Below are 72,089 nucleotides of genomic sequence, written 5' to 3' on the forward strand. Positions count from 1 at the left end.
GGGTAGGGAAAAGAAGAGGAAGGAAGTGGTAATAGAGAACTCTATAGTTAGGGGGACAGATTCTGTGGATGCAACAAAGAAACAAGGATGGTAGTTTGCCTTTCAGGTTCCAGGGCTTGTGACGTTTCTGTGCACATCCACAATATCCTGAAATGGGAGGAAGGGCAGACAGAGGTTGTGGTACGTATTGGTACCACGACATTGATAGAAAAAGGGTGGATTCCTGAAAGCAGAATACAGGGAGTTAGGAAGGAAGCTGAGAAACAGGACCTGAAATGTAGTAATCTTGGGATTGCTGCCTGTGCCACAGGACAATGAGAATTGGAATAGAATGAGGTGGAGAATACATGTGTGGCTGAAGGTTTGGAGCAGGGATTCAGATTTTTGGATCATTGGGACTTCTCCTGGGGCAGGTGGGACCTGTATCAAAAGGATGGGTTGCAACTTGAATCCCGGGGGGGGGGAGGTTTGTTAATGCTGTTGGGGAGGGTATAAACTAGATTTGCAGGGGGTGGGAACTGAAGTGAAGAGGCAGAGGATGGGGAGGTTGGAGCACACGTAGAGACAGCTTAGAGCAAGTTTATGAGGAAGGACAGGCAGATGTTAGAGCAAAGATGCACTCAGCCTGATAGTTTGGGGTGTGTCTATTTTAATGCAAGGAGTATCGTAAACAGGGTGGATGAGTGTGGATCAATACATGGAGCTGTGACATTGTGGCCGTTACAGAGACTTGGATGTATCGGAAGCAGGAATGGCTGCTGAGTGTGCCAGGCTTTAGATGTTTCAAAAAGAACAGAGGGAAACAAAATAGGTGGGGGGGGGGGCATTGCTAATCAGGGCTGCAGAAAAGGAGGAAGTTATGGAGGGATTGTCTACTGAGTCTCTGTGGGTGGAAGTCAGAAACAGGAGAGGGGCAATAATTCTACTGGGTGTTATTTATAGACTGCCCAACAGAACAGGGATATTGAGGAGCAGATAGGGAGGCAGATTCTGGAACGATGCATTAATAATAGGGTTGTTGTGATGGGAGATTTTAACTTTCCTAATATTGACTGACCTCTCCTTAGCACAAGGCATTTAGATGGGGTGGAGTTTGTTAGGTGTGGTCAGGGAGGTTCCCTGTAACAATATGTATATAAGCTAACTGGAGGGGAGGCTGTACTTGATCTGGTATTGGGAAATGAACCAGGTCAGGTGTCAGATCTCTCGGTGGGAGAGCATTTTGGAGGTAGTGCCCACAATTCTATCTCCTTCACCATATTCCTGGAGAGGGATAGGAGCAGACAATTTGGGAAAACATTTAATTGGATAGGGGGAAATATGATACTATTAGGCAGAAACTTGGGAGAATAAATTAGGAGCAGATGTTCTCAGGGAAATGCATGGCAAATGTTCAGGGAACAGTTGCATGGAGTTCTGCATAGGTATGTTCCACTGAGGCACGGAAAAGATGGTAGAGTTAAAGAACCATGGTCTACAGTACAAAGGATGTATTAAATCTAGTTAAGAAGAAAAGAAAAGCTTACGAAAGGTTCAAGAAACTAGGTACTGTTAGAGCTCTGGAAAATTACAAGGTTGCTAGGAAGGAGCAACAGGAGTCCCTCTCCACAGCTACTCCCTGGCCTATTAATTATCTCTCACACTTTTTGTTTATAGAGCAGATTTCCAGCACCTATTTGGCTTTCAGAGTTGGAGTGTCAGAGATTTACTGCAGGGAAGCAGGCCTAATTCCAATCTACAAGTGCTTAAGCATTTTCTTTACTGGTTTCATACTGACATAGTACGTTCTTAAACATACAATCCCACATGCTACTTCTCTGCTTTTAACAAGTTGACTTCCTACTTTAAAATATTTACACATTTGAATCCTTGCGTGTTTTTGCCCTTTACTATTTTAAAGTTTAATTCTTTATCCTTTATCTCCTCTCATTGTTTTCATACTGAAAGTATATATTACCTTACACTTCCTTCATGCAGCAGTTTACTTTCACAATAAACATCTCAAGAATTTTTCTAGCCACAGTCAAAGACTCATTGCGACACAGAAAGTTTATTCAGCCCACTGTGTTCATGCTTGTTTTCTAAACAACAACCCACTCAATCTCATTCCCCAAATCTAATCCCAAAGTTGTACAAATTTCTCAAAGGATGCATCAACATTCATTATCCTGGATCATATCTGAATATTTTTCTCAAGTGCTTATCCTATTTCCTATTGAAATCATCTGTACTTCTACCACTCCCGAAGGTAGAACTCAAGATCAATAGCACTCATTGCATTAAGTAGTTCTTCACATTGCCAGAAGAATGCATGCCTCATGTGTCAATTTATCAAGATATTTTACTCTTCTGGAAATCAGGGCTGTTTTTAAAACTATTTTTGTGTCACCACATCACTGCACAATTTTCATTGCTGTGGGAGTTAATACATCTTAACATTGGCACCCACCCACATAATTCTGGGACTTTGCGTAGACTGCTGGCTGGAGACAGATTAAACAAGGAATGCATTATGATTTTCAGGGCTTGGCAGCAACTGATGCAATCCAGAGTTTTAATCGATCAACCTGAAATAGCTCAAGTTACAGGGAATAATAAAAGCCACCACAGACATCACTCAGATTGGGAAAGGAGTAACATTTCTTTAAACAGAATAATCTTCATTGTTTAAGTAAACCAAACCAATCAGAAGTGATGGCATTACCAGTCAAGGAATAATCGAGGAAATTAGTTCTGCTGGAGTCTTGTTACAGCTTCTAATGGTGCCAACATGTTTATACTACAGTTTCATGTGAGAAGCCCTTTGTTACTACATAAGCAAGTTATTCTTCAGATGTGGTCTTGGATAATGAATTTCCAGTAAAATGCCGGCCACTCTGGGTCCAATCTAAGGAATACTTGTTCATCCTGTACGAACCACTTACAATGGCAAGTCGCTGCTGGATCCTAAAAACATCAAGGACTATTCCATCAGCTGGTTGGCCGATAGTGACGGGGCTGGACATAGCTGTTCTCACCTGGACGTGCTACATATCGTCGTGCCGAGACGGTGCACAGTCCAGAACAAGGTGCAAGTGATTGATCATATTGGACGTTTTCATTGCGATCGAAAACCCTGGCGACGTAGAGTGCCGCAAGTTCGGTTCACTGACTCGTTTGCAGCCCGACCGCAGGTGGGATTTTGCGCGGACACGGCCCCCACCTGTTGCGGACGCCGGCGAAGGACACGCCGGAGGGGTCGGTCTGTACGGCTCGGTGCTGCCCTCTGCTGCTCATTCGGTGGAAGAACCAGCTGGACCGGGACAACACAGAGATTTGGACTGTATGGATTTTATTTTCTCTTTGTGACTGTATGTTTTTCTGCAATCATAACCATATGTGCTACGTGCAGCGTGCTGTTTGTAATGTATAAAACATATTACCAGTTGCATATTAGCATAGAGCAATGCTGTTTCATTTGGCTGTTTTCATTGGCATGCATATATGGTTGAATGACAATTAAACCTGATCTTAAACTTGAACATGAACTTGCAGCTTGGCCCTGGAGGAATGCTGTTTAGTTTTGTGATATTCATGTATGGTTGAATGATAATTAAACTTGAAACTTATCTTTGGACCATGGGATTGGCTGCGTCATTCACTATTGTCTATAAATATATCTACCGGATAATTAGTTACCAGACCTGGAAATATTAAGTGATCTTTTATCTCCCCTGAGAGGGACATGAAAATTGACCAGCAAAAAAATTAGTTACCAGACCTGGAAATATTAAGTGATCTTTTATCTCCCCTGAGAGGGACATGAAAATTGACCAGCAAAAAAAATGATCTTCAAAAAGAAATTGGATAAATGCTTTTAAAGGATGGAAATAAAACATGAGGGAAAATGGTTACTGTTGGAATATGATTGAGGAAAGACAGGGAGGGCTTAGGTCATGGACAAGTCTCAGTAGGGTCTGGAGTGGCTGAACTACCATTTGTGATGCCGTTATCTAGTGTAATCTAATATAAACCTATTAGTTCACCACTGAACTCGAATTAGTGACTCTCCAAACCTGGATGTAAATCTTGATTAATCAATCTAATAATTATTTTTCAGATGTGAGATATCAAGAAACATCAAGAAGAATGTTTAAAAACTATCTAAATATGAGCTGTGTGCACAAAAAGCTGTGCGTCACTCAAAACTCGGGGGGGGGGGGGGGGAGCTGTCATTCATTCCAGATGCATGATCTATGCAAGCTGAAAGCTCCCAGAGCATGGCTGAAAAGTTTTTTACTTTGTGAAGGGTATGATGAAGGATATTTTGATGGATTGGCAGAGGCTAGCTTAATTAACCACATTTAAATGGGGAATTAAAATTCATTCAATTAAAACAACGTGGTTCAAAATTAGTACAGTGACCATGAAATTACTGAATTATTGAATAGAAACTCAACTGCTTTGAAAATAGCCCAAAGAGAAGGAAATTTGCTGTATTTACTTGTGATTGAGTTTTAACTATCTCCTGGATAGTTTGGCCAGCCACTCAAGGGTAAGTATTAAACAGCGACCATACACCAAAATAGGATACTAAAAGGAAATGATGTAGCGGTGTGCTACACACAGCGCTGAAATAACAACACGTAGTTGGTGAGCTGCAGTTGCAAAGAGGTTTATTCAAACTTTGCGGCCTCGCTTTAAAGCCATCCTGTTCCTACCCTCCCTGGGCGGGAATGCTGTAGGGGGCGCGTATTCACAGTCCCGTCCCGCGCGCGGGCTTTTCCCTTTGCTGGTGAAGCAGGTTTGGCGCCCTCCTTGGGACCGGCCTCAATGCCGGTGCGCACCGCTTTGTGAGCCGGTTCGAGTGCGCTGGGAAGTGGGTCACCACAATGATACATTTCTATTTTAAGTACTGGGGTTTGTGCCACTGAACACAGCATTTGCATCCTTGAACAAAACATGGCAGTCTTGTAGCACATAATGGTGGATAAATCCCTGGGGTTTGACCAAGTGTATTCTCAGACCTAATAGGATGCTAGGAAAGAGATTTCTGAGGTCCAGACTGAGACATTAGCATCATCATTAGCCGTAGGTGAGCTACGAGAAACCTGGAGAGTGGCAAGTGTTGTGCCTTTATTTAACAAAGAGAGCAAGGGCAAGTCAAGGAAATAAGGGCCAATATGGCGAAGATCAGTGGTGGGGAAGTGATTGGAGGGGATTCTGACAGACTGGATCCACCTGCAGTGGAAAGGCAAGGGCTAATTAGGGACAGTCTGCATGTCTTTGTGTGTGGGAAGTAGTGTCTCACAAATTTGAATAAGTTTCTTGAGTTGTGACCAAGAGGTTTGATGAGGGCAAGATGGTAGACTTTATCTGTCTGAACTTCAGTAGGCCTTGCACAATGCCCTGTGTGCTAGGCTGATCCAGTAGATGAGATCAATTGAATACAATTGGCATGGTGGCATGATTCATAGAGTGGTAGTGAAGGGCTGTTTTTCAGACAGGAGGCATGTGAACTGCAATATGATGCAGGAAGTGGCACTGAGTCCACTGTTGCTCTTCAACTATATTCATATTTTGGACGACAATGCATTTGCCATAATTAGGAAATTTGTAGATGCCAAAAAGAAGCTAATCATATAGTGGATAGGGAATGTGGTTATTTAAAAGTACAGCAGGATCTAGATCATCTGGAAAATGGGAAAGGAACAGCAGATGGAATTTAACTTGAGACGTACAAAAAAGCTGGATGAACTCAGCAGGTCGGGCAGCATCCGTTGAAAGAAGCAGTCAACGTTTCGGGCCGAGACCCTTTGTCAGGACTAAAGAAGGAGAGGGCAGGGGCCCTATAAAGAAGGTGGGGGCAGGGTGGAAAACCAATCAGAGGAAAGATCAAGGGCTGGGGGAGGGGAAGCAGTGAGGGGATAGGCAGGAGAGGTGAAGAAGGAATCTAAGGAGAAAGCACTACGGGTAGTAGAAGAAGGCAGAGTCATGAGAGGTGATTGGCAGCTAGAAGAGGAGACAGAGTGAAGGTGGGATGGGGGAAGGGAGAGGGAGGGAATTGCTGGAAGTTGGAGAATTCGATGTTCATACCAAGGGGCTGGAGACTACCCAGATGGTATATGAGATGTCGTTCCTCCAACCGGAGTTTGGCCTCATCATGGCAGTACAGGCGGCCATGTATGGACATATCCGAATGGGAATGTGAAGCAGAGTTGAAGTGGGTGGCAACCGGGAGATCCTGTCTGCTGTGGCAGATGGAGCGGAGGTGCTCGACGAAGCGGTCCCCCAATCTGTGTCAGGTTTCGCCGATGTAGAGGAGGCCGCATCGGGAGCACCGGATGCAACAGAGTACCCCAACAGTCTCACAAGTGAAGTGTTGCCTCACCTGGAAGGACTGTTTGGGGCCCTGAATGGTGGTAAGAGGGGAGGTGTAGGGACAGGTGTAGCACTTACGCTTGCAGGGATAAGTACCAGGTGGGAGATCTGTGGCCCACCCTGCCAAATGCAAAAATGCTATTCCCTATTCCCAGTTCCTCCGTCTCCGCCGCATCTGCTCCCAGGATGAGGCTTTCCGTTCCAGGACATCCCAAATGTCCTCTTTCTTTAAGAAGCGTGGTTTTCCTCCTGCCGTCATCAATGATGCCCTTACCCGCATCTCCTCCATTTCCCGCACTTCAGCCCTCACCCCATCCTCCCGTCACCACAACAGGGACTGTGTCCCCCTTGTCTTCACCTATCACCCCACCAGCCTCCAGATCCAGCATATTATCCTCCGCAACTTCCGCCACCTTCAACAGGACCCCACCACTAAGCACCTTTCCCTCTCTACTCCTCTCTGCTTTTCACAGGGATCGTTCCCTCCACGACTCCCTGGTCCACACGTCCCGCCCCACAGATCTCCCACCTGGCACTTATCCCTGCAAGTGTAAGTGCTACACCTGTCCCTACACCTCCCCTCTTACCACCATTCAGGGCCCCAAACAGTCCTTCCACGTGAGGCAACACTTCACTTGTAAGTCTGTTGAGGTCATCTATTGCATCCGGTGCTCCCGATGCGGCCTCCTCTACATTGACGCAGATTGGGGGACCGCTTCGTCGAGCACCTCCGCTCCATCCACCATAACAGACAGGATCTCACGTTGCCACCCACTTCAACTCTGCTTCACATTCCCATTCGGATATGTCCACACATTCGGATATGTCCATACATTCAGATATGTCCATACATTTGGATATGTCCATACATTTGGATATGTCCATACTCCTCTACTGCCATGATGAGGCCAAACTTTGGTTGGAGGAGCAACATCTCATACACCATCTGGGTAGTCTCCAGCCCCTTGGTATGAACATCGAATTCTCCAACTTCCGGTAATTCCCTCCCTCTCCCTTCCCCCATCCCACCTTCACTCTGTCTCCTCTTCTAGCTGCCTATCACTTCTCTCATGATTACGCCTTCTTCTACTACCTATAGTGCTTTCCCCTTACATTCCTTCTTTACCTTTCCTGCCTATCCCCCCCCTGCTTCCCCTCCCCCACCCCTTGATCTTTCCTCTGATTGGTTTTCCACCCTGCCCCCACCTTCTTTATAGGGCCCCTGCCCCCTCCTTCTTTAGTCCTGACAAAGGGTCTGGACCCGAAATGTTGACTGCTCATTTCAACGGATGCTGCCCGACCTGCTGAGTTCATCCAGCATTTTCGTGTGTCTTGATTTGACCACAGCATCTGCAGTGTACTTTGTGTTTGGAATCTAACTTGGATAGCTATGAGGTGAAGCCTTTTGAGAAGTTAGAATTTGCACAGTCAATAACAGGATTCTGGAGAGTGCTACAGAACAGAGAGACCAAGGAGTTTCAATACGTGTTCAGACAAAGTGGATGTAAAGGAAATGTTTCCATTGGTAGGAATGTCTAGGATCTGAGGGCACAGCCTCAGCATAAAGAGACATTCCTTCAAAACTGAGATGAAGGGGAACTTCTAAAGCTATTGGGCAGTAACCTATGGGATTTTTTTTTGCCACAGGAAAGCTGTGGAGGTCATGTCATTGGAAATAATTTAGATAGGGATTATGATTCTTGACGGGTAAGAGGGTTAAGGGTTGTGGGGAAAAGGCAGGAAATGGGGTTGAAATAATAATTAATCATGTTTGAATAGTGGAGCAAACTTGATGGACTGAATGGGCAAATTCTGCTCCTATTTCTTATGCTCCCTGAAAGTGATGACACAGGCAAACAACAGGGTAAAGAAGGGAAAAGGAAATCTTACCTTCATCAGTGAGGGCACAAGATATTGGTGGGATCACATTTGCAGTATCGGGCATAATTTAATCTAGTTTTTGTGCTGTGTCATGTAACATCATGGTCCTGAAAAAACATTGTCTCATTTTTACCATGTACTATTCCAGCAGTTATGGCTGAAATGACAAGAAAACTGACTTGACTTGACTTGACTTGACTAGTTCTGGTCACCAAGTTACAGGAAGGATGGCATCAATTTATTTAGAGATACAGATTAGCAACAGGCCCTCCTGACCCAACGAGCCCATGCTGCCGAATTGCACCCACCGATGTGGCCAATTAATCTACTATCCAGTACGTCTTTGGACTGTGGGAGTAAACCAGAGCACCCGGAGGAAACCCACGTGGTCATGGGGAGAGTGTACAAACTGTTTACGGGTACCTGCAGGAACTGAGAACTATGCTACTGGGCCGCCCCAAAGCTGAAAAGGGTACAGAAAAGATTCACAAAGATGTTACCAGGACTGGGGGGTGAGCTTTAATTGTAAGGAGAAACTGGATAGGCTGGGTCTTTTTTCAAGGATTGTACAAGGATAAGAGGTGACATTTTGGAGGTATATAAAAGCATAGATAAGGCGAATTGTCACAATTTATTTCACAGGGTTGTGAAATCTAAAACTAGAGGGCATAGATTTAAAATGAGGGGAGAAAAGTTACAGGGGACATGAGGGGCAACTTTTTTGACACAGAAGGTGGTGAGTATGAAGAATGAGCTTCCGGAGGTAGTAGAGGCCGGTACAATTACCGTATTTAAAAGATTCTTACACAGCTACATGGATTGGTAAGGTTTAGAGGGATAAGGCCCAAATGCAGAAAAGGGATATTAGCCCAGGCAGGATGAGCTGGGTTGAGGGTCTGTTTCTGTGTTGTATAACTCTGAATAAGTGCATTGACTTTCCTTTCTCTGCTGTGTGCCAGTGCTTCAATTTACTCTGAGGTAATCAAAATGGAAAATATGTTTATCTCTCTGGGCTGTCGCAAACGGTTTCTCAATCCGAATCCATTTTCATTTCCAAATTTCCTACATAGCTCTGTGGTGAAGCACAGTCCTTTATTTAATAGAACGTTACAGTTCAAAGCATCTAGCTCAGAGCAGATTGGTGCTGTGAAAACATTTCATGCAGCACCTTCAATAAAGGAAAACACTTTATTTCTGGCAAAACTCTTCTTGATTGTTAACCACAGAAAGTTTCCCTTACAAGGGGTGACTGATAAGTTCGTGGCCTAAGGTAGAAGGCGTCAATTTTAGAAAACCTAGCTCATTTATTTTTCAACATAGATGAGTTATTAACCTCAATCATTCTGCATAATCACTCAAAGAGTTGGCCTGCATGTGCATGTAACGAGAGCTGTAGAACTCATCTCCTTCTACCTTAGGCCACGAACTTATCAATCACCCATCTGTGGACACTTTCTGGAGGTCCAAGATCCGTATGCTCCACGACTGCTGGACTAAGTGTGTAAATGTAGGAGGGGAGTATGTTGAAAAATAAATGTGCTAGGTTTTCTAAAATTGACTCCCACAAACTAATCAATCACTCCTCATATAGCCAACTCAGGTCTGAAATAAACTCCATGATATCAGTGGCTTGTGAAAAAGTTGGCCCCAACATCCATGGATTTGCAGGTAAACAATTGCAATAAAAAAAGAGGAATGAAAAACCCACAGTATGACAATATTTTTCGAGGCAAAACATTTTCTAATGCTTTCAAAAATGCAAAACCACTTTCCAAATAATTATTGATTGATCTAAAGATCTTGTAAACTCCCGAAATTGTTCAACTTTTCACTTTATTCCAGAGTAACCCAAGGATCTAAATGAAGAGGGAAGAATGACAAACTGCAAGTTTTGGGCAGAGAATTTTATATATACACTATATATAAAAGGATTAAATATTAAGGTTTTTGTCAGGAAATGTAGTGAGGTGAAATCCAGAAGCAGAGATGATGTAGCAGTAAATGATCACTTTAATAACTGACTGCAAAATAATAAGCAGCGGGTGGCCAGAAAATGAGAGAACAGAAACTGAACACAACAGGCAACAAGCTAAACTTTCTTTGGGCAGGGAGAGTGAAGGATAGGATGAGGGCAGCTGGTTTGATGAGTGAACAAGGACTGTGGATGAGAATTGGGCTTAAAAACGCTGCAGGGGATGAGTGGAACAAGCGGCCAATGAATCCTATTAGCTGGGTGGAGACGAGGAGGCTGGAAGGCGTCACCTGACATAGACGATGAGCTTGAGAGGACATATGGAAGTAGATGTGATCCTGAGGGACAGTGGCTGCTGGAGATGGTAAGTGACAGGGTTGATGTGATGGGTGATCTTGAAGGGACCAATGAAATGGGGTGAGAGCTTGCAGGAGTCGGTATGCAGAGGCAGATCTTGGATAGCCAGCCAAACAGGGTCCCCAGACCTGAGTAGTCTGGCTGGACATCATAGGGAGTTAGCCTGGTGGCAGTAGGCACAATTGATAGCCCTCTGTGCCCTCCTCCAAGCATTTTGGCAGTGGTAAACTAGGGCCTTGATGGATGGGACCTCTGCAGTGAGCTCCTTCGCGGGGAACAATTGGGTTAATATCATGAAGCACTTCAAAAGATGACAGACCCACAATGGAGGAGGGGTGTAGATTGTGGAACAGTTCAGTCCAAAGCAGATACTTCTTCCATGTGGAAGGGTTAGAGGTGGCAAGGTATCGCAGAAGCTTTTCCACTTGTTGATTGACTTTCTTATTGATTGTCGGTCTGCAGATGATAGTCAGAGGACAAACTCAGTGAGGTGCAGAGGAGGGGGCAGAGGGCTCACCAGATCTGGGAGATGGATTGTGGACCCTGGTCCGACACAATGTCCTGAGGCAAACTACGTTGCAGAACCAGGTCCATCGTCTCAGCAGCTGATAGAAGTTCAGGAAGTGCACCACCTTGGAAAACTGGTCCACTGTTTTCATGATCATCGTGGCCCATTCAGTAGGTGGCAAACTGTGATGAAATCCATGGCGATGTGGGACCACAGGTATCGAGGGACCGGTAAGGGCCACAGAAGCTGCTGGTTGGAGGAATGGGACTGTGCACTGAGGGATGGCAGCAACAAATATATACACACCTGTCAGCATGGTGGCCATCAGCACCAGCATCGTAGAAAATCCAGGCTCCTTTTTGTACCTGGATGGCCAGAGAGGGGTGAGGACTAGGCCCACTGCAGTGCCTGACTGGGTAGCCACCATGTGACAGGGCATCTACCTTTGTGTTCTCAGAGCCGGGACGGTAGGAGATGGTGAAGTTGACTTGCTTAAAGAATCGGGCCCAGTGAGCCTGGCATGGGTTGAGTTGGCGGGTCTGCTGTATGGTTGTGAGGCTCTGGTGGTCAGTCCAGATCAAGAAGGTCTTGGTGTTTCCCATCAGCCAACGTCTCCATTCCTACAAGGCCCAATTAATACCAAAGTGCTCCCTGTCTCCTACTCCATAACAGCACACTGCAGGGTAGAACTTGAACACGAAGAAGGCACACAGGTGTGCCTTCCCATCCCATCCTCACTGGAAAAGGATGCTCACATCAGATGCATCCACCTGTGTATCTCTTGAGATCCTCAAAAGCATGGTCCTGGGTAGCAGACCAGGTTATCCATGAGGTATTTGACTTGGTGAGAGGAGCAGTGGTTTGGCTTGGGTTTCTAATGAAATGGTAGAAGATAGAGAAGCCCAAGAAGTGCTGTAGTTGTTTTCAGGGAACACGGTCGGGACCATTCAATGATGACTCACACTTTCTCTGGGTCCATGGTTATACCTTGGGTTGAAAGAATGTAACCCAAGAAGGAAATGACTGAGGTGTGAAACTGGCATTTCTCTAACTTGCAGTACAATTGGTTTTTGATGAGATACTGAGGGACTGAATGTATGTGACAGATGTGGTCTTGGAGGTTCATGGAGAAAATGAGGATGTTGTCAAGGTAGATGAACACATTCCTGTTTGACATGTTTCAGAGGATCACATTAATGAGGGCTTTGAAAACAGCCGGATCATTGGAAAGTTCGAAACTTATCATCAAATATTTGTAGTTGTAATGAATTCTTTGGGCCTGTGCGGGGAGCCAGAGACTATTGGACTGAGGATTCTAGCAGAGCACATGAATTTGTTAATTATTGTGTTAACAAGAGTCATTAATCCCTGGTGCTTTCTGTTTAATCTTGTTAATTTTGTCTGGCATGAGTTTTCTGCACTGGTGATTATTTAACCGACCCCTGATTAGCACTTATCGCAGGGTCTTAGTTTTGAGAATGTTTCGTCTCATGGTATTGCATGGTCAAGCCACAAATGTTCTGATGGGATTCCTATGTATAATGTGTGTCTCCCATCTCTGCTTGGTTGGGAGTCTGTCTTTCCTCTGCACTTGGTTTCCACCATTGTCAGCACATGTCTGACAAAGTCCGAGCAATGTAAAGGGCCTAACGGAGGTTGTACAGGAGTGTCTTGACATTGGTTATCTTCCAATTGTCTCTAGTTTAGGTTCCGAGTTTCTCCAGACCATGTTCCAAGCTTCTCTAAATTCAAAGCTTTTTCCAAGGTTTTCAAGATCATCAAGGTTTCTTTAATCTCCCATGGCCTTCCAGGTTTCTGAGGACTATTCACAGTTCCTGAGATTTATTCCATATTTCCAAGAGTTATTCAATACTCCCGAGATTTAGTTCATGTCTCTGAGTTTTATTCAATGTTTCTGACATTTATGCAATGTTCTTGAGTTTTATTCCATGTTCCTAAGTTTGATTTTATGCTGCTGAGGTTTATTCTATGTTTCCCGAGGTTTATTCTATGTTTCCCGAGGTTTATTCTATGTCCAGAGTTCCCCAGGCTTGTCTCGAGATCACCAGCCCTGTCCTGAGTTGCCCAGGTCTCCCAGTTTGGTCAGGTGTTGGCCACGGGGATGGGGGTACTGTAATGAGCACTTTCGGCCTGTGCGGGGAGCCAGAGAGCATCAGGCACTGCGGTTTCTGGAGCACATGAATTTGTTAATCGTTGTTTTAACAAGAGTCATTAATCCCTGGTTATTTCTGTTTAATCTTGTTAAGTGTATTTTGTCTGGCACGTGTTTACCACATCTGTGATTATTTAAGCAGACGCTCAATTCGAACTTACTGTGGAGTTCTAGCTCTGAGTTTGTTTCATCTCTTAATGTCGCTCAGTTGAGTCACCGATATTCTGTTGACCTTCCAAAGTATGAACTGTGGTTGCCATTTCTACATGGGAATTTGTCTTTCCTCCGCACTGGGGTTCCACCATTGCCAGTGTGCTGTCATGTACATTCAGCTTGGTGACGTTCTCAGCTCCACGGAGCATTTCAAATGCACTATCCATCAAAGAGAGAGTACAACACACACAAAATGCAGCAGGAACTCAGCTAGCCAGGCAGCATCTATGGAAAAGAGTACAGTCGATGTTTTTGGAGGAGGTTCTTCATCAGGACTGGAGTAAAAAAGATGAGGAGTCAGAGTAGGAAGATGAGGGGGAGGGGAAGAAGAAATGCAAGGTGATAGGTGAAACCGGGAGGGGGAGGAGGTGCGAAGTAAAGAGCTGGGAAGTCGATTGGTGAAAGGGATACAGGGCTGGAGAAAGGGGAATCTGATAGGAGAGGACAGAAGGCCGTGGGAGAAAGAAAAGGGTGGGGGAGCACCTGAGGGAGGTGATGGGCAGGTGAGGAGATAAGGTGAGAAAGGGGAATGGGGATTGGTGAAGGCAGGCACTACTGGAAATTCAAGAAATTGATGTTCGTGTAATCAGGTTGGAGGCTGCTCAGATGGAATATAAGGTGTTGCTCCTACAACCCGAGTGTGGCCTCATCATGACAGTAGAGGAGGCCATGGACTGACTTGTTACAATGGGAATGGGAAGTGGAATTAAAATAGGTGGCCACTGGGAGATCACACTTTTTCTGGAAGACAGAGTAAAGTTGCTCAGTGAAATGGCCCCTCAATCTACGTCAGGTCTCATCGATGTACGGAAGGCCACACCAGGAGCACCAGATATGGTGGAGGACCCTGACAGACTCCTAAGTGAAGTGTCACCTCACCTGGAAGGACCGTTTAGAGCCCTCAATGGTAATGAGGGTGAATGTGTAGGGGCAGGTGTAGCACTTGTTCCACTTGCAAGGATAAGTGGCAGGAGGGAGATCAGTGGGGAGAGACAAATGGACAAGGGAGTCGCGTAGGGAGTGACCCCTGCAAAAAGTGAGAAGTGGGGGGAGGGAAAGATGTGCTTGGTGGTGGGATCCCGATGGAGATGGTGGAAATTATGGAGAATTATATGCTGGACATGGAGGTGGTGGGATGATAGGTGAGGACAAGAGGAACTCTAACCCCAATGGGGTGGCGGGAGGATGCGGTGAGGGCAGACGTGCGTGAAGTGGAAGAGATGCGGTTGAGGCTAGTGCTGGGCACCTGCGTTCTGTCTGCCAGGGAAAGTGGGACCTCCCAGTGGCCACCCATTTTAATTCCATTTCCCATTCCCATTCCAACATGTCAGTCCATGGCCTCCTCTACTGCATCAATGAGGCCACACTCAGGTTGGAGGAGCAACACCTTATATTCTGCCTGGGTAGTCTCCAACCTGATGGCATGAGTTTTGATTTCTCGATCTTTTGGTAATGACTTCACCATTCCCCATTCTCATTTCCCTCTCTCACCCTATCTCCGCACCTCCCTCTGGTGCTCCTCCCACTTCTCTTTCTTCCATGGCCTTCTGTCCTCTCCTATCAGATTCCCCTTTCCCCAGCCCTGTGTCTCTTTCACCAATCAACTTCCCAGCTCTTTACTACACGCCCCCCCAGCCCCTGGTTTCATCTATCACCTTGTGTTTCTTCCTCCCCTTCCCCACCCTTCTTACGCTGACTCCTCATCTTTTTTTCTCCAGTCCTGATGAAGGGTTTCAGCCTGAAACGTTGACTGTACTCTTCTCCATAGATGTTTCCTGGCCTGCTGAGTTCCTGTAGCATTTTGTGTGTGCTGCTTCCATGGGAGAGGGTAGTATTTCTTAATAGTGATTTTGTTGAGTCCACGGTAGTTCGTCAATGCAAGGGAGAAGACCCTCATCTTTCTTTTTGACAAAGAGGAATCCTACACCAGCTGGGGACTGGCATGGTCGAATAAAGTCTTTGGTGATACAGTCATTCATAACTTGAGTTGCAGGAGGGAGATGGAGAACAGTTGGCTTCGGGGAGAGCTGTCGCCCGGGAGGAGGATGATCGCGCAGTTGTGTGGTCGACGATGTGGCAGGGTACTGGCTTCCTTTTTACTGAAGGCGATGGCCAAGTCATGATATTCCTGTGTGAGTTGGGTGAGGTCGAGGGCTCCCGCTGTCTCCAGCACAGAGCGTGAGCCGCGATGCAGGCAAAGTATCAAATCCACTGCCTCCCAGGTGGCTGGAAACCCAGTGGTGAGATCCTCATATTTGTTGGAAATGGGGGTTTTGTTGTCCCAGTTAGCGATAGCCCAGGCCAGACAGAGATGAGGAAGGCAACCTTTGCCCCGTCTGTAGAATACCGAGACGGCTGGAGCTCAGTGTGTAAGTCACAGTGGGACAGAAAGTTGTGGCATCAGTTTGGAGATCCATCAAAACGTCTGGGCATGGGGATCCAGGGCTCAGAGGGAAGGGGGTGACTGGTGTGTAACTGCTGCACTGAGCCGGGGAGTCAAAGGTTCCCTGCTGCTTCTGCATCACGTACCCATGTTGGTGGACAAGTTCCTTTAAGTGAGAGTATTTTTCTGGGTCAATAAGTTGTTCCCTCACCCTGTGAGGAAACGTGGCCGAGGCTTGACCCAAAAGCAGAGCAGCGGAGAAGATGCAGCAGTAACCGATAACTTTAATAATAGACTGTAAAGTAATAAGCCACAAAGTGCCACAAAACAAGGGAGAACACAAACTAAACACAGGTAAACCTTAGGCAGGGTGAGTGCAGGCTAGGGCAATAGGTTAATGCTGGCTGGTTTAATGAGTGAACAAGGACTGTGGATGAGAACTGCTGATAAATAGGAGAGAGCAATGTTTCTCTCACTTGTAAAGACCAGTGTGTGCAAAAATCTTGTTCTGTGCAGTTTTTTGCCAGCAACATGTGTGCACTGACTTTTTAAGTGGAAGCAAACCTGAAGCTATTCTAAGGATAATAAACTATAGAGTCCAGTTTGTTGTTCATTGCTAAAGAAATAAAACAACTGACAATAAGAACTTCGATCTCCTCTGGGTTTGATCGTTTTCACTCATGTTCATCTGCACTCTTACAGAACATATGCAACAGGCCTGTAGTGGGTAATGAAGGATTTTATTGCTGGAGCTTTTGCACAACATCCATATGTTCTTTTCTTGCTAAAGGATGCTTTAAAAGGTCAAATTTCCAAATATCACTACACTTCTTCCCGCTACAAATTCTCCAGAAACTTTTGCATTTCAGCAATACATGCAGGTAACACCAGTATCTGTATTGTAGATAAATATCCCTCATAGCTGCACGTTCCTGACCTCACAAGTTTCCGGTGTAGCAATTTCTACAGTTTCATTAATCCATTCCGCTGTAAATGATATAGCAGTTAATTTGCGCTTCACACCCTTTGCTTCCTTGGCATCTCACATGGTGAATCAATAATTTCTTCAATAAAAACGGTATAAATCAGCTAGTTCTAAAACCTGCAGACAGATCACCGTCCACACCAGAAACCAGAAAAGGAAATGCGATTATGTACAATCATGAAAAATACTTAACATGCCACGGGGTAGAAGGTGATAACCTTTTGTGCGGAGTTTAAATTCCTTTGTGCGCTAATTGCAAAAGATGTGTGCACACGCACGCATGCACACCTGAGAGGGAACATTGGTTAAGAGTCTGGAATGAGAGGCAGGTAAATCCTATTAGCTGGGTGGAGACTGGGAGGTGCCTGCAGGAGCAGGCCTGACAGTTTTAATGAAAATACAGAAACTGGAAAGTGACACTGCAAATATTTTTGGATTCTGAAAATCCAGATTGTAGGGGTGATGACAGCAGGTTCTGCCATGGGTACAGAAAAGAGAAATGTGCATTTGGTGAAATTCAGGTAATTGGAGGGCACGATCCAAGATAACAAGCTGGAGAAGCCTGAAGAGAAAGGAAGACTATTTACAGAACGTGACTGGATTACTTGACAAAAGCTGAAGATGATATACTAGAATTATGAGGACCGAGATCCTGACCTGTGCAGTTCATGGAGGACGGGAAGGAAAAAAAATGGAGAAATAAAGTTCATACAGAGATAGCAATGGTGTGAAGAAGAAACTTGATGCCAAAGGAGTTAATTAGGCACAAACTGGATCCTTGCTGTTGAATTTCTTTTTAGATTTAGGTACCAGGCTTATAACAAAATCAAAAAAACATTTCTTTAACTTATCATCACTCCTGATTTCCTGCCAGGGACTCCTTTGGAACGTGGTTGGGTTGTGTTTTACTGAAAAAGTGCATCTGCCCACCTGAAATCTGAGTGATTTGTTCAAATGACCAGAAGATAATAATTATCTATGGAACAGGTGGGCAATGATCCCTCCAAAATTGTTGTCACTTTCTTGCCTGTTCTAAATATACTGTAAGTCTGTGCTTCTTTCCGGTATAAAAATTTGCCTAAATTCCATTTAGAGGTATAGTGGTCTCTACTTCAGCTATTCCCATCAGCAAAATATTTCTTTCCAAGAAATGACTATGTAAATTGATTTCCCTACTTTCCTCACATCCAATAACTACTTTAATTGTTTGCTACCTGATCGGTGGATCCCCAGGCAGAAGATTTTCCCCTGTTCAACCCATTCAATGCACAACACTATTTCAAACCTCTGACTTTAAGCTCATTTTCACCTCCTCTGTTTCAAGGGAAATGGTTCCCAAGTTTCAGATTTCTCCTCATAGCTGTGGTTTTCCATGTTTGAAAGTAATCTGCCAAGCCTAAATTCAAGTATCCTATGATTTCAATGACTTTTCCAAAATAGAACATCAAGAGGTGAACACAGCACTTTAGTTGTACCTAAGTAGAGATTAAAGTTAGTATGGAAGACACAATTCACATCAATATCTCACTGAAGGCACTGGAATCAAATTGGCTTGACCATTCCTTGCAAATGGGAAGGTAGAATAGGTTTTTATAAAGGCATTACTGTACGTTTGGGGAGTGTGTTTTTTTCTGTTGGAAGTGTGGTCTGTCAACATAATACAGAAAGACATTCAACTGTGTGTTTAGTAAAACTCACTTGTAACACAAATTCTATCTCAAAAGATTTTGTTTTAGTTACGGATATTCCTGTGGAGTCTTGTTCCATTCTTACAGTAGGTGGCACCTTGCCACTTACCCATCTGTTCCACTTGTGAAGGATTTTTGAGTTAGCTCCCTTCAATTTACTGACAACACCCTAATTTAAAGTACACAGACGTACATACAGCTTGGGCTGAAGAATTCCCCAAAGAAATACAGACCTAATCAATTTCATCCTTGATCAAAACACTCAAAATGCTGGAGGAACTCAGCAGGCCATCATCAGGTCTAACAGGTTTTCCATCATCTATGGAAAATAGTCCAGTCGAAGTTTCGGGCCGAGACCCTTCATCAGAACATCAGAACCCAATTCACATCAATATCTCACTGAAGGCACTGGAATCAAATTGACTTGACCATTCCTTGCAAATGGGAAGGTAGAATAGGTTTTTATAAAGGCATTACTGTACATTTGGGGAGTGTGTTTTTCTGTTGAAAGTGTGGCCTGTCAACAGAAGGTTGCCTCCTACCTGTCGGCATGAACATTCAACTCACAGACCTCCGTTGATACCCCTGCCTCCCTTACCCCATCCCTATCTATAATTTTAGTCTGGTTCTCTCTCTTTTCCCCCCTCATTATAATCTCCCCCAAGCCCTACCTTTCTTTCTCTTTTATTTCCCATAATTCTCCACCTTCCCCCTAGCCCATTTCCCTCCAGCCTATTACTTCCCAGCTCTCTACCTCATCCCTCCCCCCACTTCTTAACCCCCCCCCCACCCCCGACCATCCCATCTTCACTCCTGATGAAGGGTTTCGGTCTGAAACGTCGTCACTACCTCCTCCCAGAGATGCTGTCTGGCCTGCTGAGTTCTGCCAGCATTTTGTGTTTTTATTTATTTCCAGCATCTGCAGATTCACTCGTGTTGCATCAGAATCCAGTGCTTGGGTTTCCAGAATCTGCAGATTTTTTCTTGTTCATCCTTGATCAGATTGTTTTTGAAAGGTTGTATTCATTTGAATCCCAGGCTTTGTGTACGGTACAAATATATCCACAGTATTTTTTGCAGTTGTGTTACACCACCACAACCATCCCCCGGTAAATGGCCAGACATCCTTAATGTGCTCCAGACAGCCTGCTGTTTTCTACCCTGGACTGAAATTGCTGGGATAAAATTATGTGGGACAAATCCAGTTCTGAATGCACCTGAGGTACTTCCCGTTTGTGATTGCTAAAAAATCGCACTTCCTCTAGTTATTTACAAACTTTATTCTAGTTAGATATTTCAGGTCAGCTGAAATGTTTCCATCAGATAAAAAAAAAAAGCCCTCGTCAGAATGATGTTGATACCAAGTATATCACATTGCTTAAAATTATTTCTAATCTGGAAGTGAAATTAACAGCTTCGTCAAAACCCCAGCACAGATGATGGGCGCAATAGCCTTCTACATTATACAGTTCTTTCTATCGTTGCATGTCCGTTCCACTTAAAACAAACATGCTTCAATAAAAATAAAGTAAACATCAACACAAAATAGTATCAAGTGAATTTCAGTCTTCTCTACCATTAAATATGAGTCTGGTATCCTAGGAGACCTTCAGGAGGATCACAATCTTGTTGCGTTTAGAGGCTTGTGTTCCTCAATAATCACAAGAGCTACGTTGGCTGGAGTCAGGGCCTTGTGCCCTCTTGGTAACATGTTAAAGGGTAGAGGTTCTCCAGATTCTGCGGTTCAGCACAGGTCTAACAAATTAATTAACAAATTAATTTTTTAAAAATTGTTACACAAACAGCAATGAAGAATCCTTCCACATCTGAGTGCGATGGTATTGCTGAGTCTCCGCCCAGGACCTGCGTGACGGACAGTAGTGAAAACCCAGAGGAAACTCTTGATGGAGACCCTGAACTCTGCCAGATATGGAGGACCTTCATTGCTTCCCTAAACACCAGTGGTGTAGTAGGCAGTCAGTCAGTCAGTAACTTAAGAGAAAAAGTTTAAAATGGAAGAGTGGTAGGTTTAAAATAGATTGATCTACCCAAGACAACAAAGCCCCCTAAATGACTCCCTCATCAATAACTCATTATAATTCAGATTCTGAAAATACCTTAAAGTTTCACCCCTTCAGGTACATGTATTTACAGCCAGTGCAATGAGCAATAAGCATTTTTGGTTGAACTTTCAGTCACTCAAGGACTTATCTTTTCAATCCTTTGATCTAAGTTAATTAGGTTCTGATTTTAGATTGGTGTGCAAAATACAATTTTACAGGGGTTTCATGAAACTCACCTCAGTTCGATACAGATCTTGATCCATAAATTGATGGAGCTGTAGAATACTCACAAGTGTCTACATCGATCAAAACCTGCTGGTTCACAGAGCCGCCTATGAAAAATTCCTGGCATATAACTTGCATCAGCGCAACTCCACTTCCAGTTCTTTCAAGGAGAAATATTACACCAATTTCCATTAGGTCATTTGTATTCACTCAGTATGTTCTGCTACAGTCAGTATCACTTCCCACATGTTCAGCTGGTTATCTGTAAACTATAACTTCATTGCATAACATTGTCTGCTGCCAGCAAGCACTTGCAGAAGAGTGTGTCTGTACAATCAGGACTCTATAGGTGTGTGTTCTATAAATGTTAATGTTTCATTGTGAGTATTCTGTTCCATTGCTCTGCCGGCCAATTTCCAGCCTGTACCCAGTATTCCAGCAGAGTGTGCACCATTACATTGGTTCCAGATCTGGTTTCAGAACCAGCATAAGTTCAGTATCACTGACGTACAGTAAGTCATGAAATTTGTTGTTTTGTGGCAGCATTACGGTGCGAGAAATTAATATAGAGTAAGCTGCAAAAAATGGAGTAGTGTAAACGAGCAACGATATATTCATGGACTGTTCAGAATTCTCATCCGTAGTTTTATGTTCCCAAATAATGTAACCTCTTCAGCCCTAATATCTTTCTGCTTTTCTTGTTCTGCTCTTTGCACACTACTGAATTTAATTGCTCTATTTCACAAACAAGAGACAATCTGCAAATGCTGGAAATCCAAACAACACACACAAAATGCTGGAGGGACTCAGCAGGCCAGACAGCATCCATGGGAAAAAGTACAGTCGATATTTCAGGCCGAGACCTTTCAGCAGGACCGGATCCACTTTCTCTCCTTTAAGTAACTCCTTGATATTGAAGTTTTTGACCAAGTTTTGTGTCAACTATTCTAATTCTGTCTGCTTCAAGCATCCTTCAATCATACTTGTACCCAAGAAGAACAAGGTAGCCTGCTCCAATGACTAGACTAATGTCCAATAGCTCTATGATGAAGTGTGTTGAGAGGTTGGTCATGAAGCATATCAACTCCTGCCTGAGGAGTGACTTAGATCCACTCCAATTTGCCTACCATCATAACAGGTCAACACAGAAGCCATTTTATTGGCTCTTCACTCAGCCCTGGAATATTTAGACAGTGAAGATGCATACATCAGGATACTCTTCATTGACCATAGGTGTACAGTCATCCCCTCAAAACTAATTAGTAAGCTCCAGGACATCGAAGCTCCTCGATGCCTCCTTGTGCACTGGATCCTCAGTTCCCTCACTCAGTCCGTTTGGATTGGCAACAACATCTCCTCCACATGAGCAGCATAGATGTACCACAAGGCTGCGTGCTTAGCAATGCCCCCCACCCCACTGCTCAATGCACTTTACACTTACAACTGTGAAACTAAGTACATCTCCAATTTCACATTCAAATTTGCTGATGATGCTACTGTTTTTGGAAGAATCAAAGGTGGTGACGATTCGGCATCTGGGAGAGAGAGTGAAACTATGGCTAAATGTGCCACATCTCACCCAATGTCAGCAAGGCCTAGGAGCTGATTACTGACTACAGGAAGAGGTAACCAGAGGTCCATGAGCCTATCCTCTTTGAGGGGATCAGAGGAGGAGAGGGTCAGCAACTTTAAATTCTTTAGTGTTATCATTTCAGAGGGTCTGTCCTGCATCTGCAGAATCTCTTTTGTTTACAATACTCCAAGTGTGGTCTAACTAGAGTTTATAGAGCTGCAACATTATCTTGTGGCTCTTGAACTCAATCCCCGATTAATCAAGGCCAACACAGCACACGCCTTCTTAACCACCCTTGAGGTATCTATAGATGTGGACCCCAAGATCACTCTGCTCCTTCACAGGGCTTACAATCCTGCCATTAACCTTGAGGTTGGACTTTCCAAAGTGTATCACTTCAACGTTTCTAGGTAGAACTCCATCTGCCACTCTCAGCCAGCTCTGCAACTTATCACTGTCCTTTTGTAACTTTTGACACCTCCAAGAGGACCAGAACCTTGTTGTTTGGTTTAGAGGCTTGCATGCCTCAAAGACCTGGAGAGCTAAGTTGGCTCGAGTCAGAACTTCATGCTTTGGCTCTTGGTGGGGTCACTCAGGTCAAAGGATAGAGGTCAGACCAAGAGTGGTCCACCAGTCCTCCATATTTGGGGATTCAGCTCAGGACTAACGACCCAGACTGGTAAAACAAAGTTGTTACGGAAACGGCAATAGCGTTCCTCAGGCTCCACCCATGACTTGCATGACTGACAGTAGTGAAAACCGAGAGTAAGCAACTGATAGGATGAAGGATGCCCTGAACACTGTCACAGTTGGAGGGCCTTCATTGTTGCCCTAAATACCAGTGTCATAACAGGCAGCAAGAAGAACTTTTGACATCCTTCCACGCTCTCCATAATTCCACCAGCCTTCGTATCATCTGCAAATTTACTAGCCTACCTTTTCACTTCCTTATCCAAGTCATTTATAAAAAATCATAGAGAACTGGGCTCCCAAGACAGAATGCTGTGGACCACCACCCATTACCAACCTCCACAATACACTCTAACTTCTACCTCCTTCTGCCTTCTGTGAGTGAGCCAATATTGAATCCACGGAACCAAGTTTCACTGGATCCCATGTCTCCTGATGTCTGAATGAGCTGACCATGGAGAATCCTCTCAAACACCTCGCTAAGATCCATATACAGCACATTCACTGCTCTATCTTCATCAGTTTGTTTGTTACTTCCTCAAAGAATTCAATCAGACTTGTGAAGCATAAACTGCTCCTCACAAATCTATGCTGACTAACCCTAATCAGACTATGCTTTTCAAACGTTCATATATCTTTTTCTAAGAATCCCCTCCAATAGTTTGCCCACCACTGATGTAAGTCTCACTGGTCTGTAATTCCCAGGGTTATCCCTGCTACCTTTCTTGAACAAGAGATTAAAATTTGCCCCCCTCAAATCCTCTGTTACTACTTCCATGGCTAGTGTGGACGCAAAGATTGCCACAAAAGGCAGGGCAACCTCTTCCCTCATCTTCTGTAGTAACTTGGGCTATATCCCATTTAGCCGTGAGCACTTATGTATCCTGATGAAGGGTCTCGGCCCAAAATGTCGACAGCGCTTCTTCCTAAAGATGCTGCCTGGCCTGCTGTGTTCCACCAGCATTTTGTGCGTGTTGCTTGAATTTCCAGCATCTGCAGATTTCCTCGTGTTTGACTTATGTATCCTAATGTTTTTCAAAAGTTCCATCATATCAGCCTGTTTTGTACTCACATTTGTCAAGGTCTGTCTCAGTGGAATATACTGAAGCAAAGATTTCTTTAAGGACATCCACTGTCTCCTCCAACTCCTCTTATCCTTGATCAGTCCCACCCTCACTCTAGTCATTCTGTTCTTCATATCCATGTAGAATGCCTTGGGGGATTTCCTTAATCCTATTTGCCAAGGCCTTGTCATGTCCCCTTCTACCTCTCCTAAATCTATTCTTAAATTCCTTCCTGACTAACTGCAACTCTGTAGAGCATCATCTGACCCTTGCTTCCTGACTGGAAGTATGCTTGGTTTTGCATGCATATGACTTTTAAAGTTGCTGAAAGAAGCTGATAACATTGCAATGAGTGAATTGAGGTGTTTCCTGAGTGAATATTCAAACACTGGAGCAGCCTTCTTAAGCAACCTGAAAGGATTAAATGCTTTTTAATTCATCTGAGCTGATGAAGCATTGATACCTCTTGTTGACCTTGTAACAATTGATAGTGAGTTGCCTTCTTGAATCACTGCTATCAAATGCTTATAATATTCTCACCGTTTTGTTAGATAATTCAAAAACTCTGATCTAAAAATAATGATGGAGCAGGGGTATATGTGGTGAGTTCAGGATGATTTTTATAGATATAGCAGAAGAAGTTTAGGCAAGTTCCAGCTCTACATGATCTATATGATACCGTTGATTAAGGAGTTAAAAGGAGATTGTATCAGGCTTGCTCAGACAGGCACTTTCCAGTCTCACTCAGCTAAAAGGAATCACCTGCCTCTCATTTCTGCGGCATCATGTGCAGCCTATTTAAACCCAGCTCCCATCCACAGTCCTTGTTCATTCATTCAAACCAGCTAGCCGCAACTAGTTGCTCCTAGACTTCAGTTACCTTGATGTCTGTAGTGTTTAGTGTCTGTTCTCTCTTGGTTTGTGGCCCCTCCTGGCTTGTTATATTCAAAGTATTATTAAAACTGTCATACATTGCTAAATTGTCTATACATATATATATAAAAGATTATATGTATCTTCCCCCTCCCCCTCCCCCTCTCTCTCTCATCATTAAGAAGATCCTCGGAGACATGCTACACAGGTATGTGTTTGCCGGCTTCAAAGGCATCCTTATCTTCCTCAAGGACTTCCAAGACCATGTCTGTCACATCTATTCAGTCTTTCGATATCTCAAAAACCAACTGTACTGCAAGTTAGAGAATTGCCGGGATCACACCCGGCTATTTCCTTCCTGGGTTACATCATTTCACCCAAAGACATAACCATGGACTCAGGGAAAGTGCAAGCTGTTGATTACTGGCTCAAATTGTGCTCCCTTAAACAGCTTTTTGGGCTTCTTCAACTTCTACTGCTTTTCCATCAGGAATTACAGCCAAATCACTGGTCCTCTCACCTCCCTCAACAAATCTGCCTCACAAGTAACCTGGTCTGTACCCATGGACCACACTTGCAAGGAGCTGAAGAGATGCTTCACCATCATTCTCTGCCATCCAAACCCCCCCGGGCCTTCTGTGCTGGAGTTGAAAGGATCTGACATGGTCACCAGAGGACCGAATGGGAAGACACTCCCTGTGTAAGTTCAACTCTACACACTGCCTTTATGGAGTAAGAGACATGGAGCTACTCATTATTAAAAGTGTCTTGGATGAATGGAGACATTAGTTGATGGGAAGCACTGAGCACTTCCTGATCTGGACTGACCACCAGAACCTCATGTCCATGCAGCAAACTGAACAACTCAACCCACATCAGGCTCACCGGGCCCTCCTCTTCCACCAATTCAGCTTCACCATTTCCTACTGACCCAGTTCCAAGAACACAAAGGTGGACACCCTGTCTTGACATTTTGACCCAGGTGAAATGGAGATCGACCCTCAGTCCATCAGTCTATATTCACAGATCCTCGTCCTGAACATTTGGAATCTCAACAATCAGATCTAGTCCTAGTGCAAGCCCTAGAGCATGAGCCTGCCCTGGCTGATACACCTAACACCCACATGTACATGCCAGTGACTGTCCACTGTGACGCACTCCTCACCTCGTTACAGTCATCCAGGTGCACGACAGACTCAGGGTTTTCTGCAACACTGGCTCTGATGATCACACAGAGCAATGTCAGTTCATCGCTGCCCGCCCTTAAGGTGCCCAGTCCAATTCCTCCAATGGTCTCTGGGCTCCCGTGGCACCTACCAGTCCCTCTATGCCCATGGTCCTGCATTGCCATGGATTTCGTCACAGGTTTGCCACCTTCAACGGGCCATAGTGTTCATGATAATAGTGGGCTGGTTCTCCAAGTTCATTAACTTCCCCAAACTTCTGTCAGCCACTGAGATGGGGGACCTGGTTCTCCAACATGTAGTCTCTCTCAGGAAATTGTCAGGCCAGGGCCCATAATTTGTCTCCTGTTACTGGTGAGCACTCTGCGCCCTCCTCCGCTCCTGTGAGTTTGTCCTCTGGCTTCTCTCCACAGACCAACAGAGAGTCAGAAAGAACCAATCAGAAAAGGGACAAGTTTGCAATGCTTTGCCGCCTCTAACCCTTCCATATGCTCTGGGGTGAACAATCTACACATCTCCTCTACCACAGGTATGTCACTTCGAAGTGCTTCATAGCTATCAATACACAATGTTCCCCACAGAGAAGTCAATGATGAACGTCGCATGCACCAGGTTCCCCACTGCTGGAATACTTGGAAGAGGGCACAGAGGGCCATCATAGCTGTCAACTGTACCTATTGTTGCCAGCCAACCACATTAGTGCCCAGCGAGACTACTCTGGCCTAGGGACCATGTCTGGCTGTCCATCTGAGATCTGCCCCTGTTCAATGACTGCTGTAGGCTCTTGCCCCACTTCATTGGTCCCTCCAAGATTACCCATTGCATCAATCCAGTCATTTACTGTACTTAGCTGCCACCGTCCCTCAGCATCACACCTACTCTCCACACAAACTGTCTTGTCTGTTGTCCATGGACCACTCAACCCACCTGAACCTGTACATCTGGAACCCAGGATGGTGGAGGATAGTCCAGTGTACATAGAATCCCAGTTGATGGATTCATGTCATTGTGCAGTAGCTGGTCAACTGGGAAGGGTACAGCCCGATGGAAAAAGTACTGTCCAGTTTCATTCTGGCTCCATTGGTCATTGACATGCTCCACCAGACCCATCCAGATCATCTTGGGCTGACGGGTGCTCAGCATAGGAGGACGGGGGTCCTGTCAGGCCTCCACAGGCAGGCATCTCCCAGTCTCCACCCAGCTAGCAATCATCTGTCACTCATTTCCAACTCATCACCTGCAGCCTATTTAAACCCAGCTGTCATCCACAGTCCTTATACATCCATCAAACCAGTTAGCCCCAACCAGTTTCTCCTAGCTCTCAGTTACTTTGTTGCCTGGAGTGGTTAGTGTCTGTTCTTCTTGCTTTGTGGCCACTCCTGGCTTGGTATTTTTGCAGTCTATTATTAAATTTATCATTCATAACTGAATCATCTCTGCTACTCTGCTTTTGGATCAACTCTCCTCTGTTTCCTGACAAATAGATTGTGCTTAATTTCTTAAGTGAACGGTGAATGTTCTACAGACATTTAATTTGAGCCCTGTCAAAGGCTGAAAGGCCCAAGGAGACAGAAGGCGAGTCACTTCCTGCAAAATACCCAGCTGCTGAACTGCTTTTGTAGCCAAGACAGTAATCAAGTTGGTCCAGTTAAGCTTGTGATTGCTAATATCCTCAGGATAGTCACTAAGGAGCATTTGATGATGCTGGCAGCATGGAATGATAAGGAGAAATGATTAGACTTTCTCTTACTGGAAACATTCATTGCTTGGGTATTTTGCAATGAGTAAACTTATCAGAACAAAGAGTGAGAAAAGTATGCCAGTATGCCCATTTCAGACAGAGATTCCAGAGAAATTGACAAATGAAGAATAGTTGCAAGCAACACACTCAAAATACTAGAGGAACTCAACAGAAATGCTAGAGGAATTTCTAGCATCTGCAGACTCTCCCTTGTTTATGAATGAAAAATAGTTATTCTTTAAATTTGGTGTTTTTGGAATTATCCACATCTGAACTATGGACACTTTTATAATGATTTTGGTTTGGCCTCCAAGATGTCACTTTTGCTTCTTAGTTGGAAGTCTGTAGTCAAGACTTATTCTGGAGAGCAGAGTCTAAGATCAGGATTATACCTACATATATGCAGTAGTGAGAGAGAATTGCATTATCATCAGCTACAGCGTCTGCTCTCTCGGCTGTAGAGTACCCTAAAGCACTATTTTAAAGAAGAGTAGTTGTTTCTCTATGATCTGCCTTCTGCATTTCCCTGAGGTGACAAAGAGTGATCGGATCATTGTCCTATGGTTGTTTGCAAGAGTTTACTGCGTGCAAATTGGCTGTTGCATTTCTGCAGGATGTATATAGTTACAGAAACAGAGTAGGCAATGTTGTCACTAGTTAAGCTGGTGATTCACTTCTACTCCTGACTGTCGTTGAATTAAAATACATACTTGGAGTATGGCTGTTCTGCACTCAGTTTGTCAGTGGAACCAGACCTGCACCCACCCCCTTCCCCCCCCCCCAGGAAAAGAAACATTTTTAGGGCAGTACTGTGTCACTACTTCATAGTGCCTAGAACCTGTGTTTAATCCTGACCTTGGGTACAGTGTGCATGGAGTCTGCACATTCACACTGTGACTACGTTGATTATCTTAGGGTACTCCAGTTTTCTCCTACAACCCAAAATGTGCGAAATGTGCATTATAGCCAATATAATGCTGGCTGAATGTAGAAAGTGGGAGCAGTTGTGGAGAACAGAATATGAGATTACTGTAAGTGATGGCCAGCATGGACTTTATGAGCTGAAGGGCCTGTTTCTGTGCTCTATCTCCATGCACATCTGCTGCCATATTGTTAGCTGACTTTATTCCTCTTTGCAATTCTGACTACACTTCAAAAACTTCATTGCTGTGACAATACTTTGGAATGTCATTGAAATTTGAAATGTGTCCATTTTTTACTTGTGCAGTGATAGTTCAACTGTTGGAGAATTAACTGGAAGAAACTAATAATTAAAAGGTTTCTTAAGATGAAATGTATAAGATATAACGCGTTGTGATGATCTTATTTAATAGCTACAACACAAATACTCCAACTTCACAAATTCAATCCCTATCGATGGTGAACCAGACAGCAAATCACTGTTTTTGACAAAGTAACAGTGGGGCAGCACTCCTCTGACAACAACTTTGGATTTCCTCATTAAATTATACATCTATCTTCATCTGAGTTGCTGCAACACAAGGGCAATTATCATTTTTAAACTACAATACCACGGCCCAAAACCCTCTGTCTCTGAGATCAAGCACTCAGCTGATTCATGTCTGGAAGGCAGGGCTTTAGGACAAGAAAGCCAGGATTGGTTCATGGGATCCTGAGTGGTTGTAGCACTTATAACGTGTTCAGATAAACAGACCTGAACAAGTGGAAACCACAAAATCCCAGAACATTTGCCAAAACTTGAAACAGACAAATCTACCAAAACTCAAGAAAAGAAATACAAAAAAATGTGAAAAATAATGCTTCATTCAAATGTACAGATTTGAGGGTACTATGTAGAGTCTAGCCTGGCACAGTCTAAGACTGGTCCCCAACCACCGGACTGCGGACAGGTACTGGGCCACAAAGCATGTCCTACCGGGCCACGAGGAAACAATATGATTTGGCGATATGAGTCAGCTGCACCTTTCCTCATTCTCTGTCACGCCCACTGTTGAACTTGAATGCACGTGAGGTCATCAGTCGCCTAAATGCAGTGATACCCTCGCGCCGGCGAGAAGTGCCATTGCCACTGGCCTGGAGCGTGGACAGATGGGCACCGCCTCTAAACCTGTATAGCACAGGTTGTGAGGAACCCGGTGCTAAAGTATTCGCAGACGAATAATTCGGGCTCAGGGTTTCATAAGTAGCAGAGCAGCTACCTCGCTGCGATCTTCTGAAAGTCATCCCTCGAGCCAGACTTTAGTTGGCCGATAGATCCTACCTACCTACAAGGTGGGGGAGGGGGGCGGGCACACACCCTGTCGCACTCCTCGCTCGGTCGGTCCCTCTCTCCGGACTGCGACCACTGCGGCCCGGGTACGGGGACCTCTGCCCCTGACCTTGTCCTCTCACTGGTGTGTTGCAATGATTTTATATGTTCATACGAGGAAAATAAGCACTGTGTGTTTAATATCCAAATGTTACTTTAAATGTTATGATGTTATTGACTAATAAGTGAGTTATAATTGACTTATCACTATATTCATGTGAGGAAGATATGAGCTGTGTGTTTAATATTAAATTCATTAGATAAACCCTTTTAGAAACAAAACTGAGTGTATTAGCCACTTATAAGTGACTTATAGTTAATTTATCACCTTTATTCCAGTCGTGATTAACAACACCCCCCCCACCCCCGCCACCCCGTCAGCCAGTCCGCAAGAATATTGTCAATATTAAACCGGTCTGCGGTGCAAAAAAGGTTGGTGACCCCTGGTCTAAGAAACCTGAACAGGAATAGGCCAATCAGCTCCCTAGCCTGATCCACTGTTCAGTAAGATCATAATTAATCCAAGCCTGACCTCAGCATGACTTGCCCACTTTCCACTTGCTTTAACTTCCTTGCCCTTTAGATGGTTGTCAGTCTCTGCTGTTCAATGCCTCTGCCTTCACAGCTCTCTGAGGCAGGAAGTCGTACAGATTTAGGACCCCAAGAGAAGAAATAACTCGTCTCAGTTTTAAATGGACAATCCCTGATTCTGAGACTGCGCTATTTTTTTTTGCTAGAGGAAACATCCTCTCAGTATTCACAATGCCAATCCCATTCAAAATCTTACGTGTTTCATGAGATCATCTCTCATTCTCTTCTATTCCAATAAGCATTGGTCAAACTTGCTCAATATTTCTTCATACTGTATATCAATTCATTAATTTCAGGGATTTTGTCTGTATAGCCTCCAATGTAAGTCTATTCATCCCTAACATAGAAAGCGATCCCACATCAGTGCTCAGGCATGCTCTTAGTGCATTGAAAAGAATTGTCACACTTTCCCTACTTCCTACCCCATATTTCTTAAAATGGCCAACATTCCATTTGACTTCCTGATTTCTTGTTGCACCTTCATGCTAACATCTTGTGCTTGGTGCACTAGGAGTTTTATATTGGCAACATTTTGCAGTCACATTCCATTTAATTTGCTTTTTCATTCTTCCATCTGAAGTGGGTAACCTCATATTTGCCCACAGTATGCTGCATCAGACAACTCCTTGACCGCTCACTTTTTTCTTGACAAACTTTGTGAGTCTACACCACAGTTTGTCTATCTTCAGCTGCAGGCATCCTTCATCCCAAGCTCGCCTCCATCCAGGTTATCAATGCAGAATGTAAATAGATGAGACCCAGCATTAATCCCATGACCCCGCACTAGTTACTGATTGCCAGTACTAAAATCATCCAGTTATCCCATTGCTCTGTTTTCTGTCAGTGAATCAAACCCCCAGCTCTTAATCTGTATAGTAACTTTAATGGGATGCTACAGTGAATAACTTCTGGAAATTTAACACACACTTCATAGATTAGTCCTCCCCTATCCATACTCTTTGTTACATCCTCAGAGAACTGATTTCCCTTTCAGAAAACCATGTCCACTTTGATTGACTTATAATTTTTAAAATATCCTGTTATCTCCTTAATAGTAGTAATGGATACAGTCCAGGCAATCACGGGTAAAGTCCTCCCCTCTACTGAGCACATCTACACAAAGCATTGTTGCAAGAAAGCAACATCCATCATTAGGGACCCTCACCACCCAGGACACGCTCTCCTCTCACTGCTGCCATCAGGAAGAAGGTGCAGGAGCCTCAGCACTCACACCACCAGGTTCAGGAACAGTTACTACCCCTCAACCTTGAACCAAAGGGATAACTTCACTAGCCCCTTCACTGAAATCAGATTCACTTTCAAGGATTCTTCATCTCATGTTCTCAATATTTACTGCTTATTTATTTATTTATTATTGTTCCTTCTTTCTTTTTGTATTTACACAGATAGTTGTCTTTTGCACGCAGGTTGAATACCCAAGTTCATGTGGTCTTTTATTGGTTCTATTATGGTTATCATTCTTTTATGGGCTTATTGAGTATGTCCACAAGAAAATTATTCTCCGGTTGTAGTGACATGTATGTATTTTGATAATAAATTTACTTTTGAACTTTGAAGCGTTGTACTTGACAATAGTAAAACTAAGCTTGTTTATGCCAGTGTAATTTCTACGTGGCTGTGTGAGTGCGGTTTTGTATATGCCAATGTACAAAAACGTACATGGAGTCATACAGCACAGAAACACCCTTTAGCTCAACCAGTTTCTGCCAAATATCAAGCGCCCATTTACACTCCTCCGACTGTATTCTCCCCACATTCCCACCAACGTACCAACATGCAAGTCTTTGAAATGTGGGAGGAACCCCGTAAAATTACCAGAACGCGAAAACTCGGCAGAGACAGAATTTAAGATCAATGCAACCCAGGTTGCTGGCTTCCAGCTCTGCTGGCTGTGCCAGTGTGCCGAATCATTTACTGTATGTGTTTCTGAGCTTGCACTAACATGCGAATATTTGTGTGTGTCCGCATCACGTAAAGGAGCCTGTCAAAAATACGTCCATTACGAATGTTTAGCCCGTATTGAATATCCCACTCTGTTTTGTGTGCGGGTGCGCCGGAATTTAGGTATCTGTGTTTAGCAGTCTATGTGTTATGTGATTGCCTGTATATAAATTTAGATTAATATGTTTTTGCCGTATTTGCATATTTATTCTCCAAGCGAATAGTTTGCGATTGAAAGTATTTTGGAGAGGACCAGTGATTACATAAATTCACGCATAAATTGATATTGAGTCAACAGGGTTTCTTCTTCGTAGATCACTTCAAAACAAATGAAATAGCAAAATCTGCAGCGTTTTTCTTGGAAACCTGGAAAGAAATACTATAACTGAAGATCACGAATGAGACACCGACATTTGTAAATTTACTAGCTGAATATTTGTGCAGACAGAAAGAAAAGTGGAGTTAGTGAGGCAGAACTGAATGCCCGAGAATCCTATCATTCCTATCGTTATTTTTAAACGGGGGTTATTTACAGCAAACCACGCTACGTTTTGTTTTGTTTTTAAAATGTTCGGGATTAGCAGAATTAAAAACGATTTCACAAGGAGTAAAATGAGGAGGGGTAAGCAACATCGGGACAGCAATCCAACACCATGGTTTAATTAATCACACAATGACAGTTCTCAAATAACAAGTAAAGATGCATCTTACTGACTGACCGGGAGACCACGTAAATATAATTTCAGAAAGTGCTGTGGGAATGTCTTGCAGTGCCTACGCCCTTTCCCCCTTTCTGAATTTCAGCTCGGATTTTAAAGAGAAATAACTGAGCAATATGCAAATGTATTTAACTTGACGTACTCCTGAGATTTCTCTTGAAAAATGTAACCGCTTCCAATATACGATAACAGTTGGGTTGTGTTAAGGTGCAACATTAATTCCAGCGCCGTGTGGGTTAAGATTGCCAATAGTAAAATTCTCGGTGACGTTGTTCCTCAGTGAGGTAAAAGGAAGATTGGTTACATACACAGAGCGACGTAAGAGATAAGTCTGAAGATTCAGGTATACGTGTACGGCTGGGCGATCGTTCGGGGTATTTTAGTGTTGTGTCGCCTTACCGCCAGACTGTCCGTTCGAATCCGATTCTCTCCGCCACTTAAAGTCCAGCGAGTGTCCGGAGACAAGTACAAGACGGAACTGCAAACAGCATAAACGCCCCTTCTATCACCGTACTCAATCTGCAGTGACTCCAGATGTCTGTTCAATCTTCAGAGGCGGATTCTCTGTGCGAACAATCTGATGGGGTGTACGAGGAAGAAATCGATGTGGAAAGTTTGGAGAATTGCTTTTCGCAGGCCGACAGTCTGGGGTATGCAGAGGAAGGGGAGGAGGAAGAAGGAGAGAGGGTTCTTGGCAGGGATAAAAAGACAAAGAAGCCGGCCCCCGAGCAGCGAAGGCTGGCTCGGAGTCCCAAGTGCGCTCGCTGCAGAAACCACGGCGTCGTGTCCTGCCTAAAAGGTCACAAAAGGTTCTGTCGGTGGAGAGATTGCCAATGTACCAACTGTCTTCTGGTGGTGGAGAGGCAGAGGGTGATGGCAGCTCAGGTGGCACTGAGGAGGCAACAAGCTAGCGAGGTGAGACGACGCGACAGAAGGCAGGGTGCACTATTTTATCTAAAACCTCTGCTTCAGAAGCCCAGCAGATTCAACAGTGTGGGATATCTCCGCTGAATTTTCTGAGCCACGGTTAATTACATATTGCGGAATTTATCTCAAATGCCAATTCTAAATTTCGATACATCTTAAAATAGCCCGTCTAGCAACATATAGACAAACTATATCTTAAGCACAATATCGGCAAATTCATAGCGATTTTATTTAAAAGTCTAATTAATATGAATCTACTGCCGATGCTAGAAAATTTGAAATTGGTTTAATGTCGTCGAGCCTGGTTGTAAGGTCATGCAACACAATTGATTCACTAAAACAACGTTATTCTTTCCCCCTAAAAACGAGGTGTTTCGACGTCGCCATTGGGGTGTTTAGTACAATAAGTAGGGGATCAGATTTATGCGAATTTAGTAATTTATACGAACTTGAAGCCAACTTCATAGTAAGGCAGTTAGTTTACGAATTACACCTGCATCTTTAACCACCTGGCAAACGAGGTGTTACTTTGGGAAAGCCAGCAGAATAATTTGTTTATACAGACAATTTGATTTTCGCTGGTCTTTGTAGTTGTAGATGAAACCAAAAGCCTAATGTCATTCAATGTTTTGTACGCTGGTGATAGTAATTGCAATTGATGTCCTTTAATTTAGCAATACAATTGTTAGCTCTAGCACATTAGTCTCACGCCGCTCAGGGAGCATATCGGCTTCATTTACATTGACACTTCACTTAACGCAGTGCCGATGCCCATTTCTGAAACTTTGTCAAAGGCCACTCGCTAGATTAAAAACAGATAAAATCAAACACCAATTATTGCAGAAAATTCAACCGGCAATTCGAAGTGATCAGAATAACTTTAAAAAGTTTTATGGAATCACGAAGGATTACACGCACAATTAGTAATAAAACGAGTAAATATGATCAACAAAATTTTAAACAATTGATAGGAAGCCAGTTTTAGCATCCCTGCTTCAGAAAAGTCGAAATAGAGAATAGAGTTTGTAACGCCGGTGTTTGGACTGTTTGAATACTTGGTATTTCTTAAGGCGATTTGTACGGAGAATTAATTATATAATTCTTGGTCTCAAAAAGGTTAAGAAAGGCGTGAGCGGCAAGGAGTCCACAGCATCCGTCCGCAGAGCATCTTACCAGCGCTATTCTCGTTCTCCCAGCCTCCTGGCAAAAAACATCCTGGAAGGTAAATTATAGCCACTTGCAGTAAGGGATCAAGCGTGCAACTGGTCCACCCGGAACAAATCTCTCTCTTTCCCTAAATCTGATCTTTTAATGACTGAAATGTAGATAACTTCTAAAATGAAAGAAAATATCCTATTCTCATAATCAATACACAATTCTGGGAAATTCTAACTAATTCTTAATCTTACTTCTGAAATTATCCTATTTTTCGTTTTAATCCTTTACTGAAGTTTCTTAACGATAAACAATGACCATGTTCCATAAAGAACAATATTTTTGTTTAATTATTTGTTTAGGTGAAATTAAAAAGGAGATTCTGTACAAGGGATCTAACATAAGATATGAAGTTACAGTTTAATAATATGTTTATATCATATTTACGAAATAAATATCAGAATGTAAGAGTAACTTTACAAAGACTTATAGGGCCGAGCATTTTCTCGCCTCTTATATTTTTATTTAGATTTATTTAGGCGAATGTGTATTATACTACGGGGAAAACGGATCAAAGCGCATTTTACTCCACGCGGAACATTGGACCAATAGCTCCGAAGCAGCTTCACTTTGCTCCAGAACACGATCTTGATCAGCTTTCCACGACTAAAGTTAAATTATTCCATTGCAGTAAACCCCAATTCCAAAAATCATTCATCGATATCCAAGATCCCGGATTTATAATTATACAGCTAAATATTGCTAACTGCCTTTCGATATTTGTTAATTTGCCGCAATTTAATATCGACATATATTATACAGTCTAATTTTACAGATGAGGATAAAATGGCAGGAGGTAATGATTTCTTCATAACATGTTTGTTTAAACGCCAGTCTCATGATGACTACTAGCATTGCATTTTTATGGACAAATGTTTCCATTTATTTGCATTTTTATTTGTTACTTTTTATACTGTATGATTCGAGTTATTTTATATGTTTGAATTGTTCTAAGTACGCCAGTGAGCGTACCAGTGCGTTTGAGACTCAGATTACAGAAGCTCGGCGACGATCTTCCCATGGCGATGGTGTTGAACGTGCTGGAAATTGTAAGAGGTCGTATCAGTCGACAGGCATCTTGTGCAAAACGGATTTGCAGTGGATCGCAGGAACTGGTTCATTGATTCCTGATTTCCGAACCAAAATAGCAGTTTAAATGTCCAGTTTCTACCACATACATACATTGTGTTGAAATGTGCACTGTAGCTCTCGGTGAGGAGGGTCTTATATGTAAAAGGCACTTTATTCTTTACCAGAGTTAGCGCGCCATTTACGTCAGACATCAACTTTAAAAAGGCATCTATAGAGGGCGATGTAGAGCCGAGCTCCGTGCATTTCTGGCATCGCACGTGTCATCCAGGTAGCAATTTCAATTTTACATGTATGTGGAACTTTAAAAAATTTGTTTTACATTTTATTTCTACATAAATGTAAGAGCTAAAGAGCTAAAGCTCTTTATGTAAGAGCTCTACATAAATGTAAGAACTAAAGCTAAACTTCATGAACTAAAATATTTTTATTAACAACAACGCTGCATCGTTGGGGCTTCAGAACGCTGGCCACTGTCCAGTACAAAACGATTTCTATTTATGCACGGCAAAAGTTTCGGAGCAGTTCGGAAATCTGATTCTGTTATGAAGCAGTGGGTGACAATTTACCCGTAATGAAGAGAGTGTTATAATATGGCAAAAATGCCACACCGGAATCGCGCTGGCTTTGGACTTTACACTCTTTCCAAGAATAATTCACACGCATGAACGCCCCCTCCTGCGACCACCTGCTTTTGAAGTTTTGAACGTGAGCTCACATCGATTTATAGATTATCTCCTCGGCGGAACTGTTGCAGTTTCATCGTGAGGTATTGACTGCCTGGAACTAATTTTAGCCTGCTCGTTGTAAAATAAATGTATCACAATCCACTTTAAAACAAAAACTTAAAGCACATTACAAAAGCAATCGATAACTGTTCAGACTCAGCTATTGGGAAAGCGTAACGAGCTGCTTACGGTCTTGGTCCATGAAAAGTTAAGCAATCCTAAGTTTCTTTTTTGACCAGAATGCGCTTCTAATCTTCACTGAAAGCTAGTTTATACTCTTAGGATCAATTAAAAACAAGCGTACAGTCACCCGGAGAGACTACTATCGAAGTATCAAAAGAAAAGAAATAATGATTTGGGTATAACTCAGATTTAATTTTGAAACAACTTGAAAGGGCTGAATGGAAATACCTTGTTTGTCCAGATCCAGCGTGTCTGTGTACGTGTGCGAGTCGGAGAAAGTCACTGTAGTCGGTGGAGGAAAACGCACGGGACGATGATTGATGGGATGTTTCAGAATTAATTGCTTCTTTGGTTCTCAATCCACTTCTATGATGCTTATCTTTTGATTACATTTTCCCATGTTACTCTTGAGGTTATGTTTTTAATTTTTCTGTTGCCTCTTTTTATTATTTCGTAATGTGGCTTTGACATTTACCACTGGCTGTTGTAAACAGTGTAAAGCGGGAATGTTTATGCATTTCTCGGATCATACACGGTTATGTTTACTTTGCAGGTTATCGCGCCCCACAGGACGACAGTTTATTTTGTCCAAACCGTTTCGTACTGCCGCCGCTGAGTGAAAGAATGAGGAAAAGGAGAGCTTTTGCAGACAAGGAGCTGGAAAGTGTGATGCTGGAAAGAGAGTATAGGGAGAGAGAATTACAGGAACTAACCGCACTTCAAGTGTTCATGAGACCCAGCGTGGAAACTCTACCCAAGTACAACCTTCTCCGGCTCAACTACAACCAATTCTGTGAACCAACACAATTTAACCCTTCCACAGCCAAGGAGTTAATAAATATTTACATTCCATTTGTGCCCGCCAGCCCTGCCGTCTGGGACTTTTCATCGCAGTGTTACCAAGGCAACGTTGATCAAACCAGGGGTTCCTGTACAGCAAATATAGCAAGCTGCATTTCTGAACACACATCAGGCTATAATGCAATATGGGGGCAGAAGTCTACTACAGTGAACAGTTCATTCTATACAGACAACCCTACCAGCTTACCTGAACGATTACAAGCTACGAGGACAATTCTTGCACAGGGAATGTTAGATTCAGAGGAGACGTGCTCCAATCACGGAGAGTATTACACACAGGCAAAAATCACGACAGGTTTTGACTCACTTTCCGAAAATACAGCTCACTATTTCTCTCAGAGCCAAACATTACAATGCCCAGATCTGTCTGAAGAACTTGTTTCCTTCAGAAATTACTTACCCCCAGGCTCCCAGGTAGCACCGGAGCCAACGAATAAATCTGTTTCAGACAGTTTCATCGCTAGAGAAACTTTGAGACATTTTGCAAAGAAAACACAGGAACATTGTTCTCGCAGTCAAGCAAAAGTAACTAAACAGCTGCTACCATTTTCTGTGGAATCTCTTTTGAAAACATGAAATAATGCGTCTGATTTCAGTTTAAAATATCCCTTTTTAATTACACATTTCTTTCTTAGGTAAAATAAAGAGCAAGATTATATTGATTAATGCAGATAAACGAGAAAGGAAGTACTGATGTCATGAACACATCTAAATAGTTTGAAAACGTTTTTATCTGTTTAATTGCTATTATTAAAATAGTCTTGTGTTTCTTTTATTGTCAATTTATAAAGTCATTTAATTTTCTTTTAAATTCATTTTATATTCTCCATACCCAATTACTATTTTTATTAAAAAGAATGTTAAAATATACTTGGAAATAAAATATTATTGTGTGCTTTCTAACTGACAAAGTGTCAATTTCATGAGTAAAGGAGATAATTGTTGTCGAAATTATATTTTTGATCCCTTAATTGCACTTAGAACAATTCAGTGAGTATGAAATGACTGAGAAAATAATTTCTAATGAGGAAGTGTCAAATGTTACTTTGTTTCCTTTGCATTTAAAATTGGTACAAGTTCACCCAACATATTCAAAAAAATTGAAATAAATCTATATGGAATCTTAGACTTCATATTTATTTCTGTAATCCATGACTGAATGGATTGCGAATTGGGAAGTTTCTTAGGTGACCCATTGGTCTGTATTTCGTTAGGTGACCCATTGGTCTGTATTTCGTTGGCATGGAGAGATAAAACTTAAATGCTTTGCAAGGAAGAGTTTTTTTAAAAAATCAGTCACGATTGTGATTCCTGATCACTGTCCCTGTGCCTGGGCAGCTGCAATGAACAGCATAAAGCTATGCAACTCCAAACCTCTCACTTAATGTGCTGTACCTCTACCCTACCAGTTTCCTCTATTCTGTTATCTGCAGGATAACCTTCAGTGAAAACTGAGAGCAAACTATACAGAATTGTTGCTCTTGTAGCCAAGTAATTTCTTGATGCTTATTTTGAGGTGAACCAAGTAGTCCAATATTTAAATGATCTCAAAGTTAATTAAGCATCCAGTGACAATGATGGCTTTATAATTAATAATAATCCAAGTCAGTTCTGTTGATCTCAGCAATTTGGTCCAAGTAAGATTCTATAAATTTAGTTACTTCATTATGTCAATTACAAATTGGCATTGCATGACAATGGGTACAATTCTACTAAAAAGCTCTGGGTAATTGTATAAATATGCCTTCCAGCTAACATAATTTATTAATGATTTAATTGACAGAACTTCCTCATACTGTCAGTAATGCTATGCTACCAACAATTTTCACCCAGTTCATTGGCGCCCACATGTTCACTGACCTATGCCAACCACAGCTCCTCCCCAGAGATGTTGTTATTTACTTCATTATACTAGTTCCTTACTGGTGCCTTGTGTATATTTAACACGATTGCAACATCACGTTTTGCACTACACTCATACCATATTTGTTGCAGAATACAGTTTTTTTTCAGCATGGACTGCAGGACAATTAAACTGTGAACCCCAGTAACATTTGGATACTTAAAATACACAATTCTGAAAATAATATTTTAATTGCTGAGGATGAGACAAAATATTATTGTAATAAAGATAATTCTGATACTTGAGTGGCCTCTTTATTGCAGTGGTGTTTTGTATATGAGCACAACTTAAATTCTAACAAAAATTCCTGTTCAGAAAACATATGTTGGTGGCATTCTGAGAGTTAAAAAATAGCTATTCCAGGGGTGATTGAATTGCACTGAAAAGAGAAAGTGGATGCCCCTCCCCTCGCTCTCTCACACACAAGCTTCTATTAAATTGGAAACAGTAGTGCGCACATCAGATGAAATATCTATTTAAAATTAAGTCACTGCGTCCAGTGTAAGAATTATTTACAGTAGGCGTGTACAGTGAGCACTTGTTAAAGTTACAACAGGTAGGTTACATTACTTCAATGCCAGGAGGTCATGGGTTCAAGATTCAGTCCAGAAAACTGAGTATAAAATCCAATGGGACTCCAAGATCATACAATTAGATTGCTCTGCAGAATCAGGTTTATTATCACAGACGTATGTTGTGAAATTTGCTGTTTTGCGTAACCAGTACAATGCAATACCTAAAAAATTACTTCAGGTTACAATACAAAATATAATAAATACAATAAATCAATAAATAAATAATGTAAAAAGAGAGCAAAATAATGTTCATGGACTGTTCAGTAATCTAATGCTGTCAGACATGCAACCTTTCGGATGTTTGTTGTCAGAGTCGGGCTGCTAAGGTGTTCTGAGTTACGCGTAGACCCAGGCACAAAAGAACAACACGGGAATTCATTGCACTCTGGTGTGTGTGCTGACGAGCTGTGTGTAAAACACCTGCCTCATGACCACATTCTAAATCAATCGCCGTCAGATGATACTTGACATTTTCCTTTGTGTGGCAAGATGTTCCAACAATAGTCTTATTATTTTAACTCATATGTTTCTTTAACAGTTGGATTTATATAAAGTCATAATCTATCCAATATCTGAAGCCTGCTTCCATACCTAGCGAGGAGGTGCTAAACTATGATTTTCATCATAAGGTTATGGGAAAATGTATGCTATTCGACTGGCAATCACTCTCACCTCTGCCCTTCAATGCCTCTGTTTACAGACTTCCCTGATTTACTCTTACCTATTGGTCACATTACAGACATTGAACTTCCTTCATTTATTCATTTTAATCTTCAAAATATGCCAATTTTCAAGGCCTATTTCATATTGTGAATGTTCACAGTGTTGAAATAGATTCTCATTACATTTGTTCCTATTCTTTCTCAGTGCCTGGAATATTAAAAAGAATCCACACACCTTACCTTGCCTGGCGTCTTTATTTAAAACAAATATCTGTAAAAACACTCTGTCAAACAATCCATGTGTCAGAGCTTTGTTTTTAAAATTGAGACGGGAACTTTCATGCCTCCCCTGTCAGCACACTCTTATTCTTGACAGTGCTTGACCAGCATTTTCAAATATTTTTACTAACAAGGCAGAAATATTTTGTTATTTCAAGAGTATCAAATTCACTGAAGTTCAGATGAGGCAATGAAAATTGATCACCCTGTAAAACAAAGTCAATTATCCGAGGCTAACATTTCTTAATCATTATTTGACTACACTTTAATGATAATGCATTTTACTAGTTTATAAACACATTTATTTGCCATCCTTTCCTGATGATATATATGTTTGAAACTTTTGTACCTCCACCACTTATAGCAGTTGGAGTTGTTGCAAGGAACATAATGGCCAAAACGTCACGAAAGGATATATTTGTGTGTGTGTGTGTGTGTTTGTGTGTGTGTGTGTGTGTGTGTGTGTGTGTGTGTGTGTGTGTGTGTGTGTGTGTGCAGTTGTTGGGGTGCCGTCATGACAAGCTTTTGACACCGCCGATCTTTTTTGATGACTGCTCATCGTACAGCATGTCTTGGGCATCTGAAACCTGACGGAGCCCATCCCTCTCCAGGTTTTTTTTTACGAGGTCGAGTTGCTAGCTCGACACTCAACCCAGGCACGGATGGAGAGCGTGCAAGGGAGCTGGTCGGATTCGAACTCGGGACCTCTCACCACGAAGTCCAGTGCTGATGTCATTACGCCACCAGTAGGTAATTCCAACTAAAATCACTGGTTATCTTTTTGCTAAATTAAAGTGCTGAGAACAATTGTAATCAACTTTATAACAGATCAGATAATACCAACTAACTCAGCCAGGTTGCATCAATAGCCTGCGTAATTTGGATAGCTATGCGAAACTGGGATATTATAGGCTTTAAGGGGACATGGCTTGTGGAGGGACAGAATTTGCAGTTTAGAGTTTTGGCAGGATAGAGTAACGGGAGAGAGGAGGAGTGTTGCATTTTTAATTAAGGGGATTGTCACATCAGTAGTTAAAGATTAAACCACTGAATTATCATCCAGTGATATCATCCAGTTGAGCTGAAAAATAAGAAGGGGGTGATCACATAGTTTGCATTGTACTATTAGCCACCAAATAGTCAATGGAAATTGGAAGAACAAATATTCAGGGAGATCATGCAGAGTTGTAAGAGTAATAGTGTTGTCATAATAGGGGACTGCCACACTATTAAGGGCTGAGATAGGGTGGAATTTATTAAGCATGTTACAGGAAACATTCCTTGGGCAATATTTTGAGGGCCCTACTAGGAAGAGGGCAAAGCTTGGCCTACTCTTGGGTAATAGAGCAGAGCAAGTGACTGAGGTGATAGTGGAGGAGAACTTTGGAACTAGTGGGTATAATTCTATTAATTTTAAAACAGTTATGGAAAGGGATGGAAATGGCCCACAAATTCAAGTTTTAAATTGGGGCAAGGCAAAATGTGACAGTATGAGGCAGATTGATTGGAGTAGGTTGTTTACAGGCAAAGGGATGACAGGCTAGTAAGAAGCTTTTAAACGTGAAATAATGAGAGATCAGGTTCTGTGTGTTCCTGTTAGAGTGAAGGACAAGGCTGGATGGTGAGGCATATTGAGGCCCTGGCCAGGAAAAAGGAGGCACGTGTCCTGTACAGTCTGCTGGGATCGACCCCTGGAGAATGAAATCAGGATGAAAACATTTGCAGAGAAGGTTAAGGATAATTGAAAATGATTTTATGTTTATAAAGGGAAGAAGAGTAACTGGAGAGAATATCGAACCCCTCAAGACCAAAGGGCACACTTTGCAGTGGAGCTGCAGGAGATGGAAAAGGTCTTTAAAGAATATTTCTTCGCTGTTTTGACTGAGGGGAAGATAGACAGGCATTTGGAAAGTCAGGGGTTGACTAGGAGTGTCAACATAGCTTTGTTCATGCGATGTCATGTCTTACAATCTTGACCAAGAAAGTTGATCAGGGCAGAGCGGTAGATGTGGTTTATTTAATATCTAAGGTTTTTGATAAAGTTCCATATGCTAGGCAGCTCTGGAAGGTTAGATCACGTGGATTCTTGGGAGTGCTGGCAAACTGGATACCCATGGGTTTGATGGTAGAAATCAAATGGTGATAGTAGAAAGTGGTTTCTCAAACTGAAAGCCCAAGATAGTACAATGCCTCAAGGATCAGTGCTGGGCCCATTGTTGTTTATTGTCTATATCAATGATTTGGATAAGAATGTTTTTTTTTTGTCATTTATTTTTTTATTGAAGTTCATCAAACGAACATTTCCATAAGATGTATTTCAGACATTGTACATATATATCATATAATCATATATATCACAAATCTCCACAAAGTATTTATCTGGGGTATACACTTATAGAAAAGAGTGGAAAGAAAAAACAAGCAAAAGGAAAGAACTATGTACAAGTAGGGAGTGATCTTTTTTTTTACAACAGATTCACTTGATTTGTGAGAATAAAATCAGGCCTATGAGGCATTATGTAGTTAAACCATTTTTCCCAGTATGAATCAAATTGTTCCAGCTTATGATTAACAGATGCTGTTATCTTCTCCATTTTGTAAATGCCCATTGTAATTTCCATCCATGTATTTAAAATTGGGCTCTCCTGTGATAACCATTTCCTAGTAAGAATCTTTTTACCAGCCACCAGCAGTATATTCATTAAATATTTATCTCTTTTCAACCAATCTTGAGGTATATATCCAAAATATTTAGTCTTACTCTCCAAGGGTATTTCACATTTAAAGATGTCTTTTAGGGCATTGTGTATTCCCCTCCAATAGTTTTTGATAACAGGGCAGTCTCAAAAAATATGATAATGATTCGCATTTTGATTTCCACAATTTCTCCAGCAAACAGGGAGGTTACTATCATAATGGGATTTCTGAGAGGGTGTAATAAAATATCTTATCAAGTTTTTCCATCCGAACTCCCTCCATTTCTGTGAACTGGTGCACTTCCATTGATATCTCCATATTGTTGTCCATTCTTCCTCAGACATAATTATCTCTCCTTCCTTCTCCCATTTTGTTTTAATGTATGAAGTCGAATGTGTTTTAAGATTTGACAAACCCTTATACATGCTTGAAATGATTCTACTACCATTATCTGAATTATATGCTTTTCTAAAGAGCTCTATCAAGCATGTATTTGCTTTGGTTACATTTTTAAGTGTCTTATTAACATATTGTTGCATCTGTAAATCCAATAAAAATCTTGTTTTTCTAATAACTGTTTCTCTTTAAGCATTTCAAAACTGAACAGTGTTCCTTTTTTCATTATGTTGCAAAGAACTGTTATTCCTTTAGCTGTCCAGTCCTTAAATCTAGCATCCAATTTATTTGGTGTAAAATCAGAGTCATATGCACACCATTTAAGAATTGCAATATCTCCCTCTAGATTATATTCTTTTATAGTAGTTTTCCATATTTGAAGAGTCAATTTCACCCATGGGTTATCAATAGTATTCATGTACCTTTCTAGGTTGTTATCAGCCAAAATTGCTTGTATGGGGATATGAAGTACCTGCTCCTCAATGTTTTTCCATTGAGCGTCATATGATGGGTTGCACAAACATATCACAGCTCTCAACTGTGCTGCAAAATAATAATCTCTAAGAGAAGGCAAGCCCCATCTCCCCTTTTCCTTTGCTAATTGCAAAGTTTTGAGATGAACCCTAGGTCTTTTACCCTGCCAAATATACTTTGATAACATCTTGTTCTATTCATTGAATTGATTTTGATTAATCTCTATTGGTCGGGTCTGAAAGAGATATAACAGTCTGGGCAGTATATTCATTTTAATAGACTCAATCCTTGAACTGAGACTGGAAAAAAGGAATCAGGTTCCATCTTGCCACATCTTCCTTAATTTTTTTATATAGAGACTGATAATTACATTCTGATAATGTTGCCAAATCTTTTAGCATAATGATGCCCAAATATTTGAAAGACTCTGTATGCCATGCCCAGGGGTATCGACTTTCAATTTATCTTGGTGGGCTATAGTAATATGAAAGTAATTGGGTTTTATCTATGTTGATCTTGTATCCTGATAATTGACCATATTGTTCAAAGGATTGCAACAATTTAGGTAAAGAGTATGTTGGTTGCCCTAGACAGATCAAAATGTCATCTACATAACAAGCCAATTTATGCTCTGTCCCTTTAATGGTAATTCCCCTGATATCTTCATTTTGTCTGATGTATTGAGCTAATGGTTCCAGATATAGCGCGAAGAGTAGTGGTGACCATGCACAATCCTGTCTCCTGCCCCTTTCTAGGGTAAGACTATTTGATAAATATCCATTGATTTTAATCCTAGCAGTAGGATTGTCATATAGTGTCTGTATAATTTTAATAATTGTGTCTTGGAAACCAAATCTATGTAAAACTCTGTAAAGAAAATTCCAGTTAACCGAATCAAATGCTTTTCAGCAACCACGCCCATCACTATTGCTTTTTGTATACGATCCATAATGTGAAATGTCCTTCGTATATTGTCTTGAGTCTTGCGTTGTCGTATAAAACATGTCTGATCATTACGTATCAGTATGAGTAGAAAATCCTCTAATCATTTGGCCATGATGGAGGTAAATAACCTATAGTCTACATTAAGAACGGATATTGGTCTAAATGACCCGCATTCCATTTTATCCTTGCCTTCTTTCGGTATAGCTGAGATTATCGCTTCCTTCTAACTGGGTGGCATTTGTGCCTTTTTTAGAGCCCAGTTCAGTGTGGGGAGTAAAACAGGAATTAACTCATTTTTAAATTCTTGTACCACTCTGCCATATACACAACTGATCCTGGTGAATTGCTTAATTTAAGCCTACTAATTGCAGATTTTAATTTAACGTCAGTTATGTCAGCAGTCATTCTTCTATTTTGTTCTTCGCTTAAAGTGGGTAACTCTAGAGAATTCAAGAAGGTGTCAATTTGGGTTATGCTTCCCCTTGGAACTTTGGAATATAGCGTTTTGTAAAACACTTCAAAAGCTTCTAGAATTTCACTTAGCTTAATTTTTATCATTTTCATTCTTGGGTCCCTAATTCTATGAATTATATTTTCAGCTATCTTTTTTTTTCAGTTTCCACGCCAGTATTTTCATAGATTTCAATCCACTTTCATAATGTCTCTCTTTCAGAAACATTAAGTTTTTCCTGATTTCTTGCGTAGCCAAATTATTTATTTCATTCCTAATTCTTTTAATTTCCCCTAATGTATCCTGTGCCAAATTCAATTTGTGTTTTTTCTCCAGTTCCTTCAGCTTATTTTGTAATTCCTCTAATGTTTTATTCTTTATTTTTTTCTTATAAGAAGATATCGCTATAATTTTCCCTCTTAAGACCGCCTTCAAAATATCCCATAAAATGGGAGATGAAACCTGTCCATTATCATTAAATTCTAAGTAGAGACCAATTTCTTTTTTAATTTGTTCCTTAAAGTATGGATCATTGAGTAGACTTGAATTTAGTTTCCGAATAGTATTCTTTGGTTGTAGGTCAAAATCAACAGATAAATATATAGGTGCATGGTCACTTACATTGTCCCAATTTCACAGGTGTTTATCTTGTCTTTGTCTATTCCAAATGTTATGAAATAGTCTATTCTTGTAAATACAGAATGTGGAGCAGAATAATGAGTGTAATCCCTTCTGTCAGGGAAAAGGTCCCTCCATATATCAATTAAACCAACATCCTCAAAAAGTGTATTAACTTTCTTATGTAAAGATTTTTTTTCACAGGTTTTTCTATTGGAAGAGTCTAAGTTTGGTTGTAATTGTAAATTTAAGTCTGCCCACATATCAGGAGACCTTGTTTCCTTTACCATAATATCAGTAATTTTCTGAAAGAAACCAATCTCACTTCCTGGGAGTGCGTATATATTCAATAGAGTAACTGAATTGCTGTCTATATTCCTCCTTACCAGAAGATATCTGCCTTCTTTATCTCCCATTTCGAATATTTTTCTTTCAAAATTTAGCTTACCTGAGATAAGAATAGCAACTCCTCTCCTATGTCCTGATTTATATGAGGAGAAAAGCAGATTAGTGAAGCCCATTCTCTTTAGTGTTTTATGCTCATTATCACTTAAATGAGTTTCCTGTAAATATATTACATGGGCTTGTTCTTTTTTCATTTTGGATAAAATTCTCTTACGTTTGATTGGATTTAATAGCCCATTTACATTAAAAGAAATGAATTTTACCTTGTCCTTAGCCATCTGTATTTATCCGTCAATGTATCATTGAAATTAGAATAACACTTAATTGATCTACTCCCTGAACAAATAAGAACCAAGAAACTCAAATAATAACAAAAATGGCAACGAACATGTGATTCCAAGGCTGAGGTCTCTAGTAGATGACCCTGCATTGAGCAAGAGGAAATGTCTAGCTGTGGGGGATAACCCCTCCTACTTGTGAATTGAGGGCCCCCAATGCAGTATTCGTAAAAGTCAGTGAACAAATCCATTACACAGAAAGGATTTCCCTGTGTACTCCTCCCTCGCACACACACACACACACACACACATATATATATATATATACTCATTTTGGTGGGGAAAAAGGAGTAAGAGAGCGAATAAAGAATAACAACTAAGTAATATAAAATCCACATTATAATAAGTATTTCTCGAGATAAGTATATCACCATGTACTTTTGCTTCCCTTTAGCTTCTTAACATTTTTAAAGTTAGCCAAACCTTATGGCTGTCCTGAAGGGGATGAAGACTGTCTTTGGGAAACTCCCGGTCTCTTCCTGATCTGTTTCTCTCGGCCTCCTCCCGTCTCCTGCCTTCTCATTTCTCGCACTATTTTCTCGCCGAGCGGGACAATTCCTCAGCCAGGCTTTCTTGCATTTTGGTCACGCTGAAGGGCAACCCTCTGGCCTTCATGTCTGTAGTTGCCTCTTCCACTGTCTGGTACAACTGCGTCCCGTTGTCATAAAACACTCAAAGTTTAGCAGGGTATGGAATTTGAAATCTAATCTTCTTTTGCTTTATTACTCGCTTTGCTTCAGAGTATTCTTTGTGTTTCTGGAGGACTGCCGGGGGGGGGGGGTAATCTTGGTCGAAATATATTAATTTATCCTCTAAAAACACTTTCTTCTTACCCCAGGCCCTTCGTAGACTTGCCGCCTTGGTGCTGTACCAAAGGAATTTAATTATAATTGAGTGTGGCTTTCTATCTTGGGTAGGTTTTGGGACTAACGCACAATGCACTCTTTCAACTTCCAGCTCCATAGCCGGGGGATGATCCAGCGCGTCCCGCAGTAACTTTCCGACAAACTCCGTCATAGACGAGCCCTCCGCTCCTTCGGGAATGTTGTAGATTCTGTTATTTTTCCACCGTGATCTTCCCTCCAGGTCAAGCAGTTTACCTTCTTGGTGATGTATTATTTTTATTGTCTTGCTCAGTATCCGCTCCACATTTTGAATGCGATCTTCCACGTTCTCAATGCGAGTCTCTGCCACCGCTATTTTTTGATTAACGCTGGCAAGCTCTGCCCTAATATTATGGAGCTGCTGCTTTATATCTTTCTGGACCTCCATTATCTCTTTCAGGATTTCGAACACATTCGCCACCTCATCTGAACGAGGCCCAGCAGCCGCCTCACTCGCACGCAGTCAGGTCCTCACTGCACTCCTCTCGGACGCAGGCTCCGCAGGGTCGCTTTTTTATTTCCATTTCTTCTCCCCATTCTTGCCCCTCTTTTCAGTTCAAATATTTTTTGAAAAATATTATATTTGACAGGTTAATGGGGCTTAATATGCATTTTTCCAGAGGAGCTAGTGACTTAAGCTGCCATTCTCGACAATGACATCACCGGAAACCTGGATAAGAATGTTAAAGGCATGATTAGCAAGTCTGCAGATAACACTAAAATAGGTGTTATTGTGGATAATGAAGAAGGTTATTAAAAATTGCAGGGGGGGTTCTTAATCAGCTGAGTAATAGCAATTGGTGTTTAATTCAGATAAATGGTGCATCTTGTAAAATCAAATTAGGTAGGACTCTCACAATGAACACATGGCCTTGGAGAACACTGTAGTGCAGAGGGTCATTGGAGTGCAAGTACCTGGTTCCGTGGAAGTGGAGTCACATGTCACAGGGATGATGAAGAAAGCCTTGGGACACTGGCCTTCAGTAAGTTAGGACATTGACTATAAAAGCTGGGAGGTTATAGTGTGGCTGTACAGGAGGCTGGGAGGCTGCATTAGTGTATTATGTTCAGTTTTGCTGTAGAAAAATGGCAGTAGGAAAAATGTTATTGAATTAGAAAAAATGCATAAAAAGGTTTACAGGGATGCTGCCAGAAGTTAGAGAGGCCAATACTTTATTGTTTAGAGTTCAGGATATTGAGATGTGATCTTATAGAGATGCATACAATTATGAAGGGTATAGATAAGGTGAGTGCACTCAGTCCATCTCCAGTGTCAGGGAATAAAGAACCAGCGGGCATTGAGTTAAGGTGAGAGCGGAAAAATTTAACAGCAAATTTAATTGTTAATTAATCATTTAACTAATTGTTGGCATTATTTTTTGGTTCCAATATTTAAAGCTATCTTTTATTTTATTCATTGCTGTTAAGAAATAGGAGCAAAAAATGATGAGAGGAACTGAAAGCCTTTTAGGATAGCCATTAAAGTATTTTTGGAATAAAGATTGACCACGGGCAAATCTTCACTTGCCATCTGAATTCTGAGTTAGAGTGACAGTTATCTAAGAAGCATTTGAGATGATGACCTGATCAACTCCACCAATAATAGGACAAATGAGACTCAGAAAAGTGCCAGTGACTCAATTTTAAGTGTGATGAATCTGGAGCTATTTCACAGCTGAATTTCCAGATATTAGATATTTTGTCTATAGTTTCATACTTCCTTAATGAATTGTTTTGAATGAGAAAAAAGTCATCAATCTGAAAAAAATCTTCCAAATAGTTCTGATACAAATTTTCTAAATCAGAAGACATTATTACTTAAATCCTCAGTAAGTTGATATGTATTTGCATATGACTTGATATATATAAAAAGAATTATGAAATGTAATTGTATATGACATTTCTATTCCTAAATATGGTTTTATGTAGTTTTGCTATAAATAACAACGTTGACTATATATTCTTTGGTTTAAAGACAGCAATAATCCAAATAAAATAATCCTTCTTACTACTATAAAAAGAAGATAAAGCATTATTTTATTATTTTTGTGCTTATTGGTACCAATGAGTCAGGTAGAAAATAGGATGGGGCTCTTTGGAGTGAATATCAGGAGTTAGGCAAGAGGTTCAAATATAAGACCTCAAAGGTTGTGTGCTAGCGAGAGCAGGAATAGGAGACAACCCATGTGTGGCTGAGGAGCTGGTGCAGGGGTCAGGGATTCAGACTTTTGCACAATTGGGATCTCTTCTGGGACAAAGGTGACCAATGAGGAACCTGAACTGGAGAAGGCTGAATATTCTGGTGGGGAGATTTGCTTGAGAGGATATAAACTAATCTAGCCATGAGTGTGGGACCTGGAAAAGCAGTGCAGATGAAAAGAAAGTTGAGACAAGCATAGGAGTTAAGGAGAGCAGATTCAGTAGACAGGACAGGCAGGAGCACAACAGGGAGAAAGAGAAGACTGATGAATTAAACTTCATTTATTTCAATGCAAAGGCAGGTGAACTCAGAGCATGAAAGGGTTTATGAAACTGAAATATTACAACCATAACAGAATAAACATGTCTGAGCTTGGGACAGTTTTGCCAGCTCAGTTTTCTGGTGTATCGATGCATTAGGAAGGATAGAGATGGAGGTAAGTTAGGAGGAGGAGTTGCATTTTTGATTAGGGAGAACATCACGGCTGTATTTAAGATATTCCTGAAGGGATTGTCCAGTGATGCAGTAATATGCAATTGAGAAGTAAGAAGGTGATCACTTTTTTGAGATGTACTATAATACCACCTCCCCCACCATAGTCAGCAAGAACTGCAGGAGTAAATAAGTAGGGATATTGCACATAGCTCTATGAACAATCATAGGGTTGTAGTAGTGGATGATTTAACTTTCAAAATATCAACTGGTATTGCCATAATGTTGAATGCTTGAAAGCAGCGAGATTTCTTACTTGTTTGAGGAAAATTTCCCAGTCGATATGGAAATGGCTCTTTTGGGGGGGGGGGGCAAAACTCAGCCTCCTGTTGGGAAATAAGGCAGGATGAGTGAATGAAGTGTTAGTAGGGCAGCAGTGTAGGGCTATTGAATGTAATTCTACTTGTTTTTAAATATAATTATGGAAATGGGTCAGACTGATAAAAACTGGGGCAGAGAGAAGTAGTAATTAGGGAGAGAATATGGCCCCTTAAATATCAATGAGGTCACTTATATTCAATGGCCACTTTATTAGGTACACCTGTACACCTGTTCATTAATACAAATATCTAATCAGCCGGTCATGAGGCAGCAACTCAATGCATAAAAGCATGCAGACACGGTCAAGAGATTCAGTTGTTGTTCAGACCAAACATCAGATTGGGGAAGAAAAGTGATCAAAGTGACTTTGACTGTGGAATGGTTGTTGATGCCAGATGGGGTGGTTTGAGTATCTTAGAAACTAAAGTTTTCAGGGAATGGTGCAAGATTTTTTTAAAGAACATGCAGTGTGAACATGCGCCTTCTATGGGCGTAACCACCTTGTTAGAGGTCAGAAGAGAATGACCAGACTGGTTCAAGCTGACAGGAAGGTGACAATAAGATAAATAACCATGTGTTACAACAGTGGTGTGTAGAAGAGCATCCTGAATACATAACACATTGAACCTTGAAGCTGATGGGCTACAGCAGCAGAAGAACATGAACAGGTACCAAATAAAGTGGTCACTGAGTGTATGCGTGTAATGACAGGAGATGGACAAGGTCCTAAATAAATATTTCTGATCGTTTTTACTGTGGAGAAGTTCAGGGTGCCAGAAGACTCAGGAAAATTAATAATGATGTTCTGAAGAGAATCCACATTACAGAAGAGGAGGAGCTTGAGGCCTTAAATCATATAAAAGTAGTTAAGTCAATGGTACCTGGTCAAGGACCAATCACACCCCTCTTTACCTTGGCAGCACAGCAGTGGGAACTGTGAGCAGTTTCAAACTCCTGGGAGTGCTCAAGCTGCTCAACTCTCACAGTCCCAGAACACATTCTGCACAGTCAGGAAAGCTCACCAATGCCTCTACTTTCTGAGGAGGCTGAAGAGAGTTCAACTATGCACATTTATACTCTCATCATTCTACAGAATCACAGTATACTGTTGGGTCATTCTGCTGGGGTCATTCATTGTGTCCGGTGCTCCTAATGTGGCCTCATCTGCATTGATGAGACCTGTTGTAAACTGGGAGACCACTTCGTCAAGCAATTCCACTCCTTCCGCCAAAAGGGGTACTTCTTGGAGACTGAACATTTTCATTCCCATTCCTGTTCCGGCATGTCTGCCCATGGTGAGACCACCCTCAGAGCGGAGGATCAACACCTTGTATTCCATCTGGGTAGCCTCTAACCTGATGGCAAGAATATTGATTTCTCCTTCCCTCCCACTCCCTCTCCCCTTTTTTGCTTTTCCCCACTCTGGCCTTTTACCTCTTCTCATCTGCCTATCACTTCCCCCTTGGGTCCCTTCCTCCTTCTCTTTCTCCTATGGTTTACTCTCCTGACCTGTCAGATTCCTTCTTCTCCAGCCCTTTACCTTTCCCACCCACCTGACTTCACCTATCACCTTCCAGCTAGTCCTCCTTCACTCCACCCCCCACCTTTTTATTCTGGCATCTTTCCCCTTCATTTTCAGTCCTGAAGAAGGGCCTCCACCCAAAAAGCCGATTGTTTATTCATTTCCTTAGATGTTGCCTGACCTGCTGAGATCCTCCAGCACCTTGTGTGTGTTGCTTTGGACTTTGGCTTTGAAAGGATATAGCATAGGAGGCCTGATCTGGAAGGTTAGATCACACGGGGTCCAGGGTGAGCTAGTCAATTGGATACAGAATTGGCTTGACAGTATGAGACAGGGGCTTTATATGATTTAAAACCAGAAGATTGTTCTTCAGACTTGAGGGTTGTGACAAATAGTGTGCCGCCAGGATTGGTGGTGGGTCCACCGTTGTTTGTCATTTATGTTAATGACCTGGTTGAGAATGCAGGTGGCATGGCTAATAAGATTGTGGGTGAAACTAAAATTTATGGAAAAGTGTGTAGTGAAGGAGGTTGTCTAAAATTGTGGGACGCTTAGCTAATAGACTGAGGAATGGCACATGGAGTTTAATTCAGATATATGTAAAGTGTTGCATTTTGCTAAGACGAAACAGTGCTTGACTTGCACAGTACAGGGCACAGGGGGTGCAGGTACATAGTTCCTTGGTACTGCCAATACAGGTGGTGAAAAAGGTGTTTGGCATGCTTCCCTTCATGAGTCAAGATGTTGAGTTACAGGACTTGAGACGTCAAGTTAAGTTGGTACAAGATGTTGGTAAGACTACGTTTGGAGTTTTACATACAGTTCTGGCTAATCTGCTCTATGAAGGATGTCAAAGTAGAAAAGGGGCAAAAGAGATTCAGATCAATGTTACCGGAACTGGAGGGTTTGAGTTACAAGGAGAGACTGAAGGATGACCTTAGAGAGGTTTATAAAATCATGGGGGACATAGGTAAGGTGAATCAACAGAGACCGTTCACCAGGGTAGGTGAGTTCATAACTAGGTGGTAAAAGTTTAAAGCAGGAGGGGAAATAATTAAAAGGAACCTGAGGGCAAATTTTTCACTCAGCAAATGATGCATATACAGGACAAGCCACTAAAGGAAGTGGTTGAGGTGGGTACTATTATGATATTTAAAAGATATTTGAGCAGAAACATAGATAGGGAAGTTTTAGAGGGATATGGGTCAAACCTAGGCAAATGAGACTAGTTCAGTTTGGCAACTAGGTTGGCATGGGCAAGTTAGGCCAAAGGGCCTGTTTTCTTTTCTATGACTCTATAGTAATGACGCCTCTCAGCTGTTTGGTACATATTCACACAAATGAGTTTAAGTATGATATTCATAAAATAAAAACAATTAAATTTTGGTATGTCGGGAATCAATCAAAGAATAAATATCAATAGGAACAAAACTGCCAATTGTATAGAATTATGAATAGAAAGATACTAACATTCAAAAATCAGTTCTCAACAAATGGGATAAATAAGACAGCTTGTAAATTAAAGAAATACACAACATATTTACAAGTTGTTTTCATGTAAATCTATTGCAATAATCAACTGACTATATACAATGACAAACATAATTTATAACATAACAAACATCTAAAACCTAGACTGTTTCTAAGAAAAATTCAAAGTGCACCAAGTTTCTTAACACCTGTTGCAAATGCATATAGTAAATATTATTCCCAGCTATTAATAGCAAGGGCTTGGAGCTTGTAACTCTAACACAACTCAGTGTGCTCCATGGCAGGTAAGTTGCAGGAAATCTAAAGGTCTCAAGAACAAGAAGCAGACTTGTAATAAATTTTCTGAGAATACTTATCAAATCTGCACTTAGAACCATGCAGCAAACCTATTGCAAGCACACATTATTTCAAACTTCAGTCTAGTTCATGACAAGCTGAAAATGGTGGTTGGCAATTACAGGTCCTGCCCAGGCTTCCATTTCTGTGAACCGTTTGTAACCCAGGCAGTTTGCAAGTTAGAAATGCAGCTGCAAACCGAGTTCCCTTGACATAGAAAATGCCAGCAACCTTGCTACAGCCAGCAAATTCATCCTGTAGTCTCCCAAAATCTTGTTCATAAATACAGGCTGTACATAAATTGGGTGTTCAATTATTTGTGAAGAAGCCTGCGTCCATTAATGGTGCAGTTAGCCTGTGAATTCAAAATCCAAGGCTAAAGCATTTTCAACAATCTAAATTCAAAAAGCTAATTTACTTATCTGTACAATTTTGCTCAAATCCCAATAAATATAAAGCCAAAATTGGTCAATGGGGATCACCCTAAATGACAAAGTAATGGTGGAATACATTGGAAACAATAAAGTAAATGGTGTTAACAACATGCCGTATAGTGTGAACAAAAACACTTTTCAGAATTTGCTGCATGTCCAAATAGATGTTCCAGTGGAGCAACGTTATTGGTCCCTACTAAAAGTGTGGAGAGTTACCAACCTTAAACCGTAGTATTTATTCCACTTGCCAATTACTGTCCATTAGTCTGGGTAGTCATTAGCTAAGTGATAGAAGTTGCTGTGAATAGTGATTTCACTGTTCCAGGCTGGGTTCCTTCAAGATTTGTCAGCTCCAGATCTCACTTCAGGTTAGATCCAAACAAGCACAAGGGTTGACTTTCAGTGGTGATGTTAAAGTGACTGCACTTGATATCAAAGCAGCATTCAGGACTCACAGTAAAACTGAAGTCAGTGGTTTGTGCCGGATTCAACACAAGAGAAACTTGTTATAGTTGTTGGGGAACAAATATTTAAGTCCTTAGACACTGACATTCCACAGATCATTATCGTGGAGACAAACATTTTCAGCTGACTCCCCTACGAAGTTCACTCAAAAGTGAGGATATTTTTTGGTGAATTTAAAAAGCAAACACGAAGAAATCTGCAGATGCTGGAAATGCAGATTTGCATTTCCAGATTCACAGAAATGCAGCAACACACACAAAATGCAGGTGGAACGCAGCAGGCCAGGCAGCATCTATAGGGAGAAGCATTGTCAAGGCTGAGACCCTTCGTGTACAAGGTGTTTTTTGGTGTACATGTTCAACTCAACAGATTATCAGAAGGTTAGACATGGTTATTCTCTACCATCTTCTCAAGGACGATTAAATATAGGCATTCACTATTAATCTTACTGGAGTAATCTCTTCTGATGTGAGAACATAACAACTAAGAAATCAAAAGTTGCTGCTGCAACATCCTATCAAAATATTTTCAGTTTATCCACCTAATCCAAGATGCAAGAAAATACTTTTTCCCTTTGAATTGAAAGACAACAGCAAAACTAATGCACATTCCAATACAAATTATTTACAAGGATTACCAATTCTGGTTAGTATCCACTCAAGAGGTTTGATCAAGTGATATTTTGCCATCAGTTTAAGCTCAGGTGGTGCCTAATCATGTCTTTCACATAGGTTTCAGCTTACCAGATCTTTTTTCTCCAAACTTTCCTATCCTGATCCTCCATCAGTCACAATCTTTGAAAAATATTCTTCATTCAATTTCTTCCCAAATCACACTTCCCTATGTTAACTCCCCCGGTTTCACCACTCCCTATTTTCACTAGGATTCCTGGGCCCCTATCTCTCACCATATGAGTCCCAATTTCAATGCCACGCTCTCTGCTTTGAACCCATTTCTGAAGCATATTCTGTGCTCCCGTTATCCAGACTCTGAACTCTTTTCAAGTAACTATTCCTTTGTCTCTCTTTCTCGAGCCTCCATTCCCAAGTTTTCACCTCATCCTTAAAGAAACCATTCCAATATGTCATTGCACTTTTGCATCTCTGGTGAGTTTCACAGCTCCTTGAATTCCTTAAGCCTCATCCATGCTAAATCTAAAATGGTTTTTGCCTTACTTTTCAACTACACACCCATCTGATTATGGATCTCTGTCACAGGACTGAGTGACAAAAATGAGCTTTGAAGTCTACTCTGAGCATGTGTAGTAGTGTCACATGTTTTCTGTGCTTCATAGAGCTAAGGAGCTAAGTTTCCAGCCAAATTTGGTGGACATCTGCTGAAAAAGGGAGAATTGGAAATCCTACCTGGCAAACCGGCTTGTAAAATAAGTACTTTACTATTCTTTTAATCTATTAATGCAGCAGGAATTATTTGTTATAGCAACCTTCATTCACAGTAGAATTGTGTCCTTGCGATCTACCCAAAATATCTCAATTCAATTTTTTTTGACTAATTACTTTGCAAACGACCTGAAGATTACCTTTATCTGTCAAGTACTTAAATTATCTCAACTCACAATACTCAAATGTCCCTAACAAACCATTGCTGAACTCAAGGTGTTCAAAACCTGATGAGGTTTAAAATTTAAAATTCATTTATTTTGTGCAAATAGGGCCTGAGATTACTTGCGGATCAAATGTCACTGGATGAATTTTGATATGTTCTTCAGCAGCCTGCTGCTGAGGCAACCATTGTCTTGCAGTTCAGTATAACTTTAGGTTTTAGAACACTACAGCACAGGAAAAGATTGGCTTTTTGCCAATCATGTGTCGATTTAAACTAATCCCATCTGTCTGAACATGCTTTGTATCCCTCTATTCCCAGTCTGTTGATGTGATTCACACCCACTGTCACCTTCTCTGATTCTCTATTCCACGATACCAAAATTTAATGTAATACAATTGATCAATGTTATTCCATCCCAGTACCTGTCTATACTATTCCGTTCCTCCATGGCCCCACCTCCAATGCTGTTTGATTCCACAACATGGCTCCATTTTCTGATGGTGCTCCATTCTCCAATGTTGCTGCATTCGTTTATGGCCCGTCCTTTATGGTTCCACCTTCCAAATGTACTCCAATATCAGATGGCCCAGCCTGGGTTTCCTTAATGTCTGATGCAGTTATGGGAGGAAGAGGCATTATGCCAGGTTTCCAGTGAAATATACCTGTATCTGCTTTGACTTCATGTGCAACAGAATTTCACTGCCCAATTCTTGCATAAAAGTAATGCTTAAGATTCTTAAAAATGTCTTAAACATATATACCTACGTAGAAAAGTCATTATTTATCAGGAAAAAATATTGCTAGAACCCATGTTCTAAGTAAAATGGAAGATAATGCCTGGCACCAAGTTAAACCTTTCCCATTGTAGAATTTCTGGCTTGTTGCCTTTAACTACACTTAGGTCTGCAGGTAAAATAATATGCAATAACATTAACAGAATCTGACATTCAGACACTGAAAAGACTTCTTGCACTTTTGTCCAATGTCTTTGGCATCTACTCTGTAGAGCATATTAAAATATAGAGCCCAGTATCACTATCCCAAAAGAAATAATTACCTTGGGTGATTTTAACTACTAACTACCATGAAAAAATGGAGATTCAAAGAAAAATTCTCAGTGCCCAGTCCCTCACTGATATAAGTGGACAAGTATAATGCAAATTTACATAAATGTAGTGCATTCCTGGGTAAAACACAACCATGCAGTATTGCAGTTTCTTCAGATTACAATAATTATTTTAAAAATCAATAATTTCATTTTAGTTTAGTAATTTTAAATCATAATGGATTTTGTCAATGAATCTCAGTGTTTTAGTATCTTTACAGAAGTCTGTTTTTCTCTCTTTTTGCTTACTTGTTGAAGATTTTTCAATGGATTACATCAAACGAGGCCATTCTCTGCGCAACATTTGTTTAGTCACAGAAGTGACTAACAATGCTTTCACAATCCCATACCCAGAATGGGATTTCACTGAAACAAGTGCCAATCTGTCTTCTGGGTTTTTGTCTTGACAGTTCTGAATCCCCCACCGAATGTTTTACCTTTAATCCCAATGTTTGAGGTCTAAGGACTGGTACTTCAAGACCTTCTGATTGCAATGTCCTCAACCCAGCCTGAGGGTCTGTTACACCTAAATATTCCAAGACTCAATGGAGCACCCTGGTTGCATTAGACTCTCATTCATGATTACACAAACAGCACGATTGTTTCTGCCCTCTCTTGTCTAATGTTGCAACCATGTTCAAATTTGCCCCTTGCCATTTTTACTTCCACTCACACAGTCTCATGTTCCTCTGTCACTAGCCCCATGAGATGTATGTAACTAATACGAATATGAAATAGCAGGCGGCCTATGATATAATGTACAATGTTCAGGATTCATTATTATATCTCAAATACAGGTCAGTGTACTTTATCAGACAAAAGTGGTCATCCAGCTAGAGGAGGAATCATTGAGAGACGTAAGCTTTTAGATGGCTATTGGCTGGGAGGATGTTAAAAAGATAGAGAAGGACTACACGTTAGAGAGATTTGAAAACATGGAGAAGAATTTTTAAATTGAGCTATTCTTGAAGCTGATATTAATGCTGCTCAGAGAAACGTGTGTACAGTGGGAACTTTAGTTATGATATCTATAAATGACTTGGATGAACATGTGGAAGGATTGTTTAGTAAGTTCACAGACAGCACAAAAATTGATGGAGTTGTGGACAGTGAAGAAGGTCAACAAAGGATACAGCAGGATATAGATCATTTACAGTTATTGGTGGATAAGTGGCAAATTAAGTTTCATTTAGGCAAGTGGGTGGTGAGGGCAAACATAAGGGGAAAGTCTGTAGCCATTGGCAGGGCCCGTAACAGCATTGATATATTGAGGAATCTTGGCATCCAGGCCCATAGTTCCCTAAAAGTGGCAATGCAAATAGACAGGGCAGTAAAAAGACAAACTGCCTTCATCGTAAGAGGCATGGAATGTAAGAGTCAGGAAGTTATGTTACAGTTCTGTAAAACTTAGGCCACACTTGGTATACTGCATGCAGTTCTGCTTTCTCCACCACAGGAAGGATTTAAGAAAGGTTTGTCAGAGGTTTCCCAGGATGCTACCCGCATTAGAGGGTACGAGCTAAAAAAGGAGAGTTGGACAAAAGTGGATTATCTTTTCTCCTGGTGCACAGTAGCATCAGTGCCGGACTTCAGAAGCGAAGGTTCCCAAGTTTGAACCCTTCCCCCACCACCCCCCGAGCACGCTTTCCATCCCTGCCAGGTTGAGTGCCGAGCTAACCACTTGGCATTTGTAAAAAAACAATGGTGGAGTGAGGAACGTTTATATCGTGACCCGGTTAATCCGAAAGGAGACCAATCCTGACTCTACGCGCCAGACAAGAATGGCTGACTGTCTGGTGTGACATGCTATGAATGAATGAATCTTTTCTCCTTGAGTATCAGAGGATGGGAGGAGCGCTTATAGAAGTCTATAAAACTACAAGAAGCATAAATAGGCTGCAAAGGCAGAATCTTTTTCCCAGAGTAGAAACGTTGAATATTTGAGGGCATGTACTTAAGGTGAGGGGGAAAATTTAAGGGGAATGTACAGGGGCAATCAAGCTTTTTTTACACAGAGCGGTACGTGCTGTCAGAGGTGGCAGTAGAACCATTCAAGAGGCATTTAGGTAGGCACATGAGTATTGTTGGGAATAGAAGGATGTGGATAACATCCAGGCAAATTAGTTTAGTTTGGCATGCCCACCTTTGTGGGATAAAGCACTTACGAGACAGGTTTTGAATGACAAGTTCACAAAAAAAGATAAGCCTGAGTAGAAGATCACTGGAACAATCATGCCTGAAGATAACTAAAGCATTGGTAATAGCTACAGCAGCAGATTGAGGAATAAAGATGGCTGATATTACAGAATGGACAATCTATGTAATTCAGAGAAATTTCTAACTCGATGCTTCATTCATTTTATTAATTGTTTTTGTTTTCTTAATCACCTCAGCCAGAACTAATCTTTGCAACATTCCATGCATTTTCTTTCAATTTGATGTTACTCTTAGATTCCATAGTTAAGCATTAATGGATTATGCTTCTCCTGGAGTTTTTAGTTCCTCAAGAAATGTCTTATGATAATTACCAGGTATCTCCTAACATGTCTGTATCTATGTAACTATTACCAAGCTTTGTATTTTTTTTCAGTTTACTTTAATTCACAGTCTTTTCATACCTTTGTTTAATTTTATCATGTCCCCTCCTTAGAGATACTTAAATACTAACATTAGTAATTAACCTTGTCTCATTACACATGACCAGTTTCAAAATAACCTATTCCCAGGTTAATTCCAGAATGCGCTGTATGAAAGAACCACCCGGAGTATATTCAGTGACACTGTTGTGAGCAAAACACAAAATGCTGATGAAGGGCCTCAGCCCAAAACCGTGACTGTTTACTTAGATGCTGCTAGGCCTGTTGAGTTCCTTCAGTATTTTATGTGTGTTGTTTGGATTTCCAGCACCTTTTTGGTGACATTATTCTCATTAGTTTCATTAATGATGTGATTATTAACTGAGCTACTCTATCTTTTTCTTTTCTGTTTTATTTTTCTGAATTGCCAAGTGCTTCAGGATGTTCAGTTTGCAAGCCTTGAGCATCTGGCAACCACACCTCAATTTCATTCTACTTGTGCCATCGGTTGAGCTAACTTGTTACATGCTTTCAGTTAAAAGTTCTTAATTGCATTTTTAAGCATGTTTTCCCAATTCTTAAGTGTATACTTATTATACATATATTATCTCCCTTCCTGCCACCTCCCGGTTATCCAAAGCTATATCATTGTCACTTTTTCTTTCTTCTTAGTTTCCTAAATCACACCTCCCCTCAATGCAATCCCCGTTATTTGGTTTAAGGCCTGATCTACATCCCATATTATTTGATGAGCTAGTTCAAGGGAACAGCATTCTCCTCCTGCAGTACCAGTACCAATAGCCAATTAATTAAGACTCCTGATGAATGGTCTTGGCTCGAAACGTTGACTGCTCGTTTCCACGGATGCTGCCCGACCTGCTGAGTTCCTCCAGCTTGTTTGTATGTGTTAATTAAAACCTATTTCTCCTACACCAGATTTTAAACCACTTATTCAACTGTCTGTCTTTATTGATCTTCTGCCAATTCACATGAAGCACAGTCATAATACAGGGATATTCTCTTTGTAGTTATGCATACATTACATCCAAGCAGCTCATATACCCCCATCAGTCCTTGATAAAATATTGGTACGATTTGGACCATGATTAATGGCTCTTTTGCTCCCTCTATGTCTGCCACTCCTGGCATCAAGCCACCTGTGCAAACCACTTCCAGTATTGCCGTAGAGAGCTAAAAACCTGACGTGAGCCAGCACCAGAATATCCAGACAGATGTAATGGAAAGGATCTTACCCCTGGAGGCTGAACTCTGGCACTGGGAAGACAACACAGCATTCTGATTCAGGTCTACAGCTGCAAGGAAAGAGTGGGGCTTTCCTCCCTCATTATTGATGCTGCCCTCAGCCAAATCTCCTTCATTTCCCAGACATCCACTCTCACCACATCTTCCTGTCGCTTTAACAGTCATAGAGTTCCTCCTGTTCTTACCTGCCACCTCATCAGCCTCCACATCCAACACATTATACTCCACAATCTCCACCATCCCCAAAGGGATCCTGACACCGAACAAATCTTTACCTCGGCCCCTTTCTGCTTTCCACAGGGATTGCTCCTTCCGCGATTCCCTTCTCCATCATCCCTCCCGGCTAATTTCCCTCCTGGCATTTATCCCTGCAAGCAGCCAAAGTACTGCACCTGTCCATTTACCTCTTCCCTCGCCTCCATTCAGGGCCCCAGGCAGTCCTCCCAGGTGAGGCAACACTTCACCTGCGGATCATCTATTGTGTCGGATGCCCCCGATGTGGCCTCATCTACTTTGGTGAGACCCATGGTAAACTGGGGAACCACTTGATCGAGCCCCTTCACACCGTCTGCCACAAGGGGTACTTCCCGGTGGCCAAACATTTTCATTCCTATTCCCATTCCCCTTCTGCTGTGTCATTCTATGGCCTTCTCTTGTGGCAATATGAGGCCACACTCAGGGTGGAGGAGCAACACCTTATATTCCGTTTGGGCAGCTTGCAATCTCATGGCATGAATATCAATTTCTCTTTCCAGTAAACAAATTGCCTCCCATCTCTATTCCCCACTCTGAATTTTTATCCCTTCTCACCTGCCTATTACTTTTTCCTGGATCCCCCCCTTCCCTTACACCCATGGTCCTCTCCTCTGATATCTGATTCCTTCTTCTCCAACCCTTGACCTTTCCAACCCACCTGGCTTCACCAATTACCTTTCAGCTAGGCTGCTTCCCCCCCACCTCCATCTTTTTATTCTGACATCTTTCCCCTTCCTGTTCAATCCTGAAAAGGGTCTTGGCCCAAAACTTCAACTGTCTACTTGTTTCCATAGATGCTGCCTGACCTGCTGAGTTCTTCCAGCATTTTGTGTGTGTTGCTTTGGATTTCCAGCATCTGCAGATTTTCTCATGTTTCTCATGTTTACAAGCGATGTTGTTTCCGGGTCTGAATGATTATTTTATGAGGAAAGAAAAAGCAAATTAGTCTCATACTTACAGATGTTCAGGAGAATGAGAGGTGATCTGAATTAAATAAGTAACAGCCTGTGGAGGTTTGATAATGAACATGCCAAGAGGATATGTCTTCTGGTGAGACCACTACAAGCCTTCTTTCAGGATAAAGGGCCAGCCATTTGAGACAATGGTGAGAAGAATTTCTTCTCTTAAAACGTTGTAATTTTTTTGTATTTCTCTACCATGGAGAGCAATGAAAGTTTAGTGATTAAGTTTATTCAATAATTAGAATGACAGAAATTTAGAACTAAGAGAAAATTGAAGATTATGGTGACCAGACATGAAAATGGAATTGAAGCCAAACTAAGCTTATTTACTATTTTACTAAGTAATGGAGAAAGTTCAAAATTTGTCAGCCACTTTTCCCTTTCCTAATGCTTTTATGAAAATTATTAGAATCACAGAATCACAGTTATATAGAACTGAAACATATCTCCATAAACTTCTCCTAAATGTCTTTTAAATGTTAAAATTATCAGAGAGGCAGCGAGCTATCATCCTGATTCTTTTGCACGTCAAAGAACACTAATCACTATCTTCTCATTCCTCAACTAGCAGCCCTCTCCCCCAAGCATCCCGTGCTTTCTCTGCTATGAACCCAAACATCCTTTGTAGCTACATAACACATAAGGCCTGTTATAAGGGTCAAAATGCACAGTCTCATCAGTTGTTTATAATGCCTTATACTGCATGTTCTACTTAAATTCCTAGCAACAAATCCAAGAGCAAAACCTCTGTGGTCACCAAAAACAAACTGACTAGGCCTAGAGTCATAGAGTCACAAAACACTACAGCACAAAAACAGGCCCTTTGGCCCATTTCGTCCATGCCAAACTATTATTCTGCTTGGTCACATCCACCTACACCTGGGCCATAGCTGTCTATGCTACTCCTATCCATGTACCAGAAGATCAAACCCGCATCCACTACTTATGCTGACAGCTCTTTCCACACTCTCAACATTATCTAAGTGAAGAAGCTCCCCTCACGCTCCCCCTAAACATTTCACCTTTCATCCTTAACCCATAACCTCTAGTTGCAGACTCATCCAACCTCAGTGGAAAAAGCCTGCTTGCATTTACCCTATGCCCATCTTAATTTTGTATACCTCTATGAAATCTACCCTCAATCTTCTAGACTCTAGGGAATACAGTATAATCCTAACCTATTCAATAACCCAGGTCCTCAAGTCTTAGAAAATATCATGGAAATTTTCTCTGTATTTTTTGAATCTTATTAATATCCTTGCTGTACATATGTGACCAGAACTGCACACAATACTTCAAATTAGGCCTCACTATCATGTTTTCCAAATTCAACATAGCATCTCAACCCCTGTACACATTACTTGGATTTATGAAGGACAATGTGCCCAAAGCTCTCTTTACGATCCTATCTAGTTAGGACACCACTTTAGAGGAATTATGGATCTCTCTTTCCAGATCTTTCTGTTCTACCACACTCATCAGTGTCCTACCACTCACCGTGTAAGTCCTACCCTGGTTAATCCTCCCTAAGTGCAACACATCACTCTTGCCTGCATTAAATTCCATTTGCCATTTTTTAGCCCATATTTCAAGCTGGTACAAATCCTACAGCAAGCTTTGACAGGTTTCCTTGTTGTCCACTGCACCCTTGATCTTGGTGTCATCTGCAAATTTGCTGATCCTGTTTATTACGTTGTCATCCAGATCGTTGATACAGATGACAAACAACAACAGACCCAGAACCAGTTACTGCAGCACTCCACTTGTCACAATCTCCAGTCATAAATGCAACCATATAATGCCACTCCCTGTCTTCTCCTGCAAAGCCAATGTCTAATCCAATTTGCTATTTCATCCTGAATGTCAAGTGATTAAACCTCCCATGTGGGACCTTGTCAAAAGTCTTGCCAAAGTCCATGTGGACTACATCCACTGCCTTGCCTTCATCAACTTTCCTTGTAACTTCCTCGAAAAAATCTGTGCGATTAGACACAACTTACCACACAAAGCTATATTGACGATCCCTAATCAGTCCCTGTTCATCCAAATACCTACATCCTTTAGAACACCTTCCAATAACTTACTTGCTACTGATATCAGGATCACTGGACTATAATTTCCCAGCCCATTCTTAGAGCCTTTCTTAAACAACAGAACAACATTAGCTATCTACCAGTCCTCCGACACCTCGCCCATGGCTAAGGGCATTTTAAATATCTTTGCAAGGACCCCTTCAATTTCTGCACTAGCCTCCCACAAGGTTAGAGGGAATACTTTGTCAAGCCCTGGGAGTTTATCCACTTTGATTTGCCTCAAGACAGCAAACACCTCCTCTGTAATCTACATACATAACCTCACTGCTGATTTGCCTCACTTCTATAGATGCTGCGTTTGCATTAAGAGTAAATACCGATGCAAAAAATCTGTTTAAGATTTCCTCCATCTGTTTCGGCTCCATTTGCAGGTAACCACTGTAATCTACAAGTGGATCAATGTTATCCCTTGCAATCCTTTTGCTCTTAAATATCTTTAGAAGCTATTGGGATTCTCCTTCACCTTGAATGCTAGAGCAACCTCATGCCTTCTTTTGGGCATCCTGATTTCCATTTTTAGTGTTCTCATGTATTTCTAATACTCTTCATTTCTTCCTTTCTGCCTATACCTGCTATGCACCTCCTCCTTCAATCTCTCTTGAAAGCTGGTTCCCTAAACCTGTTATACTTGACAGAAATGTACAAACTCCACTCTCTAAATTTTACTTTTAAAGTTCTCCCACTGGCCAAGTATAACTTTGTCAGAAAACAACCTTCCCCAATCCACACTTGCCAGATTCTTTTTGATATCATTAAAATTGACCTTTCTTCAATTTAGAATTTCAACCCAAGGACCAAACCTATCCATTCCCATTCACATAATGATAGCATTATGATCGCTGGATCTACAGTGTTCCCCTATATACGCTTTTGTCTCCTGCCCTGTTTCATTCCCCAATAGGAGATCCGGTATTGCATTCTCCCTAGTTGGGGCCTTTATATGTACATTGATTAAGGAAACTTTCCTGAACATATTTGACATTCCATCCAGTCCTTTTATAGTATGGGAGTCCCAGTCAATACGTGGAAAGTTAAAATCACTTACTAACGCAGTCGCATATTTCTTTCAACTGTCTGTGATCTCTCTCCAAATTTGCTCCTCAAAATCTCACTGACTGTTGTGTGGTCTATAATATAATCCCTTTAACGTGGTCCTCCCTTTCTTATTCTTTAGTACCTCTTGTACATCCTCAGTATATGAGCTCTGCAGTCTGGCCTGACTGAGCACTGCTGTAACATTTTCCTGACTAGTAATGCTACCCCTTCCCTTTAATCCCTCCCACTATAGCACATCTAAATTAATGAAATCAGTGGAACTTTGAGCTACCATTCTTACCCCTCCTGCAACCGTCTCACTAATGGCTACAATGTTGTAATTCCACATGCTGATCCGTACTCTAAGCTCACCCATCTTTCCCACAATGCTCCTTGCATTAAAATTGATGCAACTCAGAACACTACTCCTGTTATGCTCAACCTTTCAATTCCTGTCTTTGTATGTAGGTTTTAAAATATCTTTCTCCACAGCCACTCCACTATATGCTCTGGCACCCTGGTTCCTGTACCCCTGTAACACAAGTTTAAACCCTCTGATGGAGCACTAGTAAACCATCCAGCAAGTATTTTAGTTCCCCTCCAGTTCAGCTGCAAGCTATCATATCTGTGCAGGACCCACCTTCCCTGGAAGAGAGCCCAATGATACAAAAACCTGAAGAAGCCCTCCCTCTTGCACCGTCTCTTTAGCCATGTGTTGAACTGTATGTTCTTCCTATTTCTGGCCTCGCTAGCATGTGGCATGGGTAACAATCCTGAGATCACAACCCTGGAGTCCTGTCCTTTAACTTATCATCTAACTCCTTGAACTCCCTTTTCAGGAGATCATCATCCTTCCTACCAAAGTTCAAAGTTCAGAGTGAAATTATTATCAAAGTACCTATATGTCACCACATACAACCCTGAGATTCATTTTCTTGCAGGCATACTCTGTAAATCCAAGAAACATAACAGAGCCAATGAAAGACTGCGGCCAAAAGGACGAACAAACAACCAATGTGCAAAAGACAACAATCTACAAATACAAAAGAAAAAAAGAAATAACAATAATAAATAGGTCAGCAATAAATAACAATACTAAACATATAAGCATTGAGAACATGAGATAAAGAGTCCTTGAAAGTGAGTCCATAGGTTGTGGGAGAAGTTCAGTTATAGGGCAAGTGAAGTTGAGTGAAGTTATGTCTTCTGGTTCAAGAGCCTGATAGTTGAGGGGTAATAACTGTTCCTGAACCTGTCAGTGTGGATCCTGAGGCTCCTGTACCTTCTTCTTGATGGCAGCAGCAAGAAGACAGTATGGGCTGGATAACGGGGCCCTCGATGATGGATGCTGCTTTCCTGCGACAGTGCTTGATGTAGATGTGCTCAGTGGTGGGGAAGTCTTCACCAGTGATGGATTGGGCCGTATCCATGAATTTTTATAGTATTTTCCATTCGGTGTTTCCATACCAGGCCATAATGCAACCGCTAGGTATACTCTTCACCAGACGTCTATAGACATTTGTCAAAGTTTTAGATGTCATGCCGAATTTTCACAAAGATTTAAGGAAATAAATGCACTGCCATGCTTTCTTTGTATTTGCACTTACATGCTGGGCTCAGGACAGATTCTTTGAAATGACAACACTGAGGAATGTAAAGCTGCTGACCCTCTCCATCTCTGATCCCATTGGTACCCATGTGGAGCACAATCTCTGGCTGTTCACCATCCCGATTACGAATGCTGTGGATCAACGAAAGATGTCCCTAACCCTGGCACCAAGGAAGCAATATGCCTTGAGTACTGAAGAAGGAATAATTTAAAGTAGCTAATGGTGTTTATCTTATCAGGCTGCTCTGGAAAGCCCAAGGGGTCTACCTTATAAGTAATTAACCTCTTTAACTTTTCTCCCTTGAAGAGGGAGAACTTCATTCTTTCACTCCTGATGTCCTCAACCTCCTGCTCCCTCAATCATCTGTTCAAATCTTCCTAATTCTCTTCTGAGCATAGCATCTCCCCAATGCCTACCATCTCAAAGTCCCAGACATAATTCCAAATTGCCTTGCCAACATCTCGACACCCTCAATCATTTATGATTCTTTCTGTTACTTCCTCTTTGATCTCTACCTTTCCTAATGGAGATTAAACAGCTAATTCTACTTCATAGAAGATTGAGGGGAGATTTGACAAAGCTCTACATAATTGTGATGGGTTTAGATAGAGTAAATGCAAGTGGGGTTTTTCCTTTGAAGTTGGGTGAGACCACAACTAGGGGTCATGGGTTAAGAATGAAAGGTGAAATGTTTAAAGGGAACATGAAGATGAATTTCTTTACTACTTAGAGGGTGATGAGAGTATGGTATGAGCTTCCTGTGCAAATGGTGGATGTAAGGTCGATTTCAACATTTAAGAGAAATTTGGATAGGTCCATGGATGGTAATGGTACGACGGGCTATGATCCAGGTGCAGGTCGTTGGGACTAGGCAGTTTTGGCACAGACTAGATGGGCTAAAGGGCCTGGTTCTGTGCTAAGTGTTATTTGACTTTATTACTTGATGGTACTTAAAATGCTGTATTGCAAATTACTTTGGGTTTATAAATTCAGAATATTGTACCAGCATCCAATTTGTCTCATAATTGAAAAATCAAAATATAAACTGGCCTTTGTCAGAATGCTGGAGGTAAAGAACACGTCTTAACTCAAATAGATAAAGAAAAATATGTTGCTGTAGCAACACCTTCCTATCTTTGGTAACACTTTTGCTGCCCCTATAGGATGTAAAAACAAGATTAGATACCTGTCTCAGTACTTTATCTGTCCTTGTAAATGGGAGATACGGGGAAGAGATAGTTTATAGTGTTCTCGACCATATGGCGTCGGCAGAACGATAACATTCATCTGTTTTCTTTGTTCAGTAATCACAATATCTACATACTGAGAATGATAGATCATTTTAGTGTCCAATAAAGAATAAAAAGTATAATACTTATGCATTCTTACTTCTGGTGAAGTCTATATCACATATTAAGATCAGAACCACATGCAGAAACAGTTTGAATCTACAGACAACAATGTTAATTGTTTTTACCTGTGAGCCAATTGTATGGAATAAAATAAATAATTCTGCTGAGATATTTTATTTGAGCAAATCTGTATTTTGAACCTGATCTGTAATGTTTTGCAGCAATTTCAGTTTAATTGACTTGAGAATCTGCCACTTGTCTGATGACATTAAGATTATTCACCGCCCTCTGAAAGACAATAAATCTTTCTGCTGTACAATTTTCCTTCTTGTCAGTGAAGGCAGAATTAATTCACTATCATCTTTAAACTGTCAAGCTACCAATGTTTGATTGAAAAAAGGGAATTCAAAGATCTAGATCACCACACACAAAGTGCTAGAGGAACTCAGCAGGAGTATTGAGGAAAATGAATAGTCAACGTTTCAGTCTGAGCATTTTTGTCAGGACCTCTGATTTGGAACATACCATATTGTCGGATGAAATGCAGTAATCCCTGTCTCCCAAACACTTGGATTACCTGTAGCAGATCAAATCCTCCAAACTTATTGTGTGCATAAGCAAACTAACATCTGTTTCCTCCCCCAGACAAAAGTTCCCAGTGTCGAGTCACTAACTGCATTCAGCTGACCATGTTGGGCAGATCATACTGTTCACGTGCCCAGCAAGAGACTCCCAGTACAGACAATCAATGGGAACAGAAAATTAAAGGATGTGCTCTAATTCTCCATGAAGAAATGTTACATTCCTACTAACTCCTGGGAACCTCTGACTCAATCATTTAAAATAGAACAAGAATATTCAGGACGATTTTGAGAAGTATGATCTTACGTATCTATAGCAGACAGAAGCATTATGTATGTGATGGAAGTAACACACCTCACGCATCACATTGGGCACTGCCTGCCCCTTCTGTGGAAGACTCTGCAGTCACCCATATAAACCACATCAGCAACCTCGGAATCTATAAAACTTTGCTGGAAGTTTGTCATTCAGCACCAGCATTCAGGGCCCCAGACAGTCCTTCCAGGTGAGGCGACACTTCACCTGTGAGTCGGCTGGTGTGCTACTGCATCCAGTGCTCCCGGTGTGGCCTTTTATATATTGGTGAGACCCGACGCAGACTGGGAGACCATTTCGCTGAACACCTACGCTCTGTCCGCCAGAGAAAGCAGGATCTCCCAGTGGCCACACATTTTAATTCCACATCCCATTCCCATTCTGATATGTCTATCCATGGCCTCCTCTACTGTCAAGGTGAAGCCACACTCAGGTTGAAGGAACAACACCTTATATTCTGTCTGGGTAGCCTGCAACCTGATGGCATGAACATTTCTCTAACTTCTGTTAATGCCCCTCCTCCTCTTCTTACCCCATCCCTTATTTATTTATCTATTTTCCCCTTTTTTCTCTCTCTCTGTCCCTCTGGTGCTCCCCCCCCACTTTCTTTCTCCCTAGGCCTCCCGTCCCATGATCGTCCCCGATCTCCAGCTCTGTATCACTTTTGCCAATCACCTTTCCAGCTCTTAGTTTCACCCCACCCCCTCTGGTCTTCTCCATTCATCTCAGATTTCCCCCTCCCCCTCCCACTTTCAAATCTCTTACCATCTCTTCTTTCAGTTAGTCCTGACAAAGGGTCTTGGCCCGAAACATTGACTGTACTCCTTCCCATAGATGCTGCCTGGCCTGTTGCGTTCCCCCAGCATTTTTTGTGTGTTGCTTGAATTTCCAGTATCTGCAGATTTTCTCGTGGAAGTTTGTCATCCCTAATCTGACAGAAAAAGAGAGAAAGAATGAGTGAGTGTTCGCATCTGAATGCCTTGTGCAAA

The 72,089-nt window shown here is 41.6% G+C and overlaps 1 protein-coding gene across 1 annotated transcript; it reads left to right on the forward strand.

The window, feature by feature from the left end:
• The first annotated feature begins 33,762 nt into the window (after positions 1-33,762).
• LOC132401599 (uncharacterized) lies at positions 33,763-39,320 on the forward strand. Its single transcript, XM_059983620.1, has 3 exons — positions 33,763-34,410; positions 35,539-35,644; positions 38,191-39,320. Exons 1-3 carry the CDS (start codon positions 34,030-34,032, stop codon positions 39,072-39,074), a joined length of 1,371 nt encoding a protein of 456 aa, XP_059839603.1. The 5' UTR covers positions 33,763-34,029; the 3' UTR covers positions 39,075-39,320.
• Positions 39,321-72,089: the final 32,769 nt, after the last annotated feature.

Source organism: Hypanus sabinus, chromosome 11 (genome assembly GCF_030144855.1).
Source record: "Hypanus sabinus isolate sHypSab1 chromosome 11, sHypSab1.hap1, whole genome shotgun sequence".
In the NCBI taxonomy this organism is placed as follows: domain Eukaryota; kingdom Metazoa; phylum Chordata; class Chondrichthyes; order Myliobatiformes; family Dasyatidae; genus Hypanus; species Hypanus sabinus.

What these genes read in the sequence shown, in the direction of transcription:
- LOC132401599 (XM_059983620.1), top strand. Translation starts at nt 34,030, where the DNA reads ATGTCTGTTCAATCTTCAGAGGCGGATTCTCTGTGCGAACAATCTGAT. An exon ending in GGAGGCAACAAGCTAGCGAG is followed by an intron (nt 34,411 to 35,538) that starts GTGAGACGACGC and finishes GGTCTCAAAAAG; the next exon opens with GTTAAGAAAGGCGTGAGCGG. An exon ending in GGCAAAAAACATCCTGGAAG is followed by an intron (nt 35,645 to 38,190) that starts GTAAATTATAGC and finishes TTTACTTTGCAG; the next exon opens with GTTATCGCGCCCCACAGGAC.